At 43.3% G+C, this 61,743-nt stretch overlaps 2 protein-coding genes across 5 annotated transcripts; both read left to right on the top strand.

The window, feature by feature from the left end:
• The first annotated feature begins 10,010 nt into the window (after window positions 1-10,010).
• NMI (N-myc and STAT interactor) lies at window positions 10,011-22,435 on the top strand. 4 transcript variants are annotated; one of them, XM_028745770.2, is made up of 11 exons: window positions 10,011-10,114; window positions 14,084-14,158; window positions 14,260-14,334; window positions 14,489-14,557; window positions 15,081-15,239; window positions 16,417-16,533; window positions 17,146-17,308; window positions 17,975-18,081; window positions 19,188-19,374; window positions 20,550-20,656; window positions 21,741-22,435. In XM_028745770.2, the coding sequence occupies exons 1-11, from the start codon at window positions 10,097-10,099 to the stop codon at window positions 21,945-21,947; spliced, it is 1,284 nt and encodes a 427-aa protein (XP_028601603.2). In that variant the 5' UTR covers window positions 10,011-10,096; the 3' UTR covers window positions 21,948-22,435. The 4 variants fall into 4 exon arrangements, with proteins under 4 accessions (XP_028601603.2, XP_028601617.2, XP_028601625.2 ...); XM_028745784.2 differs by lacking the exon at window positions 10,011-10,114 and adding an exon at window positions 10,140-10,296; XM_028745792.2 differs by lacking the exon at window positions 10,011-10,114 and adding an exon at window positions 10,435-10,668.
• A 2,082-nt stretch (window positions 22,436-24,517) lies between these two features.
• RBM43 (RNA binding motif protein 43) lies at window positions 24,518-44,786 on the top strand. Its single transcript, XM_028745758.2, has 4 exons — window positions 24,518-24,646; window positions 41,720-41,918; window positions 42,450-42,544; window positions 43,302-44,786. The coding sequence occupies exons 1-4, from the start codon at window positions 24,644-24,646 to the stop codon at window positions 44,070-44,072; spliced, it is 1,068 nt and encodes a 355-aa protein (XP_028601591.2). The 5' UTR covers window positions 24,518-24,643; the 3' UTR covers window positions 44,073-44,786.
• The last annotated feature ends 16,957 nt before the right edge of the window (window positions 44,787-61,743 follow it).

Raw genomic sequence — 61,743 nt, 5'->3', positions numbered from 1 at the left:
TACTGTTGAAGGTGTGGTGTATAGCCTCCAATGTTCTGGGCAGAGAGGAGGAAACGTCGCCTAGACACCCCAACTTTTACACGGGAAGACACCCGAGGACACCAAAACCTGCATTCCTGTACCCGTGAAAATCTACGAAAGCATATATATATGTATATATATATATATATGATCAATTTCTGTTTAATAGCACCCTTTCCTGCCCTCCAAACACAGCCATTCATTTCTTGCCTTAGGGTGCAAGCCAAGCCCACTTTGTACTGGACTGGGAAGAATTTCCACCTGCAATGAGTTCCTGTTCCACCCACAGAACATATGGATAAGTGGATGTGTTTGGCAGCAGTCAGCGAAAAGCCCCCAAATGGAGGAGTCTGGGACAGGGAGGGAGGCATTAAGCTGGCCCATGACCTATTGGATCCTGAGCTGTGACAGAATCAGACTTGATGTGGGTCTGATTAGTGCGCTAGCTCCATGCTGACACAGCGATTTGCCAGCCTTCTCTACCTTCTGCACTGGCTGTCCTGCATAGCAGGGCTGTGGGTGCAGCAGTGACCCTGAAAATCCATTAAGCCCTGGTGGGCAGCATCTACTATTTAGAATACGGCTTCAGACTTCTTGACTTGAATCCTCAAGTCTTGATGGTCCTCAGCAGTGACAGAAAATGATCTTTCATCCATCACCGACAAGGAGATGTGCCAGCCGAGCTGTCTCTATACTAGGAATTTGTGCAACTCCCGGCAGAGATATAAAAACCATTTTTCAGATTTTATGGAGAAGCATGCATGATGAATCATGTGATCTCCCTTTCACTTTTGTACCTACATCGTCTAAAGTTGTTTTTGCATGTTCACCCACATGGATGCGTATATACAAACACTGAAATTGGAAAGGACACAAAATCCTGTATATATGTTGCGGTCTTCAGTATTTTAAAAAGCTTTTTGTTTAAATCTCCCCTCTTTGAACCCCTGATATCCAGAAATGGTTCTAAACTGAGGGAAATATTGGTGCTTTAGTTTAGCTGTCTCGGTTACTATGAAGGGGACTGTCATGGAAAGTTGTTATGACCTTTCCAAGGATAGGGATGGGGAAACTGGTCAGTTCAGTTTGTCTTAAGTTCCTCACTTTTCCACAGAAGTTCTGTTCTCCATGCTACCACATCAGGGCACAAAATATTTTAAACAAGCCCTCAGGAAGTTTCAGAAGCGTTTTAGTTTGGATTTTTCCTGATACACACATTGTTCTATGCAATTTTGCCTGGTGTACACATTTTTGCAAAATATGCATTTTGATGTACTCTTTATCCTAGTACAAGCATTTCTGTGCAATTACTTGGCTAGGGAACTGCACTGCAAAATTCAGAGAAGTGTCAATTGAATTTCTTCCCCATACCTATCAAAGGCTCAGGGAGTCATTAGTGTCTTTTTAAATAACTCACAAGACTTGGAAATCTCTCTTCTTGTCTTTGGAATGTGACAACCTTCAGCTAGTGGGAGGGTCACAGAAACCTTGAGCATCAGTTTGGATTTGGACACAGGGAGAGTGTCAGAGACCTGAGAGTTTTTAGCTGGTGATAAAACTCGCCTTGATGTGCAGTTGGAAATGACTGCGGTATTGTGCCATCTGTGTCAGGAGCTCATTTGCTCACAAAAGAGATCTTAACATTAACAAATGTTACAAGAATACGCAAGGTCCCCAGTACTTTCTTGTATCCCAGAGGAACAAAACCCTAGAGTGCTGTTTCTGGACATCCTTTACCATTTGGAAAACCAAAGAATGCCTAACATTACACTCCTTTTCTACTGGCATAATTGTTTCCAGCAAAGATACTGGTGCAGAATTCAGTTGAGAATAACATGGATAATTTGGAAGTTGAGTACATATGTGGGGATTTTCCCTATGGTTATCTGGAGTTATGCTCCTTTCTTTCACCACAGCCAATACATAGCATGGGAAGAGTGTCTGGCTAAAGCAGCAGTGCATGAGCCAAAAAGGTGTGCCAGCCCTCTCTGCTTGGTCCATCAGGCCATGCCCACCTTTCCATCACTTGACATCATACGAGCCCACCCCTGATTGTTCCCTTGCAACCGGGGCTTTACCTTTGACACTGTTTGAATGTGATCAGATGCACTTGGAAGCTGTCACCCTTGGCACTGTTTGACTATGGCATCTTATGTCTCCTCTTTAGTATGGGGTCTACTCTTGAGTATGGCCTAGTTGGGTGTTCATTCTTTGGTTGCTATTTTTTTGGTTAACAAAGAATAAAGAATTATTGGTGTTTTATTCTTTAGTGAACAGCCTTTCATATTAGTCTACTCTTGGTTCCTCATTCACTTTATCTGGTCACAGAAAGTTCATTCTTCCCATACATGACTCACAAGGGCTGATAAAGCTTAAATTATTACGTCACCACCAACGCATTGTATGTGGTGCAGTAAATCCAACAGACAGCTGATGTTATCCGTTGCAGATAATATCTCTCAATTTCTTCCTAACCCATTTGTTTTTCTCTCTGCCCTCTCAAAGCAATTCCCAGCACTCTTAACAAACAGGTTTCCAGAAATCTTTGAGGAAATCCACATGCTTTAAAGGCATGTGGTAGAGGCTAAGTCAGTCTACACATTATCCCAACCGCACGGAAGCTGCCAGTGGGAATACTCAGCTTCCTTACTGTAGAGGCTCCATAAGAGGATACAAGGAAGACCACTGGTGCTGGCTCAGTCTCACTGGTCATTCAAATATTTCTCCAATTTCCTTGACTCCCATATTGGAGTAGCCAGAGTGGTGTAATGGTTTGAGTGTTGGGTGAAGACCTGGAAGATCAGGGTTCAAATATCTACTTCACTCCCAGGAAGCTCATTGGGTGACCTTGGCCAGTAATTTTTAAAAAGGACAATGGAAATTATATGCGAATGCCTTTCTCATAATCCAAGCCATAATGCAATCAAACCATCCAAAAGCGCACTCTGAAGTTGTCCATTTACAACAAGCCACCACCACGACCACAGCTGGTCAACTTATTAACAGCTGTCAGCCTGTCTTAAGGATACTAACTTTCCACCTGAGTTATGTGCAGGGACTCAGGCTCTGTGTTCATTCCACACCTACGGGGTCTCCTTGGTGCGCATCAAGACTCTTGCTTTTCTTTCGTGACACATGGGGGAAAACCCTTCAGGTATGATTCGACTGTTAGGTTTCAGTATTCAGTTATGGACACTCTCTTCGAGGGTCCATTTCATGGGTCCAGGAAGAGGATGACTTTGGGTGGGGTTCATCATGTTAAAACCTCTTTTCTATAGTTAGCTTAAGCTCCCTTCCTTCCCTGCACCTATGTTGATTTCCCTTCTGTTTCTTTTTAAAAACTAAATTCAGTTATGGATCATAGGGAACACATCACTATAGACTTCCCTTCCTAAGCCCAATTCAAGAAAGGCTCAAAGTTGCAGGCTTCAGGGACCTACAGGGTTCAGATAGTGCCAGCGATCCAACCCAAGGAACTCTTGCCAAGTCTGGTGCAGGGGTGGGGAGCCTGTGGCCTGCCAGATGTTGTTGCTGAGCTCCAGCTCCCATCAACTGCAGCCAGCGTGGCCAATGGTCTTGCATGATGGGAGTTGTAGTCCACTGCAATTGAGACAATTATTCAAGCCCCTCCTGCAGTTATTTGTCCCATGGGCTGTGTACATACTGTACCTCTATAACACATTCAAAGCACATTCTTTCCCTCAAACATTTCTGGGCACTGCAGTTTGTTAATTGTTGCTGGACACTATAATTCTGTGAGGACTAAACTGCAGTGTCCATAATTCTTTGAGGGAAATAATGGACACAGTTTGCTTAGTAAATCAGCCACCCAGAGGCAAATAGCCAACACATGAGGGCCCATGCAAAATCAAGACCATGGGTAGGCAAACTAAGGCCCAGGGGCCGGAGCCGGCCCAATTGCCTTCTAAATCCAACCCGCGGACGGTCCAGGAATCAGCGTGTTTTTACATGAGTAGAATGTGTCCTTTTATTTAAAATGCATCTCTGGGTTATTTGTAGGGCCTGCCTGGTGTTTTTACATGAGTAGAATGTGTCCTTTTACTTAAAATGCAAGTTTGGGTTATTTGTGGGGCATAAGAATTCATTCATTCCCCCCCAAAAGATATAGTCCAGCCCCCCACAAGATCTGAGGGACAGTGGACTGGTCCCCTGCTGAAAAAGTTTTCTGGCCCCTGATCAAGACCTTTGTGTGGCGGGGGCAAATGACTGTCCCTGCCACTATCCTAATCTGACCGGGGGGCCACTGAAAGTTTTCCTCCCATTATAAATAGCAGGGAGAGGGAAGGAGGCAATCCTCATGGGGACTGTGGCATGGCAAAGAGGCAATGCCTCCCTCTCTCACACCATATTTCAGCTCCACCTCACATACCCTGCCTATTGGTTAAAAAACAATCAGACATGCAGATACCAACCCATATAAGAAGCATCATGTCTAGGATAGCCATGAACTCATTCATTATCTGACGTTCCTTTTACCACTCTGATTCCACACTTTGAGGTTTAATGTTCCTTTGGGACTGCAAACAGAGGATGTAGAGAGATAAAACAAACCGGAAAGCATGGACTGATTCATTCTTCTAGGATAGCTAAACTCCCTACACAACTTATTCACTAAACTGTCTAGCCGATCAGCTGAGTCAAGGCTACTATTTCCAATACCCCAGAGTTTATAAAGCCACAAATGATTCAAACTATTGCATACTTGAATATTTACCATGAGGAAGGGACACCTCCCTGACATGGAACATGAGTATGTGGCATAGCCCTGCACAGGGGTTCTGTCTGAACGTGGATTAACAGCATGAGTAGGGGGCCACACGCACCAGCCCTGCCCTCAACATCCCCCTCCGCTCCACTCCGACCTTGCCATGTTAAGTTGAAAGGGATGGAGGGGGAATCTAATAATAATAATAATAATAATAATAATAATAATAATAATACACCCTGCCCATCTAGGCTGGGTTTCCCCAGCCACTCTGGGCGGCTACGCACATTCCAAGAACATTCAGCTGATCAGGTTTGGGGCATCCTCTCTAGACTTTCAGTATTTTGTAGCAGTGATTCAACCAAATACCAGAACTGCAAGTTTGCACAATTAAAGTGCTCTATCCACTCTAAATGCCTTTTGTGGGTTGGGAAGTGATGGGGAATTGCACTGAAAAGTGTGGGACCGAACTTTTCTTTCTTTCTTTGGCGATCACTCATAGCCGAGTAAGTGTCTTCCATAAACACGGTTTTAACAATGAGTCCATAAGTGACTGTGGAGGCCAATTCTGGACCCACACATCCTTCCATAGTGGGGACATGGGTTTCTGGGTGGGAAGAAGAAGAAGAGTTTGGATTTGATATCCCGCCTTTCACTCCCCTTCAGGAGTCTCAAAGCGGCTAACATTCTCCTTTCCCTTCCTCCCCCACAACAAACACTCTGTGAGGTGAGTGGGGCTGAGCGACTTCAAGGAAGTGTGACTGGCCCAAGGTCACCCAGCAGCTGCATGTGGAGGAGCGGAGACGCGAACCCGGTTCCCCAGATTACGAGACTACCGCTCTTAACCACTACACCACACTGGCTCTCTGGGGAGAGTTGATTAAGGTGTGGATTTGCCAAGCGTGCCTTCCTCTTGGCATGTTTCTCCCTTGCATCCTGAGTTCAAGTGTCTTCAAAGCCCACAACACCTTTGGTAAAGGCTGTTCTCCAACTGGAGCGCTTGTAGGCCAGTGTTCCCCAGTTGTCAGTGTTTATACTACATTTTTTAAGATTTGCCTTGAGACAGTCTTTAAACCTCTTTTGTTGACCACCAGCATTACGCTTTCCATTTTTAAGTTCGGAATAGAGTAGTTGCTTTGGAAGACTATCAACAGGCATCCGCACAACATGACCAATCCAACGAAGTTGATGTTGAAGAATCATTGCTTCAACACTGGTGATCTTTGCTTCTTCCAGTACACTGATATTAGTGGGACTGAACACACTGGCAGGAGCACTGTATTGGCTCAGCAGGTGAGCATCGCCCCTCTGCCTGCAGGTAAGCAGCAACTCACATGCCAGCATGTTAAGCTAGTACCTCTGCCCCACCACACTGCCCCCTACTGGAAGACAGGCAAACACCACACAACATATACAATTTGATCTTATTTGTAGGGCACTCTGGTTTTGTTTTTACGTTCCAGTTTTGTTTTGTCCCGTGGGAAAAAAAGAAGAGAGCAAGGCAGGCAAGTCAACTTAATGTTTTATGTAACTTACTTGTTTTAGTATTTTAGAATTGTAAGCTGCCTTGGCAGAAAGGCAGTATATGCATTCAGTCTATCCATCACTCAGTACTGGAGCCGTGGAAAGTGCGGTGGAAGCAGGATGAAGCTAATGGAAACTATGGGAATCTAGAGATTCCTTACAAGATTTCGATGTGCCAGTTCTTGTAATCAACAAGATAAGCCTTTCCAGTTGAAGGAGTCCTTGCTCCAGCCTTAGAGGATCTTTTTTAAAAAGAGAAGTTTTGAGTTTTGCATTGGACTATATAAAAAAGACAGTCATGGTTTTTATAATGATTTAGCCACATGTGGAAAGAACAATTCACATGCCTGTTTTTCTACAGCCTGCAAAATTGCATAATGCTTTTATCATGTGTCATGCATCTTGGGTGTTTCCGCACATGTATCGTCCAATTTCCTTCCCATTCACAAATTCTTGATACAGAAGTAAGGTCTATGTTCCTAGATTCCATTACACGTTTCCCCCTGAATTGAATCTCACATCTGCGAATAGGCTGGTTGTATAATAAACTATTTGCTGCAATGGTGTGGTTGGTTTTTGTGTGTGTGTTTTTTTAGCATCCAGTATATTTAACTTTTTGGTTGAAATTGTTGTTTTGGAGCTGTCAGTAGGAAATACACTTTGTAAATGTTATCCTGCAGGTTGTGGACTCTCCTTCCTTGGAGGTTTTTAAGCAGAGGTTGGATGGCCATCTGTCAGGGATGCTTTAGCTGAGATTCCTGCATTGCAGGGGGTTGGAGTAGAGGACCCTCAGAATCCCTTCCAACTCTGCAATTCTATGATTCTATGAAAAATATGTTGCCTTGGAGCACGATTCTATGCACGTTGACTCAGAAGCAAACTCAAGTAAGTATGATAGGGCCTTTGTTGTTGTTAGTCAGCTTCATAACAGTTTTTTTAAAAAAATATACTTTTACAAAAACAAAACCCACAAACACAAAAAGCACAAAGATTAATTAGAGTAGCAAAGAAGGCTTTGGGTGGGAAATTGTAATTAAGACCAGATAAATGATTGAGAGGGGAGGAACCTAGTGGTGGTGGTAGCAAATTGCCCCAAGATTTGATATCTGTGTTGAAGTAGAACTGTCACTTCTTTTGCAGATAACAGTTTACAGCCAGAGATGGCCGGACTGAAATTTGAATAGCTCAAGTAATGAAGGAGGGTAGAATGATCAGCTTTAAACAACACCTTTTAAAATCAATAACTTTATGAAGGGTATTGCACAAGACACCATATATATCAGCATCAGAAAAGGGGTGGGGAATGGGGAGGTGATGTGTCACTTACTTCCAGTGACAAATGGGCTAACTATAGCTGTTGACACACAACTGCACTCTGAATTTCTACTGAAAATGATGCGCTAGCTGGTTGGTAAAGCTTATTGACTTAGCAACAAAACACTGGAATGTTGGGAAATGTGGGTTCCCTGCAACATGAGCAATTCTTTTGGGACATGGTCTGGATACTGCGCAACAACTACTAACGGTGCATCTTTCTATTTTTGGAAGCTGCCTTATGCCTAGCCAGATTATTGGTTCATCTTCCATTTTCTACTGATTGGCATTAATAGGTCACTAGGGTCATAGAATCATAGAATCATAGAGTTGGAAGAGACCACAAGGGCCATCGAGTCCAACCCCCTGCCAGGGTCTCAGGAGGAGATCTTCCCAGTCTTGCTATCAACCTGAGATCATTTTAATTGGAAATGTTAACTGGGAATTGAGGGATTCAGTTGTTGGTTTCAGTGGTGTTTGCTGACCTGTAGCCTGAAAAACTTTTTTGAGAGCCAGTGTTGTGTAGTGGTTAAGAGCAATAGACTTGTAATCTGGGGAACTGGGTTCGCGTCTCCGCTCCTCCACATGCAGCTGCTGGGTGACCTTGGGCCAGTCACACTTCTTTGAAGTCTCTCAGCCCCACTCACCTCACAGAGTGTTTGTTGTGGGGGAGGAAGGGAAAGGAGAATGTCAGCCGCTTTGAGACTCCTTCTGGTAGTGATAAAGCGGGATATCAAATCCAAACTCTTCTTCTTCTATAAATTTACTTAGGTTGCAATCCTATACATGCTTACCTGGGAGTAAGACCCACTGACCGCAATAGGGCTTACTTTTCAGTAGATGGATTTAAGATCGCACAGCTAGCATTTCTGGGCATCATGCAATGTAACGAGAAGCTGGCTACTTACATATAACAGCTACTAGGTAGAGGCCACTTTGGATTACTTGACTGTGAAGCAGGTTTCAGAACAATTCTATAAACACAAAGGCCCAGTTTGCACTCCTCCTTTCTACCATGCAAAGTAGCATTTGAAATGGATATACAGTGGTACCTCGGGTTAAGAACTTAATTCATTCTGGAGGTCCATTCTTAACCTGAAACTGTTCTTAACCTGAAGCACCACTTTAGCTAATGGGGCCTCCCGCTGGCGCTGCGCCGCCACCGCACAATTTCTGTTCTCATCCTGAAGCAAAGTTCTTAACCCGAGGTACTATTTCTGGGTTAGCAGAGTCTGTAACCTGAAGTGTCTGTAACCTGAAGCATCTGTAACTCGAGGTACCACTGTATCACACAGATGTCTGATTAAGCTTAACACCCAATTCATGAAATCTCTCTCTCTCTTAGCCCAGATTGGCAGCAATTCTCCAAAGTCTCAGGTGTGCAAGGTCTTTCCCATCACATAGTACCTGATACTTTTAAAAACTGGAGATGCCAAGCTTTGGATTTAGGATCATCAGCACAAAAAGCAGGGGCTCAACCACTGAGCTACAGTTTCTCCTCATAACATGATGCTGTCATTACAAAAACAACCACAACCCACACCTTCTTTTAATTTATTGTCTTCTATCATGGAACCCAAGGCAACGACCTTGTGGTTTCCAGGCAGTCATCATTTCATCCAAGCCCGGCCAAACCCAAATCCACACCTGGTGTGCTTTCAGATTGTCAAACAATAGTGATAAAGGCAGAAGCCAATGGTTTGTATTACTATAAGGCAGATTCCTATGTAGAAGTTCTGTTAGGGAAGGGGAGAGGGGGTAAAAAGTTTTCAGTTTAATGTACATAAAATGCTGTGTTTGAATGCACTGTAGTTAAAATGCTGTAAAGGGAGGCATACCTTAGACAAAAGGTTCCACTATGGCAAAAGTGTCAGAGAAGGCTGGTATTTCTCCATTTCTGGAAACGTGAGCTGCAGAACTCTCACAGGAGGAAACTGGAACTTGAGAAGCCTTGGGGGTGCTTTTTGGAGATGACTGGTGGTAGTAGCATCAGCAGCAGCGGTTACAGAGCAGCTCTGCAATGATAAACAAGCTTAGGAACTTCCTCTGAGGCCAGAGAGAGAAAAGTTTACCGAACTGCATAAAGGACCGAACCCCAGTGCTCGTTTGCAATGTGTTGTTACATTTATCAACTCTTGTTCTGCAGTAAAGCTTTGAGACTCATTCCTGTGGTGAAGAGAATTCCTTTCTGCACATGGGCCAAAGAAAGGATTCCCAAGAAGCTAATAATCCTATTTGAGTGTGCTTCTGTGTATTTGAACATCGCATAATGGGAAGTTAGGTTAGCACATTCCTTGCTGGGGGTGGGGGGCGAGGAGCGAGACCATCTCCCATGCTCTACCTAATAGCTAACACCCCCACTAGAAGAGAAATAAAACAACCACTAATCTAATCTCCCATTTCCTCAGACATCGCCTGCGCGACTTATCCCCGCCCTCCCTGCACGTGACTTCCAGTCAAGGGGCTGCAACTTTCTGCTTTCGTTTTCTGGCGATTTTCTTTGCAGCCGGGATGCAAAGCTCAACTCCTGTAAGTTGTGTGTCTGTGTGCGAGGAGAAACTTTGGGGACAAGAGCCTGTCGCGTTGTCCCCCGCCCTCCCCATCGCGCCCGGTTTCCAACCCTACCAAGCAAACCCGCTTCGGGGAACTCTTGTGGTGGTTTGCTTTTTTAAAAAGCGAAACTAAAAGTGGTTTCCTCTCGCAGGAGGACGGTGGGTGCCTCCGGCTTTTTGCTGGTCGATCTCGGGAAATATCTTCGAAATTTGAGGGGGTCCAAGTGCATTTCCCTGTTCTAATTTTACTCGTCTTAACTTTTTTTTTGGAGGGGGGGGGGTCGCTTTCTGTGCTTGAAAGCAAAACAGCTGATCCACAACCCTGGCTGGTGAGATGGGATCCAAATACAGCAACTGACCTCTCCTCCCTTCCCGAGCCTTGCAGTAGAGATTAGAAAAGAAGGAGAGGGGGGGGGGGATCCCCAGAGTGGAGCCCCCAATCCTGGAGTGCCGCCTCCGCTGTTGAGCGGGGGGCGGGGGAGCAGGAAAAGTGCGCAAGCGTGGAAAGGTCTTAAACTGACCCTGTAATAAGTAAGAATTATTATCTTGAAACATTTGTTTCCCGCGGGAATGACACACGGTATTCTCAATCTCTACCGTTGGGCAGGTTTTGCAGTAATTATAAAATAGCATTTTTTTGCTACACAAAGTACTGTTGTTGTTTTTACGGTAATCTCAGTTTGTTTACAAAGAGTGGCTGGGGAAATCCAAGCAGATGGGCGGGGTATAAATATTGTTGTTGTTATTTTATCATCATCATCATCATTAACCCTGTAAAGTAAGGTGTTATTGGTGTAGGAAAACAAAATAGAACGACTTGCCTTCCAGAATCACCTACCTAAAGGTTTCAGGGTGGGTAGTGACAATTTAGTCATAGAATCAAAAGTTTATGCAATTCAGACAAAAACAAGAAAAGTGACTTGATGATGATGATAATATTATGGTCCCAGCCACTCTGGGCAGCTCCCAACAAAAAACAGCAAATAACAATACAACATCACATTCTAAAAACTTCCCTGAACAGGGCTGCCTTCAGACGATGATGAGATATTTCCTCCTTTATTAGAGGGGTTCACTCAAGCATCTCGTATGTTAAATTCATGTGTGAGGGAAGTTCGGGGGGGGGTCTTTTATGTTGCCCCACCCACACCAGCCATGCCATCACCACACTCCTACTGCTGGCCATACCATTATTAGCCATGTGAAGGGGCCATTTACACAGAGCAATATTTATTTGAAAGCTTTAAGCCACATTGCAAATCATTTATGCGGAACAAACTCTCTCTCACACACATCTGCATGATTTATTTGGGTTGCAGAATTGGTCTTATTCAGGGAGCAGAATTTCTGTTACCTTGTTCAGTATTTGTATTTTATTCATGTACGGCGCATTCCCAATGAAAGTCTTGCTTTGGCAGATATATATTTTGGTAAAGGCGGCTCCTCTGAAACACTTTGCAACCTGCAACTGCCTAGTTCTTTCGCCATCCAATTAGCTGTATGGCTGGAATTCGCTTCAGGCTCAACTGAGTGGATCACTAATTCCCATGGGTGTACAAAATAAAAATATGCATGATTCTCCCCTCACATGGAGGAGTCCTCTGTGGCTACATCAGTAGGCACATAGGACCCCTGCACATGACCGCAGAATGCATTAGGAGCAGGACAATGTTACAGGGTCTCTCAATCCCCCTCAGGCCTTAACTGAATATGTGAGGGGATTCAAGTGACCCTCTCCATGACAACTTCCCGTCCAGGCAGTAAGTAAGTGTGAGAGACCTGCTTTGTAGAGCAGTTTTTACAGTTATATCAAAAATTACTGATTTGGTTATACTATTAGAAATACATTGACAGATAATTATGAAATTATTGTGAGGTTTAATAAGTTAACTGTTTATATTTGGACAACTTTTCTACTGTACTTTATTGGAAGGAGAAGAACAATCATTTCCGAAATATCAGCTTAAAACAATTTATTTACCGGTAACTAAAACAATAACATTATAGCATGTGTATCCACGTTTAACTGATGTGGTTAAATGATTTATTTATTTATTTATTTTAAAAAAAACCCTTAGACTGAGTTTTAGTACACATGAAAAACTTAAAACAAATCCTTATTTCCTGATGAATAGCCTTTGGACTATAATGTAACTTAAATAGAAAACTATCCTTAGAAAGATTTCCCCCCAAAAAAGCATTTCATTTTAAAAATCCAATTTAAATTTAAAAAATCATTGGTTTTTAGCCACCCTGTCTAATAGCTATGTAAGTACATGTACATTTACAGTCTGCAAATCTCATATTGACCCAGGTTGCATGTGAAGCAGCTAGCTAGATTGATTGTTGCAAGTTAGCCAGATTGCAAGCTAAGGAGTCTTTAAGCTCCAGAACTCCCTGCCTAAGGAGGCCTAAGCTGTTTATTCCTTTTGTTGGTCTTTCACAGGGAGCTGAAAGCTTTCTTCTGTAGATGAGCCTTCAGCGGTTTGTCTTCAGTCATGCTGATTTCTTATTGGATGATTTTTAAAAACAACAACAAATAAATGCATACCAGTGCAGATTAATCACAACTCTGTTGGTAGGAAGGGAAACTGGTTGCTAACTGCCCCTGTTTTTATTTATTAACTTTTTCATGTCTGTTTTTGTATTTTTTAATATCGTTATTGTTAGTGAAAGGTGGAACTTACATTGGATTAATAAATAAATAAACATAACATAGATCTGTGGTATGGGAACATAAACAAATGTGACTGGTAAAGAATATCAGGTGCTTTGACTGGATTGCTATTAAATATTCCGATATGATGTGTTTTGTTAAAATAAACTTTGTTCCAGTGGATTTAACATGTCAGACCTGCTCAAATGACAATTGCACTATGAATATGTACTGATGATGCCATCATCCTTGCTATTTAAAAAGTTCTATTTTCAGATGTAGTCTCTCCTTATATTCTTTACATTTATTTTAAAACAAATGTTTGCTTAAGTGTCATGTAGTAGTGGAAGGTGTTTTGAAAAAGGCTGGACAGAGCTTTGGAAATTATTCTGAATGTCCTTAACCATTACTTACAAGGCAACAGACAGATTACCTCATGATCTTTTCCTGTCTAGGTTTTAATGATTCATATTGAATGAAAATCTATTAATGAATATAGAGAAGGTCTTTTCTCAGCAGATTTGTGTCACTAATCTGTGTTGTGTCTCATGTGGATAAGAGCTTTTCAGTATGAATTTAGTACCTAAGATATCTTGAATTAGGGCTACTATAAGAAAAATGTCCACTGAAGGTTATTTTGTCAGAAAAGTGCATAACCAAGTAAAATTTGTGTTAGGGAAAAGGTAGTTTTGTGATGTTCTTTTTTAGAAGGCTGGGGTGCTGCCGGGTTCTGTTCTGGGCCCATTGTTTCTCAGCATCTTTATAAATGTCTTGGATGAATGGTATTGAGGGGATGCTTATCAAATTTTCAGATGACATCAAACTTGGAGGGTTTGCCATTACTGGTGAAGACAAAATCAGGTTTGAATATAACCTTAACAGATTGGAGAACTGAGCTCAAACTAACAAAATGAATTTCAATTGTGACTAATGTAAGGTTTTGCACTTAGGCCAGAATAATCAGCTGCACAGATATAAAATGGAGGACACCTGGATTGCCAGTAATACATATGTAAAGGATCTAGGAGTCTTAGTATACCACAAGCTTAACATCAGTGTGATGCAGCAGCAAAAAAAGTGAATGGGATGCCCAATGCTTGTCAAGGAAGTAAGAACATACACTAATGAATTGTCTAGGATTGCTTCTTCAGAAGCAAACCTCAATATTTATTTAACTTCTGGCATTCATTTTAATACACAGGCATCCCTTTATGGAGTAGTCTTCTAGTTAAAAGGTTAAGGTTTGCCCCCCCCCCCTTTCATAATATGTATTTCTGACTGTGTTTGTAGAATATGGAGGAAAGTGAGATTACAGGAGCACTTGTAAATGAGACGGAGAATGTTAAAGAACCAGATAAATTAAAGGTAAGTTCTTGAAGTGCCAACACAGTTCCATTTAAATAGCTGAAAGCTTGCAGCCCAGATATTTACAGAGTGTATAATTGTGTATTTGTACCATTTCATAGAGTATGGAGAATGGCGAGCTTCCAGGCACACTTGTGAACGAAACAAAGCATCTTGCAGAACAGGAAAAAGACAAAGTAAGTTCTGTCGCTGGTCCTTGTGCAGTTCCATTAAATGAAGATTATAGTTTTAATTTGTAGGTGTCTCTCACTGGATGGAAGTGAGAATTAAACCGGACTTATTGCTTTAATGGATAGATAGATTTGGTTTTGATTAACTTTTGTTTTGTAGACTACTGAGGAAGGCCAAGTTGCAGACCAGCGTGTCACTGAGGCGGAAAGGGAACGGCAAGAATGGGAGGTAAATCTTTGTAGGTTTTCGCGCCATTCAAAGATGGCAGCATGAACCTAATGCATGGGCTATGTGGAACCCTTTTCCAGCCCTTGGGTTGGGTTTCATTCCCATGTGAAGAGCCAGGGGCTGCATGTCACTGGTGGGAGGAGTCGTAAGCAAAAATGGGCAAGACCTGGGGCAAAAATGGGCAGAACAACAGGCGTGACTCTTGCCTTTGTAGAGCAGGCTACATTCCAGCCCCACACAAGCCAGAGGGTTCTATGCACCTCCATTCATCTTACAGGCAAGCAAAGTCATTACAATACTATAATAATATATTCCAGCCAGGCAAAAGCATTCAAGGAGGGTGAAGAGCAGAGCCCTATGACAGGTATGGCCCATGGCCAAAGGCTGGATAAAGAGCACTGGAGGAGGAGGGACTCAGTCCCCCAGACTGGAGGTTCCCCACCTTTGCTGCCTGCGGCAAGCAGCCACATTTGTTTAGAAAGCCTTCCGCTGAAACCGTCTTGACTTCTCTTGCATTGCAAAGGAGAAGGTTGCCAAAGCTGAAAAGGAAAAGGCCGAAGCGCTTCTTTTGAAACTTGCTGCCGATGAGAAGAGGTCCCGCTGCCAAGAGGAGTTCACAAAGCTAAAGGATCAGGAAAATGAGGCACTGAGGGAAAGAATGATGGTGCGGGAGAAGCATCAGGTAATATAGATTGGTATTAGTTAGCTGCCTTTTTGCATCCCTATCCTGAGGAGGTGGTGGTGGTGGTGGTGCTGGTGTTGTTATGCAGGACCTGTGTCAAAATGTTGCAGTGGGGAGTGCTTCCTGCTGTGGATTAAAGCAGGTCAGCAGCAAATGTTACAAATTCAAAATATAGGAGAGTGAAAGATAGAGGCGGCTGCTCACATCGTCATTTTGGCCCCTTCCCATCAAGTAACGAGAGAGCCTATTTGTACTGCCATTATTTTAAGCAAATAGCAAAATAGTCAATATGGGGAGCCTCAATCCTGCACCTTTCTGTGGCTTGAAAGCCCAGCATTTGGGGGCCGGTTCTGGTTAGTTTGCAGTGAAGGAAAGTTACTCTGCACATGCCTAGGAGTACTCAGCTTTTTAAAATTCTTGTTTATGTCCCAAGAGAGGTATTTAAACAGATTTGAGAGCTAATCAAGATATAGATTAAAAAGAAAAAGAAAAAAAAAAGATTTGGGAGTAACATCTTCACTCTCATTAAGATCTGAGTGTTTGTTGTGCACTGGAATACTTTTTGATTGAGACACAAACTATCTTTAAACAAGGACAGAACAACTAAATAGAGCAAAAATCAAGCAACAGGGCTATTATGACCCATTCAAACATTATGGCCACCATGTGGACATTGCTGGAAGTGCTTCCACATGGCATAATGGGTTCTGTAGAGCAGCAACAGAAACAATTGCTATATCTGACTATGACATTTAAAAGGCCTCTATAGTGTTAATTTAGGAAACCAAGCAGTACAGAGGCTGGCTGTTCCAAAGTTTGAATATAATCAAGGTTTGTCTGTTTGGGCTAGAGCAGTCTTCTCTGTCCTGGTACAATCCAGATGTGGTTGACTACAATTCTTATCGGCCCCATCCAGCACAATGAATGGTCAGAGGTTATGAGGCTTGTAGTTCAAAACACCTGGAAGGCACCAGATAGGGGAGGCTGCGTTTGGACCTATTCTTGGGGGTGGACAAGAGTCTAGGAAATTAGATCAAGGGAAACTTTTATAGTAAATATTAAGCAATATTTTGCTTACTGTAACTGCTTTGTTGTTGTTGACATTCAGTAAAACGATTACCTTTGAAAAACCTTTTCTACCTTGATAGATATTTAAATCTTCTCTCACATTCTGCAGGAGGAACTTTCCTTAATAAATTCAAAGAATACTGAGCTGAAAAGGGAAATTCAGGTCCTTAAAGCCAGGCTTGCAGAAGAGAAAGCCAAATGTGGAGAGCTTTCACAGAGATATCGGGTAATACTTATATTTCATTGTTTAACCTTCAAAGGGACATAGCTGTATTCAGGACTGTGGGTGAGATGTTGCTGGAACTGGGCTGCCTAAGGCATAAGAGACAATATTTCAAACTATTATTTCAAACTAAATATTTCAAATTTTCCTGCATGCTTGGGTAGGCTTTGCAACTCCTCCTTGTATTTCTGAATTTTTAGTTTACTACAGATTAACACCCTCATTACCCCCCCCCCCTTTGCAACTTCGTTAGGAGCAATTACTACTTATGCACTTAAAATTGCCTAACTTTTTACCAGTGCATTGCACAAGTGTGGCCAGTGAACAAAAGAGCCCAGCTATATCAGACCAAAGGGTTATCTAGTCCAGCATCCTTTTTGCAAAGTGACCAAGCAGATACCTATTGGAAGTCTGCAAGCTGAACAAGACTGGCCACTGGCCAAAGGTTCCCGGTGCTGTTAGAAACTTTAGGAACAAGCAGGCACTATGGGGCCTACACACCAGTGAAACCTTTCATCCAATAAGTATAGCATTTTGGGTTTTGCTGTGTTTTTATGAACAATGTCATAAATTGTTTTCATCTTGTCATCTTCTGTTTGGTTTCTAAAATACCAGCTCAAAAACGACATACCTGAGAAGAAGATGAAGTTTATGCGGCTGGAGAATATCAAGGATGAGAGCATGTATATGAACATAACCTGCCTTTTTCACATAGCGACAAAAATCCCATTCAGGCTAAGCCAAGGAGAAGCTCTCATCACGTTTGAAGAGGAATGCGGTAGGAAATGTGCATTCATATATATGAATGCTAATTTATTTTTTTAGCAAAGACGTTTGGGTCAGCCAAGTCCGGGCCAAGACGTTGAGCAAACTGACCACATGACCCTGCTGTGAAGATATAACAGTAACCGACAATTGGATGCCCTTTAATGGTGCCCCAAATCTGCTACTCTTCTTCTTGATAGGGCCAGCAGGATATTCATAGTGTAATGGCTAAGCTTTATGTCAGAACCAGAGAAAAAAGCATTGACCTATAAAGTGGTCTGTAAAATTATTTAAAATCAGTACAGTCAAACCTCTGTTCCCAGACGCCTCTGTTTTGGAACGTTTTGGCTCCCAAACACCAAATACATGGAAGTAAGTGTTCCGGCTAGGGACCAACAGGAGGAGTCAATAATTATTTAATAATTGTTTAAATGATATATTTTGCAGAGGGGGGTAGGTGGGGCAGAAAATCTCCTTAGGGGTTGGATATGACCCATAGCTAGCCCTGCCTTTCACACAGACTTCTGTGGCATAGTGCAAGCTAATTCCCCGCAATTTTTGATTACTTGACTCCCGTGAACTTTTAAAACCAAATGTATATATGGCCAATTTTTATGTATGAATTTGTTCCTTAGTTTTATACTTGGTCATGGAAAACTATTAACATGCTGTCCTTCAGTTGCCCAGGGACTGATCCAAAAACACTGCCATAATGTGAACTTTGAAAGTAAGATGATAGCTATGAAAGCTCTCCCTGTTATCCTGGAGAGGGGAGTAACATTTGAGGTAAGTCAGTGACTGTGGTTTTTAAGTGTTATGTGTTGGTGAGTTGAACTCTGAGACAAAAGTTTTGTTGGTGGTTGCAATTCTATACAGAGTTACTCAGGGGTAATCTGTGTGCGTCCTATGGGGCGAATACAGGCTTTCGCTGAAGCTTGGAGAGCGAGAGGGGTCGGTGTGCACCGACCCCTCTCGCTCTCCAGGCTTTAGGAAGCTATCAGCAAGCCTGGGGAGCCCGCGGGAGTTCCCGCAAGGCTCCCTAGGCTGCGGATAGCAGCCTGCCGCCCGGAGCGCTGGGCGCTCTGAAGCAGAGCACCCCGCGCTTCGGGCAGATATCCGCAGCCTAGAGAGCCCTGTGGGAGTTCCCGCAAGGCTCCCTAGGCTGCGGATAGCAGCCTGCCGCCCCCGGCGCGCGGTGTGCCCTGAAGCAGAGCGCCCCGCACGCCGGGCAGACACCCGCAAAGTGGGGAGCCCTGCGGGAGTTCCCGCGGGGCTCCCCATGCTGCGGATAGCAGCCTGCCACCCGGCGCGCAGGGTGCCCTGAAGCAGAGCGCCCAGCGTGCCGGGCAGACATCGGCCAGCCCCACAAGCTCAGGGGACAGTGGGGAGGCGCAGCGCTGCCATCCCGCTGTTCCCCGACCTGATTTTGGGGGGGAAATAAAGGGAATTCCCCCCCTTTATTCCCCCCCCCCAAAAATTAGGTGTGTCCTATGGGACGGAGCATCCTATGGGACGAAAAATACGGGAATCACAATTGAGTTCAATGTTACTTACTCCCACAGAAGCAAATATAGAATTACAGCCCAAATCTTTTAACATATTTTTTGCATAGTATACTCTGGTGAAGCAAAATATTGGACCTATTTACTTACAGCCTTCTCAGCTTGATTTGCGAGAAATGTATTTAACGCCTGATAGTCACAGTGATGTTTGGTAACAAGTATAAGTTCTGCAACCTTCTGCCACTCATGATGTAGCTGATAGGGAGTGTGTTCTTGCCAATGAAACCCATGCTATGGTCATGATATGTTTTGGCCTTTTTGCTGCTATAAATGAACATGGCTACAGTTCTGGATTTTATTTCACACCTGTAATTTTGGATTGTTTTGCAGCTCCATGCTAAGATCTCTAGAAAGCAGATTAATGTTTCTAACATCCCATACCTAAACATCCCTCCGGAATGGATGAGAGATAAGTTGGAACTGAATTTATACAAAGCTAAACTGGGAGGAGAAGTGCAGAACGTGACCTATGACCAGCAGTCCCAGATCGCCCTTGTTACATTTGGCCAGCCAATAGGTGATCTCTGAAGCATTGTGCAAGTTAACTTTACAAAATCTGATCCCCTTTTATTTGCATTACTTTTACTTTGACATTGTTCAGTAGACTGCAGATTTGAGCATCATTTGATTGTTGCAAAACTGATCTAAGATGAATTGACACCAAGTACTATCTCCTGTCTCCCCCCACTGGTAGACTTATAACACAGTCTATTGCAGAATTACTTAGAAGTAGCCCTATTTAGTTCAGCTGCTATTCCCTACCACATTCATATAGGATTGCAGCCTTAAGAATAAAAAGGATATCTAGCAATGTTACCTGAAATGCATTCAGTTCTAAACCATATTCTTCTGCACTGGTGAGTGTTTTTTATTCATCCTAGAAAAGAAAAAGCAGATGTGCATTCCATTTTACATCTTTCTTATTCACTAGTGCAGTTGTACACAATTTTAACCTCTGCCCTTGCAGTAACCATTTAAAAAAATGATGCTTCATTTTTATATCACTGTAAACAAGGGGGGTGTTTATACCCCAGATGTGGTAGAAATGAATAATAAAAATATATATGTTCACTCAGAAGTAAGTCTTGGTGTGTTTATAGAATGCTGTTTGAATTGTTGTGTCCTTCTTGGACACATTTTCTAGCAGGGTGGCCAAATAATATATGGAGATAAGTGCTCCTGCATCTTTAATAATGGTGTAGAAGCAGGAATGTCAGCAGTTATTGCTTGTCCCTGAATATCTTCATGATATTCGTTATTCTACACAACTGTTAGTGTAGCATGACACTCTGGCTACCCTTGTTCCTTCTGATTTCAGGCTGCAGTCATATTCACACTGAACCTAAGATGAAGTCCCATTGAATTTAGGGGCCTACTTTTGAGTAGACATGACAAAGAGTTCACTAATGGTGCCTCGTAATGGGACATTTAATCATTATGTTTACCTTACAGTCTTAGTATGCTCAATCCCAGGTAAATATGCATAGGGCTACAATATTAGTCATCAATACTGGTTCTGTACAAATAAACAATTGCCCAATTAAAGTACATATTAAAATATTAATTTGCAAGTTTGGGATTTTATTCTTTATGAAAACAATAGGGTTTTCTCCCCCTTCCCCTGTCCCTGAAGTTCAGTATTTGGGATAAACTGTATTTCTTCATTACATTTCTACTGTTTTTCTCTCCTAGCTGCTAAGAACATTGTGAGATATGGAAAATGCCCTTTCCGTACAAGTGAAAGGACTCATTTTGTCCTGGTTTCTCCTATCATAGAGAAGACTCTGAATAGATTTCAGGTAAATGGATCATACCCGTGGGGCTTATTGCAGTTAGTAAATGAACGGAGACTTGCAAGCATTGCAAGTATTGTGCCACAATCCCAGTCTTTACTGGCAAGTAAGTCCTACTCAGTTCAGTGGCACTTACTTCCAGGTAACTGTGATTTGTAATTTTAATCATAATAGTTAAAACCTACTTGTCTCACTTTCCAGAGAATGCTTTTCTTCACAGAACAAAGAGGCTGTGGTATCAATCAATGGGGAGTGAGAATTAAGAGCTTAGAAGCGTTTTGAGAAACAAGCATAGGTTTGAGACCCTCGGATTTTAGCAACATTGCCACGCCATGTTTGAGATCCTCAACATCATGTGTGCGAATATAAGGAAGTGCATATGACACACCATCCAGAACCTAAAAGGCACTTTCATGATTCTTGGGCTGGCACATTTTTCCCCCTCTTCTGCTTTAGTGATTTCACCGAGGCCCCACTATTGATTTTTCCTAACAGAATTAGGTTGCCATTTTTAACAAGCAGCCAAAAGGTGTAATTACATTTTATTCTGGCTACTTAGCAACCCTACAGGACAACAGTTGGTTTACCTTTAAAATTAGACACACAGGCATTGCATGCAGCACTCAAAAAAGACAAAAGAATTTATTATTATTATTTGCATCAATGGGTACTTTCCTCCCAGTCCAAATAGCTTCAGAAGAATAATTTTTGTGTGGACCAAGGCAGGTGGAAGGGGGAGGGTTAAACCTAGTAAATCAGCTCTCCCACAGCGGCACTATTTACATTTTAAAACTAATGAATGTATGCTTAGAGCAAAGAGCATCTAAAGAGCATCTTGGCTCTTAAGGACTAAAGCCTAAAGGTTTTGCCTGCATAACTGGGAGTAAGCCCCACTGAATTAAATGGGACTTACTTCTGAGCAGACATGGTTAGGATTGTAGCCAAAAGTACAGGTTTATAGTTTGTTTTAAAACATCAAAAAAGGGAAGGACCACATGACCTGCTAATACCAGTATTTTCACTCCACCAATTTATATATTCCTTAAAGAGATTTGTAGTCACAAGACGTTGTGTGTTTTTCTTTTGACAGATATATTCAGGGATTTCCAGGAGAACCATACTGCTAACAGGAATCAAGGCAGAAGAGGATGATGATGATGATGAAAGTGTGCAAGATATGATTGCGATCCACTTTCAGAAACCTAGAAATGGTGGCGGTGAAGTGGAAAATGTCAAGTTCGTTTCACAAGGAGCCAAAGTCGCTTACTTTGAGAATGATGCAGAGAATGTTATATGACAGAGAATGAAGTTGAATTCGACTTCCCATTCTGCCAAGGGCTTCATAGAACAATAAACATGCTCTGTATTTTATTTTATTTTATTACACTGGATGGTATGCCTGCTTTTTTTCTAAATCAAAAGTCATTTTTCACAGATAGGAAGGTTCTCCTCTGATCCAGCAAAAGTAATGACAAACAGTGCAATCCTATCTATGCATGTTTACTTAGAAGTAACTCTCACTGTTTTAAATGGGGTTTACTCTGAAATAAGTGTGCATTGGTTTGCTGCCTATGTTCATCAGACTAAAGAAGGCATCACTAGGCAAGCACTGATTGATCTTAGCGCCACAATAGGAAACAAGCCCCAACAGAGATGATGGCTGATATAAGATGACCACAAGTCCTTTACAATCTCAGTAAATTGATTATATACTAATATTGGATCCTAGATTGCTGTTTTTGTCAATACAATATAAGTGCTCATAATAAATTGGTGTGTTTCGAATATATGTCTAGTGTTTTCTTTCTTCATAGAATCTAATTAATGAACTTGGGATTGCATTAATTTAGTGTGTGTGTGTGTGTGTGTGTGTGTTCGTGTGTGTATGCACATATGATATATGATAAGGTGTATGTGTCAAATACATTACCTGTAATAGGATACATGTAGAAAGCAGAATCCAATTAAATTACAAATCGTTGTCAGAATAACTTTCATTAGCAAAGGATAATCCAAACAGCCAAAGTCTGAGTAAAGCCCAACTGAGGTATAAAATCATAAAGGAATAAGTCAACCTGGCCGCCACTGCCTTCCAATGTTTTTAGCCAATCCAAATTTTGATTGATGCGTGAGTTCCTTGGGCCCCAGACTATAGGAACTCCTGGGGTCCCAAAGAACTGTTTCTCACATTTAGTGCACTTTTCCTGCTTGCTTCATTTTTCTAGTCCTTGAAATCCCTTCCTTTCATCTTAACAACCAATACACATCTTTCCTCTGGTGCTTTTTGCCTGAGAGAAGGTACTTCCTACAAGTTATGTTCCACAAATGCTACTATACGATAAAGGTTCTCATCCACACTTTTGCTTGAGCAGCGTTTTGATCGCATTGTGTGCTGAATAATTCCCCGGGGTCTGACAGCATTTCTTGTCTTTTTGAGGCCGTTCCATGCTGCTGATGTCTATTTTGTTAACATTTAAAATCTCCAAGGAGTTCGAGTTGATGTCAATAGTTCCCCCCCTGCCCATTTTACCTTTTCAACAACCCTGTGAGGTAGGTTAGGCTGAGTTTGTGCGTGAGGGAAACTGGCTTGATAGACTCAGTCCTGGGACTTCTTGTGGAGAACGGAGTTTTGGATCCAGGGGGTCCACAACACCCACCCTGTCTCTCCTGGAATAAGGAGATCCTTGTGGGCATAATTGGGTCTTCTACGATGAGGAGACCCTTCTGTCCAGACCCTTCTGTCAGATCTAGTCCTGCCCCAACCAGTAGATCTACAGATTAGAACTGCGCTCTCAAAACATTGCTCCAATTCATCTCTTGATACTTCATGTTTAATACCTCTTGCTTAACATCCCCACAGTTGTTGTTATTCCTATTCCAGTTTTGCATTTAAAAAAATGTATTCCCAGAGGAACAAACCTTTGAAGCTTTTATTAAATAACATTTGAAGTGGACCACAGAGAGAATTAAGGGACGTGGGTAGTGCTGTGGGTTAAACCACAGAGTCTAGGGCTTGCCGATCAGAAGGTCGGCCATTCGAATCCCCACCATGGGGTGAGCTCCTGTTGCTCGGTCCCTGCTCCTGCCAACCTAGCAGTTCAAAAGCACATCAAAGTGCAAGTAGATAAATAGGTACCGCTCCGACGGGAAGGTAAACGGTGTTTCCGTGCTCTGCTCTGGTTTGCCAGAAGTGGCTTAGTCATGCTGGCCACATGACCAGCTGACCGGCTCCCTCGGCCAATAAAGTGAGATGAGCGCCGCAACCCCCTTGTCGTCTGCGACTGGACCTAATGTTCAGGGGTCCCTTTACCGTTGCCGAGAGAATTACTGGGATATGTTAAACTGATGCCCACGTCCCACCTCAAATTAAAAGATGTGGAGCAGAAATGGCTCAAGTATTTTAACAACTTTTCTGTGCATGCAGTAATGGAAAAAGCTTGACTGCTTGGCTTTCTTCCTGACAGACTAGACGAGACTGCAAAAGTACCCTAGAATTGCAGAGTTGGAAGGGATCAACACAGGATCTTCGATCCAATCCCCTGCAATGCAGGAATATGCAGCTGTACCATACGGGGACAGAAATCTGCATCCTTGCGTGCTATCAGCAGCATGAACTAACCAGCTCTTGGAAGATTAAATGAGAATTAAATGAAGTTTATTCATTTATTCACATTTATAAATCAAAAGAAGACGCCGATAGGCAACGAATGCTTCCCTCGTCTCTTATTTTCCTTTCAACGAAAGCACGAGACCCTTCTGTTCCCTCATTTAATACAAAAAAGCGAGCAAGGGCTTTTCGACGCCGCTCTGCCCCGCCTAGACAAAGTTGCGCAATGCCTCTCTCGCCTAACTGGAACGAACTACACTTCCCAGCATGCACTCTGCCAGCCCGCCTCCCAAGTTTTCAGGGAAACACTCGACAGAAACGAAAGCAAATGTTTTAGCGTCGCATCTTCCAGGAGGAACGCTTCGCGAGGCGAGATCTGCGCGACTATGGCAAGTGACCGAGCGTTGCCTTTTTATATCTGCCTTGCTGATGGGGACTCGTGGAGCAAATGCTGGGTCTTCTGAAGCTCCCTTTGGAAAGACGCCGAACCAGGAGCGTTTCCCCGGGGTGGAGTAGTCGCGTCTCTAGCGCCCTCCGATATTTCCCTTCCCCTGTTGCTACACCAAATTGCCAAGCAGGTTCTGTGCACGTGTATTCCCAATTTTCGGTGTTTATACTACATTTTTTAAGATTTGCCTTGAGAGAGTCTTTAAACCTCTTTTGTTGACCACCAGCATTACGCTGTCCATTTTAAGTTCGGAATAGAGTAGTTGCTTTGGAAGACGATCATCAGGCACCCGCACAACATGACCAATCCAACGAGGTGGATGTTGAAGAATCGTTGCTTCGACACTGGTGATCTTTGCTTCTTTCAGTACACTGGCATTAGTTCGCCAGCGGGAGATCTCCAGTGGCGGAGTATGTTTCATCATAGCAAATGCTTGTGGTTTTTTTAAATCACACCTTAGACGCAGTTCAGTAGAATGATAATCTGCATCTGCATAAACTAATTTTAAACCTAGATTGTTGAGAAACTTAAGTTAATTTTTCCAGGAGCTCCATGTTTTTATGACGTGCACTCAGGAAACTTTGTTTAATGGGCCTCTTTTGGTTTCATGCATTGCCTCTGGTAATTTGATAGGCTCCTTTAGTTACCTTAGCAACTGTTTGTGATCAGTATCGCTTGGTTTTTCGCTAGCATGATGAATCAAAAGATCATTGCATATATTTCTGTCCTTGGCTTATGCAAAAAAGTTTTAAAACACATATCCATCCCAGTACCAGGTTGGCTTGGAAAGCACTGCAATAAAACTATGGACATAAGATGAGTGCCCTTTGAGCAGGAGCATGCAAAAGCTAGATAAGGATCTGCAGGGCTTTTCAGTAGATTGGTTTCTGACTCCCAATTGTTTAACAATAGCAACAAAAGAAGAAGTTGTTGTTTTTTCACCAGTGGGCATTCTCAGACACATACCAGCAAATTCAAGGTTGCACTGTTAGAGTTGGAAAAACTGGACTGTTTGCAATAAGGTAATAGATGGGGAAATAGGTGATGTGTGGTAACAGTTGCTTGAGACATGCAGGTATAGAGCGGTATACAAATTTTATTAATAATATTAATCATAATAGCGTGATGCAACATCTTAGGTAAGGTAAAGGTACCCCTGCCCGTACGGGCCAGTCTTGACAGACTCTAGGGTTGTGCGCTCATCTCACTCTATAGGCTAGGAGCCAGCGCTGTCCGCAGACACTTCCAGGTCACGTAGCCAGCGTGACAAGCTGCATCTGGCGAGCCAGCGCAGCACACGGAACGCCGTTTACCTTCCCGCTGGTAAGCGGTCCCTATTTATCTACTTGCACCCGGAGGTGCTTTCGAACTGCTAGGTTGGCAGGCGCTGGGACCGAACGACGGGAGCGCACCCCGCCGCGGGGATTCGAACCGCCGACCATGCGATCGGCAAGTTCTAGGCGCTGAAGTTTTACCCACAGCGCCACCCACGTCCCTGATGCAACATCTTACCTCTCTGCAAACAAGTCAGCTGACATCGTCTAACCTCCTTGCAAATTTTAGTCATCTTGATCAGGTTGAATGGTAAATAAGCACATCCGGAAGTGACCTAAATTAAGAGAGTTGAAATGAATCATAGGCAACCTGGCCGCCTTACCTCCCCCTTTCTGTCTCTGATGGATGGCAATAATTGATACAGTAAACAATTTTTCTTCATCACTGATGAACTTTAGACTAATGGCGACGGTGACAAGTTAATGATCACAGTTGAATCTCACACTTTCTCCAACTAACTCAAGCGTGGTGTTGTAGCCCCACAGCCACACTGTGTAGTAGGTGATTAGGTTGAGAGATGGTGCATTGTCCAAAGTCATTCAGTGAGTTTAATTGCTGAGTGGAGATTTGAACCTGAGTTTCCAGCAGCCAGTCCCAGCAAGCTAACCACTGCATCCCAGTCGCTACTAGCATCCCTTTGTCGTTCCCTTGCTTTCAGTGGAAAAAGATTCTCACAGTGGCTTGCGTATGTAAGAGCAATAACCAACAAGGTTGCCCCTGGTTGCCTTCTGCTCTGCATGCTTTTCCTGTACATATATACTTCCTATTCTCAGGCCCCTCACTGACCCACTGGGCAGTCATTTTAAAAAAGCAAATATATATGTAGTTGTGTTTCTGCATTCTTGCATACTTAGGTAACGTTGCTGCAGTGTGCTTCCTCACCTCCCCCCCCCCCCCGAAAAGGTGTGCAGGTATACTCCATTTCTGATAACCAAGAAGTATCTGGATTGTGAGAGAGAAATAAATTTCTATTGTTAGGGATGGGGGGGGGGGCGGAATCTGGGCGAGGAATCTTGGAATGATAACCAAGATGAAGGACATTGTAGAATGTCAAGACTTCCATTGCATGCAGTGTTAGATATGAAAGCTAGGAGCTAAATGGCACCTTAAACCTAGGTTATGGGTGCAACAACAGAATGTCTAGGTGCACAAGAATACAAAGCTAAAAATGAATGAACTGCAGCTAAAATATTATGTTCATTTTTCACAAGGTCTAGTCCTTTCCCTGCCCACTCCTCTAATTTTCTTAAGAGGGTCTCTTCTCTGGTCTTCAGAGAGTAGCTGGAAGTGGGGAGGCAGAAAAAAGTCCTCCTTTCCTTCCACTCTGCCGTTTTAATCTGAAATCTTAGGCTCAGTACTGCGCCCAGAGCTCAGAAACCGCTTGCGCTAATGAAATTCCCTGTTGCAAAACGCGTCTAGAACAATGGGAGTTTCGAACACTGGTTGCATGGGAGTTAATTCCTGGTCATTGAGGTCACCTTTCCACTAAAGGTGAGTCGGATGCAAGTGGGGAAAGGATGTAGGATGATGTGTGGACTGAAGAAGCTACTTGTGGTACTTATGGGTACAGATCACATGAAGCACAGCTAATGCAGACGTAAACTTAGAGAGAGCAGAAACCAGCAATCAATCTTAAAGGTTTCCAGCATATTGGATCAAACTCTGCAGAGAGTGGATCATTTGCATTCTCTAGCTGTGTAAGTAACCCAAAGGACAAACTGCAATGCTAATACTAATTTTACTGCGTGACTGTCGGCTACAGATAACTGCTACTGCTTATGCCTCTTTATAAGATTAGAGCTGCCACATGGAAAGTTTGGAGGGCGCAGTATATGGTAAGCAGGGCATTTCATTCCACCTAGAATATCCCATTGAAGAGCTATTGCACTTCATTTACATTGCCTCAAGAAAGCTCCCAAAACTTTCCTTCTGTGTTTCTCATCACTCTTTAACTTGTTTTGCATTCTTTCTTCAGCTCATGGATCATCAATTTTAGGAGGGTATCCAGTGGTGGGTTTTTTCTTTGTTTTTTAAATATACCTTTTTAAAGGATAAGCATAGTAATAGGAGGAGAGGTGTTGACATGTAGAACCAGTCTGGCTGTAGATTTGATTTTTGATTTTGATTTTGCCTCAAATGTGCCCTGGCTTATTTTTTTTGGCTTTTCATATATTCCTACGCTTGTGTAGGTTTTGATGGTTAGTGGCAGTAAATCTTGTCAGAGTTTGCACTGGAATGTATGTGCACTCCATTGTAGAGTTTTGCTTATTGGAGAGAGTGTGGATAAGTTGGGTATGTCAAGCCTGGACTTTTCCCTATCTCTCTGGCTTCTCTGACTTTAAGGATTGCCAGATCTGAGTATGGCTGACCCAAGTCCTCTGGTATGATCCGAAGGGGTTCCGTCCTTCCATCCGTTTGTCTGTCCGCCTTTCCTTCCTTCTTTCCTTTTACCTTTCATGATTCCCAAGGTAAGGGATGGGGCCAGAGATGCAGAGAACGTGTCATTGAGCCATTTGGGACCCCACATGGAGGTGGAGGGTCAAGGATGTGTTGGGAGGGAAGGAGGGAGTTTGCTGGTCTTGGCATTAGACTTTTTGTGCTCAACTTGTGCGCCCAAGCACATGAGCTGAGGTGAGAAAGGAATCTTTCTGCCAGCTTTTTCCTCGCACAGGCATGAAGACCGGATGCTTGACTTTCAATAGAAAGCCAGCAAAAGGCTGGCAGACCCCTGGAGTCCTGCATGCCAGGCATCAAGATATTGAGGACAAACAAACCTATGTGTGGAATATGCTAGCTTTATTTGAAAACCCAGAGTATATGGGTAGGGGTAGTACCTCGGGGGGGGGGGCAGTTGGTCCGACCACCTTTGGTCCCCACCCTGCACTCAGCTCTCACCTGTGGCCCCAGGTAGGTCACTTTGAAGCTGCTAACACAGTGGTTTGACTTCACCCCTGGAAGCGTACACCATTGTCTCTTGAGACAGATGGATGCCAACATCAACAATTGATTACAGCCGTTTCTAGCATTCACCTTGGCCTCCCTCCCCACACCCTGGTTTTCTGACTGGCATCAATATATTTCTCAGAGAGGGAAAAATTAAAAGCAGCCTAGTTTTCTTCTGTCAGCTGCCAGACAACAGCAGTGGGGGAGGAGGGAAAGCTATTTTTCTAGGAGGGGGTTTTAGGGTATGGAAAGGAAATGCTCATAAAAATCTGTGATTAAAAAAAAAATCTGCTTCCTTTTCCAGCGCTTCTAATACTGGGTAGCTTTAGCATACTCCGGAATCAAAAGTTTTGTGTCCCTTTTGTAGGAGATGCATACTTTTTTGTGCATTCTGCAGTTTCCATTCTGCAAGCCCACGATAAAGAAGATTCGGTTCATTTTGCAGTCCTTTAGGAGAAAGGAATATTTAGCATGAAGTGTGTTAAAAATAGTCCTTGCGTCGTCTTGGATTAAAAGTTTGTGGATAAGGTTGCTGAGCTGTCCGTTTTGTTAGGATATTTCCGTTCCACCTTAAGAGAGAGCAGGCTTGTGAGTCACAGAGTCTGCGTATTTCCTGTTGAGGATGTTTATGTTTGCTGTTTCCTTTCGATTTCAGTCGGTCAGAGACACTGACACAGAACGGTCATGTTTTCTCTTTGTTCTGTTCAACGCTAAATAAAGTCTGTAAATTATGCTCTCTTCTGCGGTGCAAGCTTTCTGGCTGTGGTTTCTGCTGATAAAGAACAGTGTGCACAAGCCTGGAATGTGGCAATCTATTTCTGAGGCTTTGTGTCGCTAACTGCTGGATCTGCCTGGCTACGGGAGATCGATGGACGTTCGGCAGCCGGCTTGGGGCCATGATGGACAATATCTCCCTGGCAGTTTCCCAACAACAAGGTTATGGGCCCAGATTCACAGCACCTACAGGAGAGTAAAAGCTGCAACAGACTGCGTTTGAGAGGTACGTGGGAAAAGCGAAAGAAAGGGAGGCTTTTCTGTTTTACCTCGGACGGAGCCTTTGAACTCCGGCAAGGCTTAATTGGCCTGGGAGCCGAGCCAAAAGGCATCGTGATTAATGGCTGCCAAGATAAGGAGTCTCTGAAGTTAAAAAAAGACTCACGGCTAAAGCAGAAAGCTGGAAATGGGGTTTTTCCAAGCTTCTGAGGCAAATGCTGAATGCCTTAAGTTACATGGGCAGAATTATGAAACCTGGGCAAAATGGTGTGAGAGTTTGCTGCGTCAGTTTAGGGTGTGGCATACCGTGAGTGAGGCCCCCCCAGTTCCTCTGACAGAGAGATGGAAAGCCGATGATTCGAAGGCGATTGACGTAATAGTCTTATCCGTATCTCTTGAGGAAATTAAGACGCTGGCTGGCAACACCACTGCACGTGGAATGTGGTATGCTTTGATGAAAGCTCACAAGTCAGTCATCCCAGCCCAGAGTTTGACTGCATCGGAGGTCCTGGCTGTTTCCCAGAATGCGAGTGAATGCAGGGATGCTGAGGGCACCGGTTGCAAGCTGCAGGGGGAGCAGACTGTGATGTCATCCCAGGCAGCATTCCAGCCTCCAGGGGGAGCCAAGGAGTCGGCAGCTGAGAGCTCTGTTTCTCGTGAGAACCAAGGTCATCGCCTTTGCAGAGGCCGGAAAGGCAGAGGTAAACAGGCGTCTGCAGATGGCCCGAAGCAGAAGGGGGGTGAAGAGCCCGCGCCAGTGGAAAACAAGGCTTTGTTAGCTGGCACTGCTTCACCAAAGGCTAAAGGCACGTCTGCTGACCAGAAGCGGGGGGGCAAGCTGCAAAAGCCCACGCCAGTGGAAGACAAGGCTATGTCTGCTGGCACAGCTTCACCAAAGGCTAAAGGCACGTCTGCTGGCCAGGAGCAGCAGGGGGGCAAGCTGCAAAAGCCCAAGCCAGTGGAAAACAAGGGTTTGCTTGCTGTGAAGGCTGCTCCAACAGCCAAAGGCAGCTTTGTTGTTGATTCGGGCTGTACCCGCCACATCTCGAAGGATCGGCACCTCTTTATCTCCTTCAAGCCTCAGGAAGGTGAGATCCACCTGGCTGATGGAAGGACGTTGCAAATTGCAGGAGAAGGGACTGTGAAACTTGCAAGTTTGCATACAACCATCAGTAATGTTCTGTATGTTCCTGGAGCTGCAAGCAATTTGTTGAGCGTCCCGCAGCTTACTGGACGTGGTTTTCAGATTTCCTTCAAGAGGAGCGTCTGTGTCATCAGTAAAGGCAAAGAGGACTATTTGCATGCAAAGTTTATGGATGGTTTGTTCCATATAACTTATGATGACACTGCTGTTGTATCTAATGCTGATTCTTGTTGTGTTGCACAAACTAACAAAGTTCTTCATGCAGGTTGCATTCATGAAGCGCATCGAAGGTTTGGTCACCTCTCTTGGAAGGCACTGGCCAAGATGCCAGAGGTGGTTGAGGGTTTGAACATCAAACCCTGTAAATTTCACATGAAATGTGTATCTTGTGCAGAGAACAAGGTGAAGGTTGCTCCAAAAGGCAAAGAGTCTAGCAGGCAGGCTTCCAAGCCCTACCAGCTAGTGCACGCAGACCTGGTTGGGCCACTTACGCCCTCTTTAGGAGGAGCAAGGTTCTTCATGGTTCTAATTGATTCTTTTTCTAGGTACATTCATGTGTTTTTGCTCGAACAGAAATCGCAAGCGTTTCCTAGGTTCAAAGCATTCTGTGCTTGGTTGGAGAATGCTCACGGTAAACGTATTTCCTGTCTGTTTACCGATCGGGGCGGGGAATTCACTTCTCAGCAGTTTGAAGCTTTCCTGACTGAGAAGGGAATCCAGCATGACATGTCAACCCCCAGATCGCCATGGATGAATGGGCTTGCGGAGAGAGCAAATCAGACATTGCTGCAAGGAATGAAAACCTTGTTGCATGATGCCAATCTCCCTGATAAATTTTGGGGGGAAGCTTTGGGGAATCTGGTTTACTCCGTTAATCGCAGATTGTCATCACCCATTGGTTGTACCCCCTATGAGAAGATGTTTGGCAAGAAACCCAACACCAAACACATGAGAATTTTTGGTTCTGACATGTGGGTACGCACCCCACAAACCAACAAGCTTGGGAAGCATGGGGCACATGGTTTGTTCATGGGGTACGAAAAAGGTGCATACAGGGTATGGATGACTAACTCCAAATCCATTAAGTTCACAAGGAGTGTTGAGTACAATCCTAAGTGGGGGGAAAATGTGGGAATTTTCCAGAGTTACCCAGAGGAGGATGAAGGTGATGTGAAGAAAGCAGATCATGCTAAGAAAGCTGAGGAAACTGAGGATGAGGATGATGATGATGATGATGATGATGATGATCAGAGTTCGGATTCCAGTTCAGTGGGCGGCGCTGCTGCTGATGTCAGTGAGAGTGATGACACAGCAGACTACAAGAGTGCAAAGGCCTCAGTCAGACCATCTGATGCGTCTGACAATGAACTGGAAGAACCACTGTTCACCATTGGTCATTTTTCTCCTAAGAAAGAGGAGATGAGTCCAGAAGACTTGCGTCTAGTACGTAGGTCTGAAAGGGCGACCAAAGGCAGACCTCCTAAGAGATTTGCTGATGAGTTTGCTAAGACTGCAACTGCTGTTCTTAGTAGCTCAGAGAAGGTGTGGGAACCTTCAAGCTTCAAAGAGGTTCAAGAGTTAACCTCTAAAGATGCTGAGCCTTGGCTTAATGCCATGAAGGCTGAAGTTGATTCCTTGAACAGGAACCAAACTTGGGAACTGGTACCGGTAGTCCCAGGTATGAGACTGGTTGGCAGCAAATGGGTCTTCAAGGCCAAGACAGACCAGAATGGCAAGGTTGTCAGACACAAAGCCAGATTGGTTGCCAGAGGTTTTTCACAGGTACCAGGACAGGATTACCACGAGACCTACTCACCCACCGTCAAATATGAGAGCATTCGGCTGATGCTCAAGGTCGCTGCGGAGGAGAAACTGCATGTTTCCCACCACGACATTAATACAGCTTTTTTGTACGGGATTTTGAACGAGGAGCTGTTTATGCTTCCACCTGACGGGATGCAGATACAGAAGGGAATGGTCTGTAAACTGCGGAAATCCTTATATGGTCTCAAGCAGAGTGCCAGGTGTTGGAACACAAAACTCACTGAAACATTGCTTTCTCTAGGTTTTCACCAGGGCAAAGCTGATCCATGTGTGTTTGTCAAGGAGGAGGGGCAAAACAAACTGTATTGTTTATGTTTTGTTGATGATCTTCTGATGTTTTGGAAGAATCAGGCTTTCTATCAAAGCACCCTAGCTCAGCTGAAGGAGCACTTTGACATGAAGGATCTTGGTGAGGTATCCAACTATCTTTCTCTGCAGGTGGAGAAGGACCAAGCAGGTAATTTTCTGGTACACCAAACACAGAAAATTGCTGATGTATTAACCAGGTTGAATTTGGTTGATGCAAACCCAGCAGACACACCGATGGTGACAGGTTACCAGGTAGACAGTACTGCTGAAGCGTTTTCTGACACAACGCTGTACAGATGCATTCTAGGCAAATTGAATTTCATTGCTAGATGCTCAAGACCTGACATTGCTGTAAGCACTAATCTGCTTAGCAGACATGCCAACAATCCTACGGTTCAGGATTGGAAAGCTCTGAAGCGCATAGCCCGCTATTTGAAAGGGACTATGCACTACAGGCTGAGGTTCACCAGTCAGAAGACTGGAGGTCTTGAAATCTTTGCAGATGCAAGTTTTGGAAGTGACACCACAGATGGTACAAGCACTTCTGGAGTATGCTACATGTACAACCACTGCCTGTTTGACTGGTTGTGCAAGAAGCAAACAACAGTGAGCCTAAGTTCCTGTGAAGCAGAACTCAATGCTCTGTCATTTTCACTCATGGATTGTGAATGGTTGATGCAACTGTTTAAGGACATCGGGGTTTCTGTGAAATGTCCTATACAAGTGTATCAAGACAATAGATCGTGTTTGGCTTTGCTGAACTCCGAGAGTTGCAAGCAAAGAACCAAGTACTTGCAGATTAAGCTACATCGTGCAAGAGAGTGTATTCAAAAGGGACTGATTCGGGTGTCCTACATGGCAGGAAATGAAATTCCTGCTGATCTGTTGTCTAAGGTTGTTAACAAAGAACAACTTAAGGTTTACACACAGAGGTTGCAATTGGGTGAACCACAGGTACTACAGGTTACACGGAAAGGGGGAGGATGTTAGGATATTTCCGTTCCACCTTAAGAGAGAGCAGGCTTGTGAGTCACAGAGTCTGCGTATTTCCTGTTGAGGATGTTTATGTTTGCTGTTTCCTTTCGATTTCAGTCGGTCAGAGACACTGACACAGAACGGTCATGTTTTCTCTTTGTTCTGTTCAACGCTAAATAAAGTCTGTAAATTATGCTCTCTTCTGCGGTGCAAGCTTTCTGGCTGTGGTTTCTGCTGATAAAGAACAGTGTGCACAAGCCTGGAATGTGGCAATCTATTTCTGAGGCTTTGTGTCGCTAACTGCTGGATCTGCCTGGCTACGGGAGATCGATGGACGTTCGGCAGCCGGCTTGGGGCCATGATGGACAATATCTCCCTGGCAGTTTCCCAAGTCTGTTTCTTCACTCCTTTTAGAAATAGGAGACAGTGATGGTAATCATAGTTCTGATTTCTCTTCATTTTATAATATATTTTTTTAAAAAAGAGCCCTCCTACAGCAGTGCTTTCAGGCTGTAGCACAACTGCACTGCCCTGTCTCCTTTCTGAAGCAGTAAGCCAAGGAATAGACATTAAGTACATTGTACAGAGATTTGATGCAAAGCTAGCTTAGGTTGCAAGATGTCAGCAATTATTGACAGTTCTTCCTATCATCGTCTCAACACTGGCACACCAAATTATGTGCAAAATGATCTGCTACTCCATACATACTAAAGCCATGTCACTCCTGATGGGGAATGGTGAGATTTGCTGCTTTTAAAATAGTAGTAGTAGTAGTAGTAGTAGTAATAATAATAATAATAATAATAATAATAATAATAATAATAATAATCTGACTCCCCTTTGCAAACCAACCAAATATTTGGTGTCTATTTAGTGTCTGAGGTACAATTTTCTATTATAGAGTAAGGCCTATAGTGTTGCCTAGGCTGTGAAACTCCACACCCAATGTGAGAGCTCTTCATCACCATAGTTTTATCATCGTCATCATCTCTAAAGACTGTTTTATTTCATCATGGTTTTCAATTGGTTTGTTTGATGCCTTTGGGTAGAAAAGCAGCCGGTAGGTACACATTTTAGAAAAGTAACCAGGGATTAGTTCATTCAGTGTTGAAACTATGTGCTACTCTTGCAGAGTGAGACCATTCTGTTTCATGGCAACAACAACAACAACAACAACAACAACAACAATTTATTACTTATACCCCGTCCATCTGGCTGGGTTTCCCCAGCCACCTTTGGTGGCTTCCAACAGAAGATTAAAAAGATATTAAAACATCAGTCATTTTTTTTAAAAAAAGCTTCCCTAAACTGGGCTGCCTTCAGATGTCTTCTAAACATCTGATGGGAGGGTGTTCCACAGGGCAGGAGCCACTACTGAGAAGGCCCTCTGCCTGTTTCCCTGAAACTTCACTTCTCACAGTGAGGGAACCGCTGGACCTCAGTCCTACGGGCTGGTTTTTTTTTTTTTTGAACTGATGAGAACAAAAACATTTTTTTTCTGAATAGGAATTAGGCCAAAAGGCAGTTCTGAGGAAAATTTTATGTGCGCAGAACAGTGAGACTCTTGTGATTCGGTATTTCGTGGAATGAAGTCTATAGTAGGATTCAGTCTTAATTATTTTGTTTTATTTTATGTTTCTTTCATGTCAACAATACGAGCAATACAATTTCCTCAGCAGTTTGTACTTTCTGTATTAAAAGGCCTGTAAAAATCCCCTCTTTTTTAAAAAAATAAATACTATGGCATCACAAATTTACAAGAGGTGGGGGCTGAATTGAATCAAATGAATAATAAGAATACACTTGCTGTTTATGCAGCATTCATCCTGATTTCTTTGGATGGAGGTTATATGCCTTCTCATCAATCAATTGTTATCCCACACTTTCTAGAACAGCTGTTTGTTGCTTCCCTTATTGCATGTAGTCCTCCCTAGTTCCATTAACAAAAGCCCGGACGAGGACTTCTGATAGCACAATAAGACTCCCATCCTCATCCCATAGTCTCCCCCAAATCTGCTTGGGGGTTCAGGAGAACCTGCAGACCAGCAGGTGACGGAGCGATTGTTCAGTCAAGCAAGCTTGCACCAACAGAGCAACCTCCTTAGCCCTATGTTGAATCCCACCCTTTGTGTTCCAGTGTGTTTGTTGCACCACACCACTTCCATCCACTTTGTCCCATTAAACTTTAATTAGTTTAATGCTAAGCGCAATGTCCAGTGCGCTTCCACCGCCACAATGTCCCATTACAGCAGAGCATTTCGCGCAGCGGTTTAAGAAGGGCCGGAGTGTCAGTATCCCTTCAATAAAGGAATCTTGGAGCAAGCGGTTTGGAACTCAAATAAAAGGTTTATTTACACAAAAACAAAAAACCCTGGTGACAAACCACACATATCAGCAAACACGCCCAAAAGAAAGGAGGGAAGAAGGGCCAAACACACGAGTGAGCTGACTATTTATACAAACTCACATTCCTGGCAACTTAACGACTTCCAGCTGCTCAGTGATTAGAGCGTCTTGATTAGAGCCTTTTAACCCTTTAATACCAACACCCCCTCTCGCTCGTAACACTGAGCTGTACCAACCTTAATTCAAATTTAAACCTGAACAGAAACATTTATGAGATTGCGGACTCAAAGCTTTTGTAAAACCGTCTGCGAGATTTTCTTTGCTTGGACAATACTTTAGTTCAATTAAACCTTGTTTTACACTTTGGCATACATTTTGATAACGGATATCCAAGTGTTTTGTGTGTGCCTTGAATTGACCTGATTTAGCTAGTTTAATACAAGGTTGATTGTCTTCCCACACTCTGATAGGTAGGGAACATTCTCCAAACAATTCTTGTACCAGTTGCTTATAAAATTCCAGTTCTCTACATACATCTGATAATGCATTGAACTCAGATTCAGTTGAACTTAAAGCTATAAGTGATTGCTTTCTTGATCTCCAACCAATTAGTGCATTTCCAAATTTTATCGCCATTCCTGACACTGATTTTCTATCTGGTCCAGCATCTGCCCAACTGCTGTCGGCCCAACATTCAAGTTGTGTGCTGCCCTCTGCTGATAGTTTTAAGCGAAACCTTTTGGTAGTTTGGAGATACCTTAAAACTCTTTTTACTCCTTGCCAAGCATGCATTGATGGTTTTTCAGCTTGCCTACACAGCATGTTGACAGCATATGTTATATCGGGCCGAGTCCACTGTGCAATGTGGAGTAGACTGCCTATCGCTGACTGGTAAACCCCGGGATTACAGAACTCTGCCTGTTGCTCAGTTTGAGCATCCTTTATGTAACTTAACTCCATTGGGGTTTTAACACCAGCACAGTTGTCCATTTTAAACCTTTCCAGCAACTGCTGGATTTTAGCTTCTTGGCTGAGCCAATAGTTCCCATTTTCATCTTGCTGAATTTTAACTCCTAGATAAACAGATACATTGCCTAGTGATTTTATCTGAAACCTTTCTCCAAGCTTTGTGGCAAATTGTTGTGCAAGTTTATCATCCTTTCCACTGTATAATAAATCGTCAACAAATATCAAGACTGCTTCTTGTTCACATCCCGAGCCTTTTAGATAAAGACACGCATCTGCTGCGCTCTTTCTGAACCCCATGCTCTCTAGAGCATCGTTTAAGCAGGAATTCCAATTACGGGCGGACTGTTTCAACCCATAAATGGATTTGTGTAGGCGCCAGACCTGGTTTGGCTTGTCTCCTTCAAAACCTGGTGGTGGTGTCATATAGACTTCCTCCTGTAAGTCTGCATTTAAATAAGCCACATTGACATCAAAATGAAACAGCTTATTTCCCTTCTTAGCTGAAGAGGCTAAAAGCATTCTTAATGACTCCGATCTTGAAGTAGGGGCATAGATTTGAGAATAGTGAACTCCTTTGCGCTGCGAAAACCCTTTTGCAACTAGTCGGGCTTTATATTGCAACTCCTCAGTAGTTGTGGGCTTTAAACGATATACCCATCGACAACCTACAGCTTGTTGCCCTTTTGGAAGCTCTGTACTTGTAAACACACCGAGAGACTTCATTGAAGCCATCTCTTTTTCCATTGCTTCCTGCCACTTTACGGCTTCTGAGCTTGGAAGCTGTTGTACTTCCATATAGCTTTCTGGCTCACACTGTGCCATATTTACGTACACACTTGTCACCTTAAACCGCTCTGGCGGCTTGCCCTTCGTGGCGCGTTTTGACCTGCGCAATTGCTCCTCTTGTGCCCCCTCTGACCGTTGGCTGTCAGAATCTGTCTCAGACTTTATGTCTGGACGTGCCTCTAGGGATAAAGACCTCCGTTTAGATACCTCCCTTGGGCTTGGTGTTGCAGGCGACCTGCTTCGCTTTTGCTGTCTGCTAGGCCTACTGACTGGCGATGTTGGAACACTCCTAGATTCTGGCTTTTCTACCTTAGGAGAAGAACCTTTTGCCTGGTCAGAATCTGCATCTGAACCATGTGCACCGTCCCCTTTTGGCTCACCACCCTCTGGACTTTCTTTCTCAGCATAAATGCCTAAATCATCTCTCAAAATTTCAGGGTTAGCATGTAAGTGAGTCCATCCGGATTGCTCACAAAATTCAGCGCTCCTACTGAGGACCACTCTTGTAGTATCCCCATCTGGGTTCACAAACCTCCAAGATTTGGCATGTGGTTCGTACCCGCAAAAGATGAGTTTCCTAGCCCTTGGACTTCCCTTTTTCCTTAACGCTTTTGGGATAAGTACATAGGCTTGAGATCCAAACACCCGAAAGTAATTAACTTTGGGCTTCTTCCCATATAAAGCAAAATATGGTGTAGTATCAATTACCGAATTATATACTCGGTTCAGAATATGAGTAGCCGCCTGCCAGGCTTCCGCCCAGTAACTTTGAGGGAGTTTAGCATCAAACAACATAGAGTTTGCCAACTCTTGCAGAACCCTGTTTTTACGTTCGGCCACACCTCCTTCTTGGGGGGAATAAGGTGTAGACAGACGATGCTTAATTCCTTTTTTCTTAAAGAAATTCTGCAACACAGACCCGGTAAATTCTGACCCTCTGTCTGTCTGAAAAGCAAGTACTCTAGTACCGAATTCAAGTTCTACTGCATGAACCCAATTTTTAACTGTTTCTGCAGTATCTGCTTTTGTTTTGAGAGGAAAAAACCATGTAACCTTTGTTTTGTCATCCGAGAGACACAGTGCATACCTCGAACCTCCCATGCTAGCAACAGGCATTGGGCCACATAGGTCCATATGCACAAGTTGGAATACTTTGTCAGACTTCCTATTTGAACTGGGATAGCTGCATCTATGAACCTTCGCACTTTTGCATGCAGTACAATCCAAATACTTAGTACATTTGTTCAATTTGCACCCTTCTGATAATTCAGGTTGCCTTTTAACATACTGAAAATTAATATGTCCCAAACGGCGGTGCCATAAATGAACACAAGAATTATGGGTAGGCGAGTTCACACAACCAGCATGAACCTGTTCAACTTCATCTGGACTTGTCTCAAAATAATATAACCCATCTCTGCATTCCACCTGCAAAAGAGATACGTTATTCTTTGAAATAGTGCAAACCCCATTTTCAAACACAGTTTTAAACCCATTTCTATCAAGTTCTGACACAGACAAAATACACCCCTTCATTCCCTTTAGCACGTAGGCATCAATTTCTGTTTGCAAACAATTCAGGAACACTGTGCCTACGGTCTCTAAGGAACGTTTAGTTGAATCTGCCATTGTCACAACTTTAAGGGTTTGCAAATGTCTGCAATTCTGCAAACGGACACTAGATGGCGCCACCAGGTGGTGAGATGCACCACTGTCGATCAACCAGCGTAGATTGCTGCCTTGGCCACGCCCTTGCATCAACGCCATTGCTGAAGCCATGTGCTGTGTGCTGTGGGAGTAGCCACGACCTCCTCCTCTTCTTCGACGTCCCCTGGAACTCCTTGTCTGGTAACTAGGGGTAACGGCCTTGGTGCTGTCTTGACCAGGTTCACGTGTACAATTCCTGATTAAATGGGAAGAGGAACCACAGCGAAAACAGTGTCTAGCTGCAAAAGCATTTACTGTGTTCTCAAACTCAGCATCCCCACTCTTAGGCACAGCATAACTCCCCTTTGAAGACAAACCTCTTTCTCTTTGCCTTTTATCCTGTTCATCTGCAAGTCGAGATGAAATGTATTCAAGGGTTAATTCAGTTGAAGGCATAGCTTCCAAAGTTAAAGCTAGAGTCTCATAGCTTTTATCAAGAGAAGACAACAATATGTATGACTGCTGCTCCATAGAGAAAGGAATGCCCAGCTGTCTTAGTTGATTAAAGGCAGACACCATTTTGGCAATATGTTCTTTCACACACGCTCCCGGTTGGAGACGTAAATCAAACAAACATCTTGTAGCATGGATCTTGGCCCCCGCAGTGTTTCTGGAATTTAGCCGCTGCAGAACCGTCCAGACCTCATGCGTGTTCTTTAACTCAGAAACATAAGGCATTTGCTCTGGTCCCACTGCCAAAACTAGTAGACCTTGGGCTTTCCTGTCGCGTTTCTGTGAAGCTGCCGCTGCTGCTTTGTCTTCTGCAGACGCGTCTGCAGCTGCCTGTAAAGGCGGTGCTTCAGTACAACTCCACAACTCTTTTGCTTGCAACCAAACCCTTACTCTAGCCTTCCAATCTTGCCAATTTTTCCCATTGAGTCGCGTAAATGGGACAGTAAAACTTTCCTGGGACTCTGCCATCCTCCCTGGGGCTTAGGAACGATACTCACACACCTGTAGACCGTCTCCCAGCTGCTGAGGTGGCTCCTTGAGGAATAAGACGTCTTCCAGCGAGTACAAACTGCGCAGTGCCTGTTTAAAACTTTTTCTAGGCACGTTGCAGGACTCAAGCTGCTTTGAAGGCTTTCGTTGTCGGCAACCGCTTCTGTCTTCGCTCCAGTCCTTTCATAAATCACTCTGAACTGCACTCCTTATCTCCTTCTTGACGTACAAACATCCATAACCTGTCCCATTAAACTTTAATTAGTTTAATGCTAAGCGCAATGTCCAGTGCGCTTCCACCGCCACAATGTCCCATTACAGCAGAGCATTTCGCGCAGCGGTTTAAGAAGGGCCGGAGTGTCAGTATCCCTTCAATAAAGGAATCTTGGAGCAAGCGGTTTGGAACTCAAATAAAAGGTTTATTTACACAAAAACAAAAAACCCTGGTGACAAACCACACATATCAGCAAACACGCCCAAAAGAAAGGAGGGAAGAAGGGCCAAACACACGAGTGAGCTGACTATTTATACAAACTCACATTCCTGGCAACTTAACGACTTCCAGCTGCTCAGTGATTAGAGCGTCTTGATTAGAGCCTTTTAACCCTTTAATACCAACACACTTTAATTGGGCAAACTTAAATTTGGCAGTGGATGCGACTGAACTCCTCCTTAGTGACAGCCTGAAGGGGGGTGGGGCGCAGACCTGGCGCTTTCAGTGTCCCTTGTGTTTCTTCACAGGCCACCGCACAAGCTGCCAAGCCAAAAAGAACCATTGTGGTCTGCGGTGTTCCAGATGGCCTCCTAAGTGACGACGTCATGGCCGACATATTAATGATTCATTTTCAAAAGGGAAAGAATAAGGGTGGCGATGTGGAGGATGTTGCCTACCCGACATCAACAAAAGGAGTGGCATATGTAACGTTTGAAGATGAACGAGGTAATGTCAGAGGAAGGAAATTTGGGTCCTTAACCGTAAAGCGGAATTCTTGCTCTGTAAAACTCCTGCGTTCTTGACGTCCTGGCTCGGTGTACTCTGGGTTTGAAACCTCTCACAGTGTATAAGGTTGCCTGCCATTCGTCAGACACATAAATGCAGCGAGGCTTTAGAGAGAGAGCATTTGCGTGGGTGTTTTAAACTACTCGCACAAGAATGGAACGTATAGTACGCTGCCTGGCAGATGAAAAAATTGCAGCTAAGCCTCGGGGGGAGTAAAATTGCTGCCAATTAATCTTCTAAAGAGACAGGCTGCCGTCATTCTCCTCGGAACAATTTTTGCGCGGTGCAAAAAAAGTATCAGGAGACAAGTATCGAACACTGGGGGCGGGGGAAGGAATCCCAGAGGAAAACTACCAATGAGAGGGACCCCCCTTCCTCCCCCAAAATTGAGGTATTCCAGGAATTGGGTTGGCAACAAAGCATTCTAACTTTTACTTCTTTCTACAAGACAAAATCTGAATTCCTTCTCAGATGCAGAAAATGTTCTCAGGAAAGGCGACCACAGCCTAGAGGACAAGAGGCTGCCTGTGGGTTATCCCTTGAAAGTGTCGTCATATGGAAAAAGTGTAAGTTCCCCCAGCTCGACTTTTCTTCTTCTTCTTAGAATCTCCAGCCTTGCAGTTGTTTATTTTATTTATTTGTGAAACTTGTTAGTCACGTCTCACTTGAAGGTCTCCAACTGACTTAACGCTAAATAAAAACATGCACATACATAATTATATGCACATACATAGAGAGAGAGAAATGGGGGCGTGGGGGAAGTTGTGAAGTGGCAGGTGTCATCAAGGAGCTCTTTTTTGTCAGGACCGTTGCTCTTTGTTAAATTTCAGCTGAGATAACAATACAGCACAGTGAATGTCCATGTCATTGTGTAAATAATGATAACAGTAGATCTCTTCTCCATAGAGCTTGCAGTCTAATGTTTCACAGAGAAGGGGCAACTGAGGAGTTGAGCGATGGGAGTGATGAGTAGATTATCAATGGCTACTGACCATAATGGCTATGTTCTACCTCCCGATGACAGGCAGTGTTTGTCCCTGAATGCCTGGGAACCACAAGTGGGTAGAGTGTTGTAGCACTTAGGTTCTTGTTTTGGGCTTCCCATGACATCTAGTTGGGCACTGTGAGAACAGTGCTTCTGGACTAGATAGGGCAGTCATCCGATCCAGCAGGGCTCGTCTTAAGTGTAATAAGGCATCAGTGTAAAGAAACGCACACAGGTGCCTGTAACCTAAAAGTCTAGTGTTGCCTTTCAGTTATGATCTCTCTCTCTCCTCCCTCCCTCCCTCCCTCCCCCCCCCCCCCCTCTCTCTCTCTCTCTAGATTTTTACCTGCGTGACATGCATCCTCAATTTGTCCCCATTTGGAGAGAAATACAACTTGGAAAGTGTGGTGCAAGACTTCAAGAAGAAGTTCCCAAATTTGAGCTTTGGGCCATTACAATCTAACGGGCTAATAAGTGTACAGGGTCCATTTTTAGCCATCAGTGCCCTCCAAAAGAATATCTTATTAAACATAAAGCATTCCCTTTCAGAACAACATGTTGCAAGAAATCTGAAAGCATCAGATCACAGGCCTGGTACAAGACAGGCAAACAGTGGATTATCCTCAGAGTTGAAAAATAATTTTGTGCAAAATGAAATCAAGGAGGAGGGACTAACTGTTGCCCTAGACACCGATACATATCTCTACATGATAACATTTAGAGATGAGTTTTACCAAAGGATTCTAAAAGAATGTGGTGTTACTAGTTATGCAGCTGAAGATGGGGAGGTCACCACCATATATCTAAAGAGTGACAAAACAAAACCAGGTTCCAGACCGTTAAGATGTGCAAAAGATCGGGTTGAAGGCTTGTTGGCAGAATTATATGGCTTTCTGCGTAAAGAAAGATTGCCACATGAAATGTCCAACAACTCTGAGAAGCGGAGACGTGAGCGTGCATGTGAGATGTTAAGGAGCCAGTATCCAAACGTTCTGGTTCTACTATACCCAACTTACATTGATATTATAGGATCCTCCTCAGACATTTTTGAGTTTGCAAGACAAGTAAATAAAATCATGGGAAATGTCCCCAGAGAACCTTGGAGATAGGCAGCTGGTTATTTTGATCTCTTGAGGGCAGACCTAGATTTTCTGTTCGGCACAGGAGCTGCCACCAAAAATGGCAACCTTCTGTTGTGTTCTCTGCTTGTAACATTTTATGCACACTTGGTAGTGTTGTGTTGTTGTTGTATCGTCCGTTTCCCGACCCCTCCACCACATCAGTGGTCAACAGAAGTGGTAAAATGGCACAGGGCAAGTGGCGATAAGGAAAAGTGAAAACTTTACACAAGGCTTGTTTTTTGGTAGAAGTACTATGTTGACCATAATGGCTAGTTCTACACTGACAATAAAGTGAGCTGAAACATATTGACAGTAACAGTGAAAGGACAGCTGCTGCCTAATGGAAAAGCTGAAAGTAGAACAGTTTAGCAGTTTGTGGGTTTTTTAGTCTATAGATGTGACCTTTTCAGTGTCTCCCTCAGGATTTCAACACACTACTTAATAGAGCGGTTTTGCTTTCTGAAAGTTTTTTGTTTCCTCCTAGCCTTTTTCTCTGGTCAAAACGACCCATCATTCTCAGCAAGTTCCTGCTCACTTGAGAGCTTTCTTCAATGGTCCTGTTTATATAGAAGGTGATGTCATAGTTTAGTGTGGACAGCTGAAGCTGTTTTCTGTGTTTGACAATGAGACCTGGAAACAAGAGATTTCTTCATGATGTATATAGTTCAGTATCACCGGATTAAAGCTGGCTCTGTTGGTCAATTTGTTTTACGTTAGTCCTTTTTGTGCATCGACAATTAAGCAAAACTGGAGCTGTATCTCTCATACCATGAGTTTTACAGCGCAGGGGTGGTTAGCCCATGGACCCCTCTCCCTTGTTGCTGAACTTGCAGCTCCTACCATCCTGACTATTGGCCATGTTCGCAAGTAGTGATGGGAGTCTCAACAACATATGTAGCTGTCTCAGTATCTGATCATTGGTTCATGCAGGCCAGAGTTATCAACACTGGCAAGAGCTCTGCAGGGTTTTCAGGCAGCGGTCTCTTCTAGCCTTTTAAAGGAAGGCTTTTGTTCTTGCCCCCTTCCCTTTTCTCGACTGCTAATCCAGAACTGAAAGAAATGTGGAGGGACGTGCTGTTTTACTAAAGGGATTTGCTGGGAGGTCACTTCAAGGGAGATAGTTGAGGAGCTGGATATGGGTCTCCACCCAGCCGCCCTGCTTCTCGTTTAGAGTAGGTCTCCAGGGGGAAAAAAACGTTTCTGATTTGAAATTTAGGCACTCAAAATACGTGAAGATGATGAATTGCTTGTGTGAATTGGTTCCAATCAAGATTCCAATTGAAAAGGAATGTGACTGTTAGAAATGGGACATTGGAGTTTGCAGGGTATTTTAGGTCGCCAACAGAAATAATAATAAATAATATTTTTCTTTAATTTGTACCCCACCCATCTGGCTGGGTTGCCCCAGCCACTCTGAGCAGCTCCCAACAAATATAAAAGCATAATAAAACATCAAACATTAAAAACTTCCCTATATAGGGCAGTCTTCAGATGTCAAACGTTCTCCACTGGCCTGATATGCAATTAACCAGCACAATAAAATCAAAAGGCTCAGAGCATTTGCAGGGACTTAAATATGATGGGCATCCCCCCCCCCCCAGGAAGAAAATGCATCTTCTCTCAACTGCCTGCATCTGTTCCCTATAGAGGGCATTTGCAAGTTAATATTACTCATGATATCACTGGAAAAGGTGTACAGGGATTCCCAGACCTGTCTAGAGCTGGAATAGACAAAACTGCATTTGTCCCCTGCTAAACTGTGGGAGGCAGTGGAAGACAGGAGTGCCTGGCGTGCTCTGGTCCATGGGGTCACGAAGAGTCGGACACGACTAAACGACTAAACAACAACAACAACATGACTCTGTATGACTATGAGAAACACCATTATTTTTAGTCTGCTTTGAGAAACTACCACCATGAACTAGGAAAATCTATATGAAGAATTAGTAGGTATTGATACATGGCTCGTGATGCTCTTTTACACCAAGGGTGAATTTGACTCTTCATTTCTCTGCCGTTCACTAAAGAAGCATATAGCCATCTGGCAAAGGAACACAGGGAAGGAAGGCTGGGACATTGCAAGTGTCATAAAAACAAAAAGCACCAGAGGGAGCCAAATACCGTCCAGCTCACAAAATTTCCCCCCGCTCTCAAAACCTGAATCTCTATAGATGTTCAGCTAAATCCTTGTACATTTGGAAGATCATTTCTCCTCTGGAACTGCCACTGTGTAAAGTGCTGAAGAGCGAAATGGTGTATATACTGTAATTAAAAGTGCCTTCCAATGGAGACAGTACTATCCAATGAAAAAGAGCTTGTCTTTTTATGCAGGTTATATCTACGTGTTAGAAAGGTGAAAGACATCAGCACCTTCCAAGATTGTATTTGGTTCTCCTTGTATTTGCAGAGGGGAATTGCCGTGAGCTCTGGAAAAGGTTACGCTCAGAAATTCAGGCAGTGATCCTAAACGCACCTAATGAATTACGTTGAACTTGGGGCTTATCTCTGAGCAAACATACTTGGTATTGCACTGTTTGCAACAACCCCTGTGAGATACTTGTGAAACTGGATTGTAAGAGATTCCTGCACACATAATGGCATGCAAACACTATGAAGAGGGGAAAGGTCCTATAAAAAGACCTCCTTTCTCCAATGCTCTATTATGTTAGGTGCCTGTGTTTTTGATAGTTGCACTGCACAATCCTCATGTCTGTTCAGGAGCAAGTTCTATTGAACTCAGTAGGGCTTACTCCCTGGTGGTACATGCCACTCCATTCTCCGTGTTGCAAGAGATCCCAGGGGTTCTGGTTCCTTAGAATGAGGGTTGACAGAGACTGGTGTCTTGAGGACATATGGTTTTTTTTTTACACATGTATACAACTGGAACATAAGATGGAAGAGCCCACACAGCATTAACGCCCGGGCAGATCTTCCTTCTCCATCAGTCACAGCTTTGGTTTCCAGCTTGCTCTCACACAACTCTCTGACTCTTGTTCTCCTACCTAGCAGTTAGCTGTGAGGGAGGGGAGGGAGGACCACCCGTTTTTATGACACCGAGCAACTTTTGTGGTTATGTTGATTATGGTTCTTGGCTAGTCAGCCAATGCCATTGCCTAGACAAAGGGACGAGTTTGGCAAGCTTGCTCTCATACACTCTACCACTACAGATAAGGGAATTCTAATAACCGAAACGGACTCAGGACACCATCTAGAATGACCTCGCCCAACTCATAACACAAGCAAGTGGGATTAGGATTGCAGTCACAGGCAATTAGCTGTACCCAACCATGCAGGAAGTATTTTGCATTTGCTCTTCTGGTAGAGAGAAATTATTTCATTGTGTGTATTGTTTAGTTAGTTAGAAGGAGTTGTTGTTGTTGTTTCCCTGCCCTAGGCAGTTTTATGAAGGGTAAGCTAAAAATATTTTAAATCAATAACAACCTGGGTGGGCTGCTGCCTGGCAATGTTAACGACAGCGAGCAGCACTTTTGGTACCAACATCTACAGTTATAGGCTGAGGTTGCTCAGAACGAGAATGAGCTCCAATCATGAACATCATGTTTACACAGTAAATGCTTAGAGAATAACCCCATATGCTTTGCACAGTTGTAATCCGTCCTCTGCAGCTGCCCATTTTTTGTTTCACTGTTTTAAAACCCGGGACTGCTCTGTGCGTGTGACAAATGGACTTTCCAAATGCAATGTCAACAGCCAAAGGCTTGCTTAGGCCGCAGTGCTATGCATGTATAACCTGTGAGCAAGTCCCACTGATATACATAGGATTGCACTATTAATGTTGGCTGACCAGTGGTATGGAAAATCAGAGCTACAAATTATTTCTTTGTCAGCAGGAGATATTGCAGTGGGGGTGGGGTGACTGTCAGGAAATTTCGATGTGGGAAAGCATTAAACCCTCCCACCTGTGCCATGGTTCAGATCTGGGTTGACCACCAGTGCAACTCATTTTTCTAAATAAAAAGATGCCAGTTCTAAGCATGTTAATTAGCCATGCTTTTAATGTACTGTATCACAGTCTGGTTTTCAGGTGAGCTGTTTACAAATTCTCCATCCAAGTAGGTTAGCACTATAACAAGCAGTGAGTGACTTTGACTGGCAGCCAAAGAGAATGTCCAGAGAAGGCTGGCAGACGTTCTCTCTGTGATGTTTCTGTTTTATGATCTGCCTCTGCCTTGCTTTAAAAAACAACAACAACTAGCTGGGGTTGTGTTGCTGCTTTGCATGGAAAAAGGAGCCCCTGCCATCTTGTGGAGGCAAGAGTTTCACGTGGTACACCTTAAGAATGCAAAACAAGTCCTTTTTCAAGTGCTCCCCTATGATGGCAAATGTTATTTTTGTTAACAGGAGGAGGAATGACTTTGCACTGAATTAAATTAACTCTGGAAAGCAGCTGAACTGTTTGCTCTTCCTCCTCATTCAGAGGGTGTGCACTCCTACAACTGCTCTAAACTTAGATGTACTTCTCAAACAGATACCACAGGTGGTTGGCTTCTGACAAGGGAAACTTGAGCAATTGCTGGGGAAGAATGGATTGCACACTGCAGGATGTGTGAGCCGGCTTCCTACACTCTGCCTGATTTGGACAGAGGAGATGCATTCCAATCAGACTCTCTCTGGGAGGCCTGTCATTTATTACATGGGCAGCTCTGCTGGAAAAAATAGCGCAGAACCCCACAGTGCTAACGGTGATACAGTCATGAATAAAACTGCGTACTGGTACATCTAGTAAAATAATAACTGATGAACAAGGGAGCACCTGGGATTGATTTCATGACATGTGGAATCAGTAAACATTGGGGGGAAATAGCAACCCCTTTACTGCTTGCTGGACTGGTAAAATTCACACAATACCTATCATGAATGTAATGGCTAGAGCAACAAGTAACTGCATTTCATTTTCTAACTAGGATGCTTATAACAGCAAGAACTGGTCTAATAGTAAATGCATGGACCCTCCAAGTCCCAGCAGGGGATCGGTGAATATAGACTATCTGTTTACCCATTTGCATGGTGCTAGCTGCAGAATTGCCTCCTAAAAACAAAACCTGTTCACTGTACGGACAGGATCTGTATCCTGAGGGATGATCCAGCACGGAGGTGGAGAAAGCCAGTCTGGTTGCTGCACGGAGGAACTGGTAGGCATGACCTGAAGTTTGTGTTGCAGCCACCTTGTGAAAGGAGAGCAGGTCTGGCTATGGCCAGTGCCTAGATGAGAGACCATCCGAGAACCCATGAATGCTGCTTTGAGCTCTGTGATAGAAGGAAGGCAGGATATTAATGTGGTTAAATACAAGGTGTGACCAGAAAGTTCAGCGAATGGTCACAGAAATCGGATAGCGAGAAATATTCGAACATACAATTGGCATTGGAAACCCATGAAATGCTCACAATTGTGTACGGAGATGAAGCTGTAACTCGAAAGACAGTGTATGAGTGGTTTAAGCGTTTCCGTTAAGGGTGGCAGACCATCAAAGATGGCCCTTGGTCTGGCAGATTGTCGGCGAGCAGAACGGCGGCAAATGTCAACAGAATTCATGAGTTATTGATGTGGGATCGGCGTTTGTCTGTCCGAATGATGGCAGAAGAATTGCATATTCCACGTGAAATCGTTACTGAGGTTACGGAGTTGTCCCACCTTCCATATTCTCCCAATCTGGCCCCACCAGATTTCTTTCTTTTTACAAAACTGAAATCTACACTGAAATGGCACTGATTTTTCCAACATTTCACATGTCCAAGCTGCTGTGACGAGGGAACTGAATGCAGTATGAAAAGAGGACTTCTCCAGATGTTTCCAACAGTTCTACAAACGTCAAAGGTACAGAGAGGGCCTACTTTGAAGGCCTGCAAGGTATGTATGTTTGAATATTTCTCGCTGTCCGATTTCTGTGACCATTCACCGAACTTTCCGGTCATCACCACTTGCAGGTGTGCCTTGCTTTAAAGATTTGCCAGACTGAGGCTGGGTCTATACTCTTTAAAATGTTCTTGCAATACTGTTTTTTGATATAGTTCTAAAATATGAAGGCATTTGATTTTGCTTTCGCTTTCTTTTCTACACGGTCTACCTACTTATTTCATGGGGAGAACTCCATGTCCTCTGGTGTCACATTTTAATAAAACATTATTGATGTTTTAAAAGAATGTTCTATGGCTATATGAACATCATAACCCTTTAAAAACTCATTTTTAGCGTTAGAAACCACAAGTGTAGATGAGTCCCAAGTAAAGGCATTACATGATAATTGTATACAATAGCAGTGAGCATTGGTAACTAGGAAGAGGAGGAGATACAGGTCTGGTACTACTCAAGGGTTTTCTTGACTTTGCCCTTTGCCAGCAGTTTCATCTGGGAGCATTCACATATTTTTTGCCTCTTCATGTATAACTGGAAACTGAATTAGAGTTGCAAGGTGGATGAGACAGACCACTCAACCCTGAGAGAAGAAGGTTATGCCACCACAATTGACTTTCCTCTGGTACACATCATTGCAAGTGGTACACAACCAGCCTTACCAACTTTGTGACAATGGGGTGACTATAGGGGTGCATGTTTGGAACCTGTTCATAAGATTTGCTTTTGCGTAGATTCAGCATAGCAATTCAGCGTTTCTCTGATGTGAATAGGGATGTCCTATTTCATGATAATAACAAAAATAATGTTATTATTTATACCCCACCCATATATAAAAGCATAATAAAACATTAAATATATATAAAAAAAACTTCCCTATACAGTTGTACCTCGGGTTAAGAATTTAATTTGTTTTGGAGGTCCATTCTTAACCTGAAACTGTTCTTAACCTGAGGTACCACTTTAGCTAATGGGGCCTCCCGCTGCTGCTGTGCTGCTGCTGCACAATTTCTGTTCTCATCCTGAAGCAAAGTTCTTAACCCAAGGTACTATTTCTGGGTTAGTGGAGTCTGTAACCTGAAGCGTCTGTAACCTGAAGTGTCTGTAACCCGAGGTACCACTGTACAGGGCTGCCTTCAGATGTCTTCTAAAGGTTGTATAGTTACTAATCTCCTTGGCTTGGGCGTTGCCATATCCTCCAACATTTCTCCAGTGAAAATAGTGACATCCTTAGGAAAAGCAAGACATTCCGAGATCAAATCAGAAACTGGGACAGCTTCTAAATCTGGGATTGTCCCTGTAAAATAGGGACAATTGAAGGGTCTGAGACTGTCACTATGATGTAGCTGCAGCAAGTCAATATTCAATGGCAAAAGTGTGGTATCACAAGCAGATGGGTTTAGCAGGCAGTGATCTTTGCTGCACTGATTCAAAGCAGGTGTTTGCAACGTATGCTTCTTTAGGGAAGCCAGACTCATGCTTAGATCATCCTGATGATCTTATGGAGACCCCAGGTTTCCAGAGTCAATAGGTCAAAAGGCTGAAAGAACCACCCTTGCTTCTGCGTACTGCAGTACATTGCTTATGGTACCGGAGCACTTCAGTGCTGGGCCAGTGCTTGAGCAAAGGATCTTAGTAACTGGAAGTGTCTTTTGTCTTTTGGCTCTCTCTTAACTTTTACATACCAAGGAGTGAGCCCCAACATGGGACATTTGCCATTTACACTTTAAGTGGTAATTAACCCTGTTGCTTTTTCCAAGCTAGTGTTATATCAAAAAGGCTCCCATTTGCCTTGCGAAAACAGCTTTGTGCTGCTAATGAGCCAGAGAGAGAGAGAGAGAGAGAAATGTCCCAACCACTTGCAGTAGCTGTTGCAGTTTGGCAGAGGGAAATAAAATGGCACCGCTTGGCACTCTTTTAGAGGTTTCCATAGTTCCCACCGTCTTCACGCCAATTTTGTATCGCAGCTCTTTGTCAGGCGCCATGGTTGTTCCATCTTAAAATATTTATAAACAGTGATTGTTAATCCAGTTAGGACTCGGGTGAGCTGATGTACGCAAAACAAAGCAAATGCAAGCAAAGAATAAGAATGCTGGATTCTTAAAAACAAACAAAGAACAATGCATTTTTCAATTGTGATGTCTAGTTTCGCTTGTCAAGTCATTTAGGTTTGTTTGTTAGAAAACAAAGCCAGCTGACAATGATCTGTGTCAAATCTCTCATATCGTGCCTGTGGACTTTGGCATTCCATCTGGAAATGGGAAGGACATATTAACTGCTGTGTCATTCTGCATCATATTGACTTCTGCATTGCTGTATCATTTATTCACTCAAATTTATGGATCCATTGGCTGAACATTATGGATAAGTGAGATAACAGGGAAGGTCATATTGGCTTAGACACTTGCCTGCTGGATTTGCATTCCTTCCTTCTGATTGCTTAGCCGCAGTGATTAAGTGACTAAGCAACCTTAGCATCAGCAGTGCCTCTCTATCTGCCTAATAAGCCATAGAACACTGCCTCCAGGTCTTGCTTTCTGACTTTCTTTATCAATGCCTGATTTACTATAAAATAATGAAAGCTAACATTATGGGGCCTTGCAGGTAGGGAGGGGTGTGTGGCAGGAATGAACATGAACATGAAGGAATTGTTTAAAGTTCTGCTCCCAAATTATCTTAATTCACCTTTAGTTCACCTGACATTTGTAGGAACTACTTTCGGGTGTAGTTCGGAGATTTTGAAATAGTTCAGTGAACTCCATTCAACTGAACTGATTTATTCCAAAAAGACGAAGAGTGTCATTGCATGTGCAAGACATACCTCTTTGATGCTAAACTGTGTACTAGCTCAGCAGCCAAGCATTCAACATCAATGCAAAAGAGGATTTGCACCCATGTGCAGGACTCCTCTATGGGAATGGGAATTTTGATTGGCCATGCTCCTACATATAGGCTCACTTTCATATTGATGCTGAATGCACAGCTACTTGTGGGTGTGGCCAACAGCCATGACATCATGGAGCCATATGGCTGATGTGTGAGAGCATTTGCATGATCAGCTCTAGTTATTAACTTCATGGGGTTTCTGTGAGGATGAACACAATTAAAATTTAAAACACGCTAATAGAACTGTGATCAGGACTGTTAATATACAAGGCTGCGATGCCGGTTAATGTTTTAATTAGTTCACTTGGTCCTATGCTTGATATGTTTTCAGTGCAATTGGCAGGAAGCCAGGTTTTAATTAGAGTTAAAGCTTAGCTCTTAACTGTAATATAAACAGTGCAACTATAACATTATTATCCTATGAAATCAAACTTGACTCACGTACCACGATTAAGCAGGCTATTCTACATGCCAAAGAGACCTCTGTGTGGGGAACCCCTGCTGAACTGGACCATGAAATACAAATAAAAGATCACCCATGCAGTTTCTTGGTTGGATCTTATATTCATGATCTGCATTATATTAGGACAGTATACTTCAGATTGGGCACTAGTAGAAAAGCAGCATTTTAAAATATCAGCTTAATGTTTACCATGCATGCATAGTAGCCTTATGGATATAATTACAGTGGTACCTCAGGTTAAGTACTTAATTCGTTCCGGAGGTCCGTACTTAACCTGAAACTGTTCTTAACCTGAAGACCACTTTAGCTAATGGGGCCTCCTGCTGCTGCCGCGCCGCCGGAGCACGATTTCTGTTCTCATCCTGAAGCAAAGTTCTTAACCTGAAGCACTGTTTCTGGGTTAGCGGAGTCTGTAACCTGAAGCGTATGTAACCTGAGGTACCACTGTATTGAATTTTAATTCCCCTCTCCCCACACCAGACTAGGGTTCTTAGTTTCGTTAGAAATTTATATTGACTATGTATTACTTTGTTTTGCACTGATTACGGGTCAACTCACCTCATATACATAGATCCATCAACTGCTAACTCTGGGTGACAAATAGAGTGTTGCATATTCCTTGACCAATGAAGAAGAACTCTTGGAGGTCAAAATGCATTTGACTTCTAGTTATGGCACACATCATTAGTCATATCTACTCGTTTCTGTGGGTCTACTCTAAGCAAAGCTCAGTTTGGATATAACCCAATATTCTGCTGCGTTGATGTTCCTGATATTCGAAGTGTTTGACATGCTTACAATAGACTTAAATGTCCCAAGCCAGAGAAAATCAATGGTCTAGCTAATGTAATACCACGAGAAGTGTAAATATGAACAGCCCACACCCCGCAACAATTCTTAGTGGAAGTTCAGTGTGATACAAGAGGCCACTCACTTCTGATTAATGGACTAACCTGTACATTCATTAAGTGCTGATACAGTTCCAGCCAAGCACTTGTCTCTGTATAAATCAGGTATTGAGTTTGTTTTAGAACAACATTATAACAAATGGAAAACTATAGGTTTGCAGAGTGATGGATTCAAAAATATAATCTGCACATTGAGGGCATGTGTGAGAATGATATGGTACTCAAAGAATAAACCTGTTAGTAAACTTGGCATAAATAATAAAGAATTATTTCTTTGCATCTGCCCAAGTTTGCAGGCAAGATGAATCCTTGAAAATTACAGAGCAGGCTTCCTCAACCTCGGCCCTCCAGATGTTTTGAGACTACAGTTCCCATCATCCCTGACCACTGGTCCTGCTAGCTAGGGATCATGGCGATTGTAGGCCAAAAACATCTGGAGGGCCGAGGCTGAGGAAGCCTGTTACAGAGGATTGCACACATTTGGGCCTTGAAGCCTTCTTTGGGCACAAAAGGGAATAAGGATGAATAGTATTGGCCAGGCCCCTATGATTGGCAGTCAGTATGAACCCTTTGGATTGGCCTGGCCTGGCCTGGCCAGGCCAGGTAAATATAATAGGAGCTTGCATTTATCTCCTCAGCTGATCAATCCAGCTGCATCAGTATTCTACCTATATATCTCATCAGATTTCAATGTTATCTCTTAGACTGTCTGACATGGAGGCACATTTGAGCCTTGTTGAAATTAAGCAGGTCTAAATCTGGTTAGTGCCTCAGTGGAAAAGGTGAGATATAATAGGAACTAGCTAGTAACTAACAGGCAGAGGGCCTTCTTGGTAGTGGCACCCGCCCTGTGGAATGCCCTCCCATCAGATGTCAAGGAAATAAACAACTATCTGACTTTTAGAATACACCTGAAGGCAGCCCTATTTAGGGAAGTTTTTAAGGATTGATGTTTTATCATGGTTTTAATGCCTTGAATGCAAGGGTTCTAGACGAGAAAACTCCCACTCCAAGTCTTGAGTTGCAGATATGGTTGACCATGGATTATGGTAATTCTAGATACGAGTGCCTGTGGCTCTAACTTGAGCTTGATAAATAGTACCAGGCAAGGAACCTGTGATTCTCTAAGACTAGATTACAACTCCATCAAGCTACGATGGAGGAGCACTTATGTACCTCTCCATCTTTTTCCAGGCTTCTTGATAACAACAACATTATTTCCTTCTCATTTTTCCTACTAATTAAACCAGTTCTTTCTCTCTGTCTTGGAGGCATGCTGAGGAATTGGGTAGGTTGTTGATCCTTCAGATCCACGGTTTCCTGGGTCCTCACTGGCCATGCTTCCAAGCCACCCCCAGCCCTACTGATGCCAGAGCTCTGATGTGGGTCAGGCAAAGACCATTAATGTTTGCTGCATAAGCAGATAGGGGGAATCCGACAAGAAATCTTCCTTCCCAAGGCCTGATCTCTCTCCCCCCCCAACCTGCCACCTTGGAGCAGGAGATCTGATGTCTCCTATGGACTATGGAGCAGTCTTCCAGGAGCTACAGGACTGAAGGATTGGGTTTGTTGTTTTTGAATGCCATATCCTCCAAGCTGGAGAAGAGCCTTATCAATGCTAACACTGCACTGAAAATGACTCAGATTGGGCTTTGGCTACTGTTATGTACTGAGTTGAATAGTATCCAAAATGCAGCAGTCTGATTGGTCCTAGAACAATAGGATCCAAAATGCAGCAGTCTGATTGGTCTGCTCCAGATGGAAGTGAATCCACAACCTGATTGGCCTACAGGAGAATTCTGGAATTAGCCAATCACGTGCAGCCCATTGTGTAAATAATGTATATAAAGCAGATACTTTGGGGGAACTTTCATTCCTCCTCTCACTATGAGCTGAATAAAGAGCATGAAATCCACTCTCGACTCTGAGTATATTTCAGCTACCCTTCCCCCCGACTTACTCTCAACTCCTTTGTTCTGTCAAGCAAATCTCTTGTGATTTGCATGCATCCTCCGAGTATTTATTTAATCCCTATTTCAAGTCTGCAGTAGGCACAATAAGTGCACCTAAGCATGCTGTGGCTATTACTGCAAGTGTTTGGTCCATGGGAGATCTACTGCAGTGTATAAACATTACAAGCAGAAAATAAATTGTGGTTTGTTTTCATTGTTTCATTATTGGGGGAGGGGAGGAGTTCCACCTTTTGCAGCTAATACACTTAATGTAGATTTCAACTCTCGCCTCTGGCACTTGTGTTCAGACAAGGGCTTAATTCAAATCATACACTTGGCAACAAATGTAATTTTCCTTACCCACAAAAAAAAAAGTTCATTTAGTCTGGATCTAGAGAGCAGTTCCAATTTAATGAACCACAAAACATGCATACTTGTTAATGAAGTTAATTTGCCTAATAGAGTTAGAACGAGGTGTGCCACAATCTCCCCTCGCAAGTGTCAAGCCCTGCTTAATGTCAGACGCAACATTTTGTTTGACACTTTGCCCAGTCCTGCAACTCACCGCTTGGCCTTTGCAGGGCATCGGGAGAAGGCTGGGGAAATGGAGAGGAAAAACTGGAACCTATCCATTTTCCAGTCCTTCAACCCAGTGACAGCCAATTCTTCAGTAATTGCTATGCCTGCAACTTTCCACTTTAGGGGAAACACATTTGGCTTGGCTGTGGCTCAGAATGGTAGAGAAGCAAGGGTCTGTTAGCCTCCTGCAAACACCCACCCAAAGAAAGGCCTTTATAAATACAAGGCTTTATAAATACAAAAGAGAAGTGGGCTGCCACCTTGCTTCTTACTCCCCCCAAATCAATGGAGCACTTTAGTGTTTCAAGCATTGAGAGTGCCTACTCAGAATGCCTGATTCCCTACCTTGCATGGTTATTCTCTGGTCATTGGCGCTCAAAGCTATTAGCACCACTCGCAAGATTTCCCCTGCAGCAGTTGCGTGTAAAAGCAGTAATGTCTAAAAGCTTCTTGCCATGGGTGGATAGAGTGTGCTCAAGGACAACAGATGCTTCTGTCTGGAATTCTAAGGGGTGTTCAGATACAATGAGAACTGAGCTAAAGCTATTATCTGGTATTATAGGTGGGGCAAGGTAAAGGCACAGATGAAGTCTGTTGGGTGGACTAAGGCAGGGAAGAGCAACACTTTTTGTGCCAGTGAAGTGTGCATGCAAAGAGGTACTGTTTGGACATTTTGACTGCAACTGATTGCCTGGCTGAACAGGGGAAGTGACTTTAAATGGAAACTACCTTTCCCATTCTTCCAAGGATCAGCTGCAGCAAAAACTTCCATATTTTTTTTGGGGGGGGGCAGTATGAAAAGCCGGGGGAAAAAATTTAGATATCAAGAGCAACAACCAGATCCTTTTATTTGTTTAATTCTCCTCCATGGTTTTCAGTCGAAAAGGCTCCCAGAAGAGCTTATGACACATATCTATAGCCATATATATGTGTGTGTGCATAAATGCAGTCCCTTTCAATTTAAAATTCCACTAGAAATGCTCCAATGGCATTTCTTTTTATTAGTTTGCAAACATACATTGGTACCTCGGGTTACATATGCTTCAGGTTACATACGCTTCAGGTTACAGACTCTACTAACCCAGAAACAGTACCTCGGGTTAAGAACTTTGCTTCAGGATGAGAACAGAAATCGTGCTCCGGCGGCAGCAGGAGGCCCCATTAGCTAAAGTGGTGCTTCAGGTTAAGAACAGTTTCAGGTTAAGAACAGACCTCCGGAACAAATTAAGTACGTAACCAGAGGTACTACTGTATATATTAAGGAAGTATTCAGAGATATTGCAGGGCCCAACCTTTAAGCCAAATGCATTGCTGAACTGAAAGTTCAAAGGTTTCCCATGTGAATGTGATTTGAAGTGTTCTCTGAAAGATATCAGTGCGTGTCCACAGGACAGTGCTCATGATGTAAGGAAATAGGAAACACGCCCCCCCCTTTCAATTTCCACATCATGGTTTTGATCTAGACACCCAGGACTCGGCCTGCAAAGGGAATATCCACATGGAAGCAGTAGAAATTCCCTCGTCTCAAGGCAAACTGCACCATCCTACCCCACAAGTGTCCTGTTTTAAGCGGGACATCCCAGATCACAGAAGCCAATTCTGGCTTCTATTTAGATCCCAGATTGTCCCATTTTTTGGTCTGGCGCTCCGTCACTTGTCAGCAGGGTCACAACAGAGCATCTTCCTCCCAACGCTCTGGGACGACCCTGCAGATGATCGCCAGGCTGCTGGACTGGAAGGCATGCCCCTCCTGACACCCCAATTTTGGGGATGAAAATATTGGGAGGCACGCACCATACATCTAAAGCACGTGACCTAACAATTCTGGGTGCTGTAGTTTGTTTAAGGGCGTTGGGAATTGTGAATCTAGGAGGGGTAAACCACAGTTCCCAGGATCTTTGTGTGTGTGTGTGTGTTTGTGGGGAGCCATGTGCTTTAAATGTTTGGTGTGGATGCAACAGAAGTGTGAGGAAGCCCACGTTTCAATTTCACCCATGGTAGGCTATTTCTTGATCATTTGCCTTAAGACGTTGGTAGGATTTGCTGCGCGTCTTCCCATGAATAGCCACCAGATGCTCCTTTGTCCTAGTATCATTTTTCGTGACTGCATTCTAAGCAGACTAATCTTGCCTTTCGCTTTGTTTATCCAAATCTCCCCTAGACCGGCGACCCTTCCCGGGGCATTATGTGTGGCCTCTTGTCATTTACTCATCTAGATCTATTCTGGGAAGTCGCTTGTAGGATATCCTGGAGCTCCTTCCTGGAATAACACTTCCTTCCATCAGAGGCCAAACAACATCCTAAATTGCAGTGGTTTTGAAGTCGTGTCCTGTGTGACAGAAGATATTATTCTCAAGCAGTCCAAGCTGGCATAGGAACCAGGACTTTTCTGTCTGTCAATACTTGCTATTAACGTTCTCCAGGAGCGACGTGATTGAAACACCCAAATTCCTTTTCTCTGTGTGGCCTGCATTTCTTTTTCATAATCACTGTTGCAAAGGGATATCTAGCTTCTACTCTCCCCTCTCTCTCCCGACACAGGAAACCATGGCAACGCTGTGTTCAGAGCATGTGTAAGCAATTTAATTCGCCTTAAACATTTTACAAGCAGTATTTTGCCCATTCCTTTTTCATACATATATTTGTTCATTAAAAAAAAAAGTAGTGTTTTATTGACCCTCCACAATATGCCATTCCTTTTTAAAAAAGAATTTTTTGGAGCTTTATATAGGTATCAGTAGAATTCTCTCCCCACATCAGCCAAGGGCTGGTGGAAATACCTAAAAATTTCATTGGGGTTTCGCAAAACTTGCTTAGCACCTCTGAATTAAGCTACGAGAACTCAATATACCATTGAACTAGGGGCCTCAATCCTTTAATTTCTCAGAGGATTGGTTTACATGAAGGCAGATACAAGCTCTCACAGTGCTTGAATTTTGTTGGGTAAAATGACATGGGATATCATCCAAAGGGCCTCCAAGCAGCAAATTTCAGTCAGCCACAATTGTCTGCTGCATATGCCTACATCCCAGGAAAAAAATAAAACATAAATAGAATTTTTTTGCTCAAATATATCTTGTTGCCATTGCTGCATAAAGAGTCTGTTGCCACTGACTCCTTTTTTTTTGTAAGCAGCTTCTGTTAAGAACATTGTTATGGCCCAGTTCAGCAATGAAAGATTCAGTGTGAGAAATGGACTCATGTTAGGCGATGAGATGCATGAGGTGCTCATGCCGCTGTGCGCCAGTGCAAAAAGTCATGTGGGGTGGGAGCCCCTCAAACGGCATTAGATTGGTGCCACTGGTATGTAACCGCAAGAGTTTAGAGTGACACTGGGACGCGACTGCGCTTCAGCAGAGACTCCCGTAATTTAAATCCAAATGAACTGAGGCAAATATTTCAGGAGAACCTAAAATGGGCTGAAAATGGAAGGCAGTTTTCAAGAAGAAAATGTAATCCACAGCCTTAAGCAGCCGGCTGAGCTGAAGTTTGCACATGGAGTGAGTCATTTCTGCCACTGGCTTTTTGCTTTGGAGGTTTGCCATGGTGTGGAGACCATTGCTTAGTCTAGATAGTGGGTGGCTGCACACCAGAGGCTCCCCAGATATCAGCAGCCTCTTCTACGTATATCATTTTAAAGCAGCCATCTCCCCATAGCAACCCTAACATGTCAACTGGTCGCCATGTTGCTCCTTTCTTTGAAAGGGATCATAGTCAGAACAGGCACTGTTGCTAGTCAAGGAGGAAGAAGAAAGTGCAAATAACTGGAATAAAGAATGGAGAGGAGCCGGCTGACATTTGTAGAGACATTAGAATACATATATATATATATATATATATATATATCCGTAAAGGCCCAGGCAATCTATATAATTTCTAGTTTAATGACTTTCTACTACCTCTAATTTTGCCTTTTCCAAGTGCATTAGCCGAATGATCTCTGGATAGTTGGAAAAGGTGTCGTCAGGTAACAGCCTATATGTCAGCTATAAAAGCTTCATATGCATCATGCATTACATTTTGGGTGCAATCAGGATTTAAATGCTTCCACTCAACATTACCGGAGGTAATTTGAGCACATCTGTCAAGTTATTTCCTAGACATGGAGCATTTCTTTAACACAGTTTAACTCTGATTCCGATTATTATTATTATTATTATTTTAAAAAGTCTATCTCCAACCCTCAGGATGGAGTTATAAGTAAGTTATCCTCCAACTTTTGGAGAGGACTTTTTAAAAATGTCTGGAATTCTTGAGGATAAAGTGCTAGGGAGGGTGGGTGGGCTACTTCTAGTGTTTGGAAAATACAAATCTTCTTCCAGATGTGTATTCTCTGATCTCCACTCTTCCCAGCATGACCAATTGTGCAGAAAATCTGATGAAAAATAGATTTTTATTTTTTTTATTTCCTTTTACTATGTTTGCTGGATGGCAGCTGTGTGGCATCTACCCCATGAAAACAAAAGTAACCAATGATTTTATTTTAAATCTTGTGCACAGTTTGCTTCATCTGAAAGAAAAATATCAGTGGAAGCGTAACATCTTTGGGTGCAATAATTGTTTTTACAATAAAACAGAGAGCCTATTGCGAGGAGTAACCATGACACTAAATGCATGTCCATATTGTACAGTGAAACAATCTTATTTCAGAAAAGTGATTTTTAAACAATTACTTTGAAAGAAAATAGGAAAAGAAATTTCAAGAACACTTCTGTGGCTCATAGAGAAAATCCCAAGCAATTCAAAGTAAAATGTCTGACTTTCTAAAAATTTAATCTCAGAGTTCAAAGTGAATCTACTTTAGAGTTCAAGCAAAGACAAAACCACTCCATAATTCCACAATTACATTCATCATCACTCACCGCAGAAAACCTCTTCAAATCACTCACAGAGAGATCCTCCCGACTTGGTTTTGTGCAGTGTTCTGAAATGGCTGTGGAAACAATGATTGCAGCCAATAAGCACCAGCAGGTCTTTTCTGCAGTACTTAATAACAAGA

Source organism: Podarcis muralis, chromosome 1 (assembly GCF_964188315.1).
Source record: "Podarcis muralis chromosome 1, rPodMur119.hap1.1, whole genome shotgun sequence".
Taxonomy (NCBI): Eukaryota; Metazoa; Chordata; class Lepidosauria; order Squamata; family Lacertidae; genus Podarcis; species Podarcis muralis.
This window is presented reverse-complemented; position numbering and strand designations above follow the sequence as displayed.

Coding starts and splice junctions, on each gene's coding strand:
- NMI (XM_028745770.2), top strand. Junction 17,309..17,974: donor CACGTTTGAAGAGGAATGCG/GTAGGAAATGTG, acceptor GCTGTCCTTCAG/TTGCCCAGGGACTGATCCAA. Junction 20,657..21,740: donor AGACTCTGAATAGATTTCAG/GTAAATGGATCA, acceptor TTCTTTTGACAG/ATATATTCAGGGATTTCCAG.
- RBM43 (XM_028745758.2), top strand. Junction 41,919..42,449: donor AACGTTTGAAGATGAACGAG/GTAATGTCAGAG, acceptor ATTCCTTCTCAG/ATGCAGAAAATGTTCTCAGG. Junction 42,545..43,301: donor TGTCGTCATATGGAAAAAGT/GTAAGTTCCCCC, acceptor CTCTCTCTCTAG/ATTTTTACCTGCGTGACATG.